Source organism: Protopterus annectens, chromosome 1.part1 (assembly GCF_019279795.1).
Source record: "Protopterus annectens isolate FY-2018-M chromosome 1.part1, PAN1.0, whole genome shotgun sequence".
Taxonomy (NCBI): domain Eukaryota; kingdom Metazoa; phylum Chordata; order Ceratodontiformes; family Protopteridae; genus Protopterus; species Protopterus annectens.
Window position 1 is genome coordinate 50,149,713 of NC_056726.1, and position 72,089 is coordinate 50,221,801.

A 72,089-nucleotide genomic window follows, 5' to 3' on the forward strand; every position below is an offset into this window, starting at 1 on the left:
TATCTGGTTTCCCAGTTAAAGATGGGTTTTCTCTGGGTACTTCAGTTTCCTCTAATCTAACTAAAATGTACTACTTGATTTTCTACCATACATTGTGTATGTATATATGCTGTATATGGGTCTACTTTGGTAGACTGAAATTTCACTTACCCGAAATCCATATCACCGAGATGAAAAGGCTGACAGTACCAGAACAACGACATCCTGGAACACCAACTTACTACTCCAGGTAAGTAAAAGCTTGGCCATCCTGTTTAACTTTGCCCCTTAACCCCGTGTAGTGCAATCTCAGAGTTGGTATATTTAGTTAGTGGGGGTGTGGGGGGTCCGCCCCTCACATAGGGGGTTGTGAGGGTGAAGACCCCCACATGGGTGGGTTTGCTTTCCTTTGGTTTACGTTTTTTTTCAGGATGGCCAAGCATTTACTTACCTGGAGTGGTAAGTCAGTGCTCCGGGATGTCAGTGTTCTGAAGCTGTTGGCTTTTTCGCCTCTGTGATATAGATTTTGGGTAAGTGAAATTTCGGTCTGCCGAAGTAAACCTCTAGATATATATATATATATATATATATATATATATATATATATATATATATACATATTTATATGCTGTACTGACCCTTATCCTTATGGCTTTTTTCACAGCTGAAAAGGGTCCAATTTTGTTTACATATTCATATATACATATATACTTTCTAGTAAAAGAGAAAAATAGCTTTGCTGGGGGAATCCTTTTTTGCCTGTGTCTACCACACCCCATATCGCTAAATATACTAATAATTCCAAATTGTTTAACCTTGAGGATAAAAGAAAATTTTTTCCCCCAAAAAATACTAAATGCAAATACAGTACATTCAGCCATTGGTCTCATTCTGACAAAATTGTATGTAATCCATGTACCTATATATATATATATATATATATATATATATATATATATATATATATATATATATATATACACACACACACACACGCACACACACACACACACACACACACACACACACACACACACGTTTGTATGATAAAGACAAACAATATACTCCTAAAAGGGTGTAATGACTATCTTTATCACCTCTCTGTGCTCTCCTTTTCCTCAACCATTCTACCCACAGAACCATTCACTGTGACTCAGCCCTGTTCATAAAGATTTAGAAAAAATGAAACTTCATACACTGCACATATTAAAAATACACACAGACTTCAACTGCCTACAAATGATAAATCTATCTAAATCAACACCCTACAACATATGTAGAATTTGAAACATTCCAAAGTGTATTATTTTTGGATTAGGCAGTGCAGAACACAGGTAATTTCTTAAAACTGTCACAGTGGCAACAGAGTGGAAGAGCTTAATGAAGAAAATGTGTTGACATATATTTCTCGTATAGCTAACAAAATGATCATTGGAAATCTATGACTGCAATGCATATACTTCTACGTCTTCTGTTTGATACATACTATAGTTGCATTTATATGCTGGGAAGCTAATGAACTAAGTCATTTATGTATACAAGCAACTGAATTATCTACATATGACTATAAGAATACACCAATGAAAAGTGTTGTTGGTTGCAAAGAATCCCTGTTGTAGATCACATTACTTCGATTTGCTGTATCAGTTCCTTGAGACTGCGGATGCCATACTGGATATAATTACTTCAGAAAGTCCTTAGTAAAAAGTCCTTGAACAGTTTATAAACAAAACTATAAATGCCAGTGATATTAAATAACGTTCAGGTAGCAATCTTCATTTGTTTTCAGCATGTGAGCACCTGATAGTAAGTAAGATATATTTCCTCTTTGGAAAAATTATATTTCTAAACAACAATCAAGATTTATAAAGAAGAAACGAATAACTGCTATCAGGCAGCAGCAGTAAGAGATTAGTAGGAAGATACATTAAAACATCACTGCATATTGCCAATGACCTTCAGCAGGAAAAAAAACTAACATTACCATTATGGCTTTTCTTTCTGACTAATTTCCATCATTCTGAATAAATTTATTACCAGTAGCTTTCTCCTATCACTACTTTGATAGATTTGAATAAGTATTTACTGGTGTAGGGTCCTATAAAATGCTAATTTGAATTTTTAATGGAGTTTTCCAGCTACATCAGGTTTATCATTTAAAATGAGCAGTCAGGCATAACCTCTTTTCAGAAATCATCTCAGTAATATGCTTCAGACATTTCTTTGGCAAAATCACATAAAACTGCTTCAAATAATTTATTTACAGCAAATGGTAAATGGGTTGCCATAACCCTCAAATGTTCTTCATTGTAAAAGACAAACTTCAGTTTCTCTTTATAAATTGTTCCACCCTACAACTTGTCTTTATGCAACTTGCAAAGTATGCATTGGCAATGCACTATCAGTCTGGAACTGAAATATATGGATCCAGGCTATTCTAGCAAAAAAATCATGTAACAATACAAAAATGCAAAATAAATATAAAACAGTATTTAGCAACTACCCCTTTATATCTGTTCTGTATGTTAGTAATAATATGGCTCTGTAGCACAGATGCAGAGGCTTTGACTGCATTCCAAATGACCCAGGATCAATTAACAGTCCCAGTACTGGGGGGGGGGGGGGCTTACATTACTCTGGGAAGTGAGGGACAGTCCCACGCAATGCCTATTGCTATTTCAAACCTAAAGGCATCATTATGCATGTGTCAGGAACCATAGGACTAAAGAAGCAGAACTCCAGATCCTTCCATTAATTATATCACTACTTATGTCACACTCAAATGTTACCCCTTGAGGAATGAATGAACCAAATAGCTCTCACCCCTTAACAAAAAAAAATGTGTCAGTAGAGCTGCTAATGGGAGGAGGTGACTGTCAGAGTGTGACTGCAGCAAAAACAATATCTGTATATCAGGGCTCTGAAACAGGCTTTGTTGTCATTAAGAATAACAATATATATAGATGATTGCATCTTTACTTCATAAATAAACTCTTAAATTGTTATTATTATTATTATTATTATATTAAGCCAGTCATCAGGGCATGGATTCTTTTCCCTTTTTTATTACTAAAATAAAAATATGGCAGCTCTCAAACTCAGAAATGAAATTGGATCCCTTGCTAATCACCTTTTGAATCTGAAATAAATAGAAATCATCAGATAATTATGTAGGTTATTATCAATTTATCAAGAACAATAATGCCAAATGTGGATTCTGTCTAGGAAGAACAGTTCTTCTATGCTTGAAAAGTCTTGCAATACAAATGGACATGCTGAAACCAGTCCTGCAGCTAAACTGCTACTCATGCATACATCAATGGTCTCACTGAAATGAGGGGCAGCAACCAGCTGCACTTCAAAAATGTAGCTCCATTTGTTGAAGTACAGCAACTTCTCTGCATCCAAACCAAAGAATATTCTTAGACATAAATAGAAACAAACCTGCATTTGCCTTTGTAGATCACAGACCTTCAAGATCATGGTTATATTTTTTCTAAATAAATCATAATCAGAGAAATCACATGTTGTGATATAGTAATCCTTGCCTTTGTGACCTGGGTCATGGTTAAAAAGGGTACAAAACCCAATCCACTTACCTCTTTAAAATTATAACTGCATACATACACACATAAGTAAATAAATAAACCACTTGTAAAACTCTTGTCCTTCAGACTAAATCATTCTAGAAGCGATGAGCTCTATGAAAATTGGCACATTATACCAAACCATTTTTTAAAGGAATTTGCATTTCTTGTAATAGTTGTTATCTCAGCTATTACTGCTACTCATTGTTTTATTCAGTATTCCCTAGCTAAATTATTCTGTTTTTCACTTTATAAATAGGCACACAAAAATTAAAATAGAGCCAATCTAATGGCCAGAAACTACATTTAAAAATACTGGTATAAATCCTGGAACTTTTATTCTCGACAATTAACTTTTCATTCCAGTAACCTTAAACCAGTAGCTTTCCTAGTGCATTATAATAATTCTCCCCCAAGAAAACTGTTATTTGGTATCAGATATACCCAGCCCTTCCCTGCACAGCCTCAAAAAGGTGATCTCAAACAAAAGCATTTGCAGTAAAGCAGTCCTTTTCAACATGACATGCTAACTTTCTCAGACTAACACATAGGCAGATGCAATAGAATGGAGGAAGGCAAGCCACATTTATTGTTTGTTGCCAGGTTCAGGCAGTGTCCCAGTAATCACAGTCTAGCAAGGACTGAAAGAAGGAATGATCACGGGGCTGGTGTTGCACCTTTCACTGAAAAAGTGGTGAATATGGTGGAGCAACAAAGACTCATAGCAGACACAATGAAAACTTCAAACAGAATTGGATGTCTGCAAGAAACAACCATACAGGAAGATGGTTGCAAACTTGCCATCAAGTAAGTGCACATTTACAGTGCTATGACTGGAGTATCAAAATGCACTAAGATTTGGCCACCAATAGTATGATGAAAGCATGCCCTGTACACTACACTCTCATATGTTACCATTTCTACCACAACCCAATCATATTTGAGAGGTAAGCAAATCTGACCTAACTGAAGTCGGCACAAAAAATATGTAGAAAAACAATTACCCTCCGACTATGTATTCCTCTACAAGGATTATCTTTAAAGAAGTCCACTGTTTAATGTTCAGTGAAAGATAATGCTTAGATTACCCAAAGCTGTTGGCATTTACCTGTGCAAAACCATCTAAACCATGTCTGCTCAGTAGTAAACAGCTGACAAATCCTTCTACACTCACATTAAATTAACCTAATATGCATAGTTATGGTTAGATATGAGCATGCTATACCTTATCTTTTTATATATACAATGCAAACACCAGTTGGTTTCGGTAATATGCATAAATTCACAGCAAAACAGCACAGTGCACTATAAACAGGTTTACAGGGAATGATTTGAAATTTGGGACACAGATTGCCAAGTCTAAAAATGTGGAGACTGAAAGAGAGAAAAAAATGGTCTTACATATATTATGTCAGAGATTGCCATTTCTTAGAATATTCCCTGTTCTTCAAGCTATGATGATCTCAGAATTGGTATATGTAAATTAGGAGTGTATGGGTACTTGCCCCCCCCTGCAAAATAGAAGTATAAAAGAGAAGCACAATGTTATAGATTCACTCTTCTCCTGTAATTTCATTTTATTCAGGATTTGGTAATCCAAGTTCCAACATTTCAATAGGGAGTCAGGTAACAGTGCTGAACCATATGTGGAGAAGGAACAATTAACAAGAGTGAAGCATGGTAACTGAAATATAACATAGCAAGCACCAATTTGGCAGTATTAGGTGTTTATTTATTTGCTACCAATGTAAGTGAGCTAGGCCATAGTCTCTTTTCAGCCATGACCTAGGTCACAAAGACAAAGGTAAATTCAAAATATAGTTTGGAATATAAAAAACAATATTTGTAGAAGGTAATAGAGACCTCACAGAGGAATTTCAGTCACAGGGGGACTCTGAATTGTATAATTCACAAATAATCAACCCTGCAGGTCTCCAAACTCCATAAAGATTACCAGAGGTTGGGATTGAACCCTAGACCTCAACCTGCATGTTCTTACTGAGCCTGCATTCTGCCCTTGTGTCTGTCTTCTGTCCAGTATTATATAGCAATAACTGCAACAAATATAACTGCTCAAACCCAAACTAACAGATAAACATGGAGTATGTATGGTGTTAATGTGCTACACAGGAAATATAATTTCCTGTAGGATTAGTGAATGAGTTCCATGCTGATTGGCAAAACCATGCAATCCAAGATTACTGATCCTTCACAACATAGGATTTCATATTACACAAATCAGGTTACCCACATATTCCATATATTCATTTTCTTTCCATAATAAGACTAATGTTTCCTGTTTACTTAGCTGAACTATGTTATATAGCTACATTTCAAATGTCAGTAACTTAATTCCTGATGAAGGACTCCTGTTAGCCCATAACTTCAAGTAACTGCAAAATGTATGTTGGTCCAAAAAGAATTACATCAGGACTGTGTTCAAGTAGTTTTGTTTTAAAAGTTTCAAAATGTTTTAGTCTTATAATTTATGTTTTCATTCAGTAATTTTTATATTCGCTCTTTAGTTATGTGTTGGTGTATTTTGTTTGTATATCATTTGTAATGCCATGGCATATCCTATCTTCATCCAAACAAAATAGATCAATCCTAGAATCTTATGTGCCAACTCTCTAGAAAATAGTCCTACATAGAGTCACTCCACAAAGGAGGGAATTTTACTGATTGGTGTAACTATAAAGACCCATTGCAAGTTTATGGTTAGGGGAGGGACATGGTCAGAGTTAGCAGGCATTAGGGAGGGGACTTAATACTAGATCACACAATGGCTTTCAAATGGCACCTAATAGAAATGTTGAGACATAATTCTGACCCCGAAATGTCAAAAAAAGTCCAAAAACCCAGGTGAACAGCAAATGTCAAAATTTGCTTTTTCCATGCATGGATGGCACTTTGTCTTAAGATCACCAAAGGGAAGTTTTTGACTATTCATTTAGACATGATTACAACTAACAAATTAATGTATATTCCATTTTAAGACATACAGAAAACTGCAGTTAAATTTCTAACATTAACTTTGTTTACTTTCATTTGTCAAATAATTAGCTTTCTTGCTGCACACAGTTAAATAGCATATAATTATGTTATGCTGCATTCTACAACAAGGCAATCAAAACTTTCTGAAACATCTATCAATTAAAAAAATATCCTACATAAGACTGTCTCCTCTCAAGATCCAGGCAATTATAGGCTAAGCAGGCTCATATACCTTATATACAAAGCCATGGAAGATATTAAAGCAGAACTAATTTCTGCACACATAGGCAAGTTATCTGATCTGGACTCAGTCAGTCTGGTTTTGTGATGGGCAGGTCTTGTGTCCTGAAAGTAGAAAACCTCTTTATAAAAGATGCATATGCTGTGGACAGTGATCACTGAGTGCAGACTGCCTATACGGATATGGATAAGGCTTTTAGCATTATCCGCTATGCTGATATTGTTAAAAAACTAGACAAACAATGCAAACCTCTGTTTTATCCTCTGGATTGCAAACTAGATATCCAACAGATCCCAGGTTGTAAAAGTTTATGTTACCCTGTCTGAATATAAGATTGTAACTAGTGGGGTACCACAGAGATAATTGCTGGCCTACATGTGTTTGGCATTTATTTTACAGACATCTACTTCAGTGTTCTGCTAGAGGGGTTGACCAGATTTGCTGATGACTGATGACTGCAGGCTAGGCATTGTTATTCACTCATGCTAAGCAGCTACAGCAAGACCTGGTATATGCACATACCTAGCATACTGAAAACAGTCTCAAGTTAATTGCAAACAAGTGAGGTGTAGTGGCATTCAGCAGAAAATTATTATTCCTACATGATATTTTATAATGGCACTCCTCTTCAGACAGACACAGTAGCAAGAGACCCGGTAACTTACACTGACAGTGATTTCTTATTCAGTTATCAAGTTTCCACCATACTCAGAAAATCCTTCTGTCAATCAGTTAATTTCCAAGGGAATATCTTCAAGATCCAAATAAATAATCCTGAGATTGTTCTCTTCCCTTATCATACCCATCAATTAATACAGTTCTCTCTTTTCTATGTATAAATAAAAGCATGTTGTTCAACTAGAAAATCCCATAGATAACTCACCAAGAAAGGAAAGGCTTTAAAAATTTCAACTATCCAAATGGATAACTGCAACTCTCCTTATAAAAAGTAACCCATGGGCTGCTACAAGGTGCTCTCTGTTTTGCTTTTTGAGCCATGGAAGGACCAGTCCTATTGGTTGTACTGTTTCTTTGCAACACCAGTAGCTCTACAATTGGCTGCACTAAAGGTCTAAATCAACACCAACAAACAAACAAGACTCGAAGAAGAGACAGGTTCCTGACTCAATGTATTCCTAGCCTATAAAGTAAGTTACCACTACAGGCCAAATAAAGTACTACTTTTAAGGATAGTCTTGATGACTGGATGGGAAGACACCAGTTAACATCAGGATTGTCATGTACAGCCATATATTCAGTTTGGGAGGTAAGCACTATTATGTGCTTGAAAAGAAAGGCACAGACGTTTGTATTCTTCCTGTGTTACTAAAATAAATTTAGAAGAGATATCCATCTTTACTGCTGTGCCCCCCAACAGCAGAATAAGAGAATGACCACAGCTTAGAAGACAGCAAGCTCCACTGAAACAAAGGAATGCAGGTCACTTTGATTCACTTTGCATTAATTAGTAAGATCTGAAGCAGGCTATTGACATTAAAATGGATACTTGTTTTGGTACAATTCATGCAAGGCTAAATATGATAGGTGGAACATGCTTAATTTATATTACAAATCATTGTGAGGCAATGGTCCTAAGTTAATCCAATAGTTATTTTCTGAACACTTTGAGGATATTATTCACACCTAGTCTTGGGAGGATGCCACAAAATAAGGCTTGTGTGTATCCTGACTTTCAAATTAATAGCCATGAAACTGCATTAGTATCACATTCTGTTTACTTGTAGATATCATCTGCATCTCTTTTTCCCTCTCCATAGTACCAGCCAGAACCTCATACCACATTTATTGCACTATATGACATTTTTCCAACATCTTTTCAACATTATAAGGTCATGCAACTGTATCATGACATCTGTAGAAATTTTCATTCCTTATTTTATTTCTCCATGTATTTGTTTATGCATTTATTTCAGTTAGATATTTGCATAAGTTCTTCTGAATTACTGGCGCATTTAAAGTATACATCAGTAAGTCAGCCTTCATGTATCTATTTAAGACAGTTGCTGTACTCTGTTGCAAACATATATACGAAAATACCATAAGCATGCATGCAAATGTATTCAAAATAATCATTACACATTTCAAACTAGCTGTTCATATAAACTCCATTCATGACATCACTACTACTACTGTCTCATAGGTAAGTACTAGGTAATCAATCTGCAGGGCATTACATGCCTAACCAAAAACCCATACTGAAACATTCCTTCCAGCCTCAAGGCAGGCAATACAATCACCCATCCAATCATCTAGTTTACCTTGAAGGTGCCAAGCTTGAAATATAGTTGAAGTTTGTTCTAGTGGTGTAGTATACACTGAGATATCAATTTTAACCAAAAATGTCTTACTTATGTGTTGATGAAGGTTTAGTTCATTTAACCTGGTATTTGAGGAATCATTTGTTCAGTGAAGGAATAGAACATCAGACGTTTGGATATTTCATAGGCTGAAAGGCTAGACACAAATTAAGGCAGAGAAGTTTATAAGAAACTGAGTATATATAGGCTGCCAGCCTGTCCTGATTATGAAGGTTTTTTGGCTACAGGTCTTTGAAAATTAAGAACCTCTGAGGCATTTCCAGTTGAATATGTTTAGACAAATACTTGTCAAAAGTAACATTATATTCATTAATGGGTCTGATGGGATTGAAGAAAAGGAGAAATAAGACTTCTTTGGAACTAGAGGAAATATCTTTGAAAATTAAATGAGCCAGGCACAAGGCTTTCCTGACCATATACAACAGTGCCTACATCTCTTATGACAGTGTATAACTGGGGGAGTTTGCCGTCTAAATGGTACAGAATTTATTTTTCCAAAATTAACTATATTTTATTTTTTTCACATTTAAGTTGAGATAATTGTCCTTGCACCAGTTTCTAAAGTAGTCTAACCTACACTAGAGCAATTGTGAGTCAGTTGAAAATTGAATGACAGCTCACAATTTACATATCTGTAAACATATATAACTATAGGCCAGGAGTGTTAGCTTGAAGGTCTGAGAAACAGATGCCAAAGAGGATAATGCCCAACACTGAGATCCGTTTTCCACTGGTACCCTTTTACGCATTCAGAACTGTCATGTATGACTCTAACCACACACGCTCTTGCAGACAAAGATTTGGTTACCTACTGTACAACATACAGATTTATATTCAGATTTACAATTCTGTCCATAATGTTTGAAAGGAAAATAATGTCAAAGGCCTTGGCCAGGTCTAAATATACTTTATCCACCATATAACCACTATCCACTGATGTGATAACTTTTTTCAAAGAAGATCATGCAGCTCTTTAAAAATGTAATTAACATTTTGTTTTAGGCAGGAACTTCCTTTGACAAAGCCAGATTGAGAAGTGGCTATGGTTAACAGATTTTCAATGTCCAGGTGCTTTACATATAAGGGTAGTGAAACTAATGAGTCTATAGTTACTGTTATTGGACCACCCTTGAGAAATGGAATTACAATGGCTATTTTCCAGTCATTAGGAATTTAACCAGTACAGAAGCTCAGATTAAGGAGGTTAAGTAATGCCTCAGACAGGCCATATTTGACACTGATGGTCAGGCAGCCTGGTATGTTATCTGGGCCCATGGATAAAATCTTAGATTTTGACAAGCCTGACAGGACTTATTCAGTAGTAATTATTGTCAAAGAAAAATGTGTAACTAGTTTGGTTTTAGTTAAGAATTTACATTCTTATTCAGCTGAGAGCTTCCAAATGGTTCCCATAAGCTGTACTTAATAAGACTTTATGTTAGTGCCATGTGACTAGTTTATTCAAAGCTTAGTGGCAGCATACATGCTTTATGCAATTAGACTTTTTTGCTCAGATATCTCCAGTTTTAGAATATAGTTAATTCCAAGGTTCAACATTCTTTTGTTTCATTTTATTCAACATTCAGTAATTTTCTTTATTTCCTTGAATACCATTTCTGACCAGCCCAGAGACTTGTGCCTTTTTGGCTAAAGGGTTCTAAAAGTAGTCTTGCCATACCACTGCTGGTACAACATTCTGTCAGTCTGTCACAGCCAATCATCCCTGTGCATATTAATTTGGATCTGCCAATTACTGGCAGGCTCCTAAGTCTGACAGATGTGTCCATGAACTTGTTTATTTTGTGGGGTCTTATTTCTTAATCCACTACAACTCATGTGGGCATTTACCACCTGCCTTACTCAGCAGTTCTCTCAGTGCTTGCCCTAACCACTGGCTGGGTGGAGCACTTTCGACCCTACTTAATTCATCATGAGTTCTCATACATATCCATTAGTCCACCATCCTTTATTTACCTAACGCCTTATCTTGAGCCTTAAACAGGGTCACTTTCTCCAACAACCTAACCAAGACATTGTTGTTTGCTCCCTGCCTTGAAAGGTGGCTGGGTGGGTCTGCTGTCTTCACCGGATTCAATTAAAGAATGGTATCTAAGTTGTCTTCAGCTTACTGTTGTATATCCCTGAAGCTCACACTTCCTTTCTTTGAATTGGGGCAATTCTTCTGATCATGACTGATACCTCATCCTCATTTTTCAGCACAAGGTCAGCCCCTTGTGCTCACCTTGAACCTACCCACATAGGCAAGCTAGCAATAATATGGTGGGTCAAGGAGGCCAAGACAAAGTAGGCTGTGTCCAAACATCCCTTCTCTGATGGCAGATAACAGGCACAATCCCTCAATTAGTGAACTACTGTACTTGTCAGGTGCTGGCCCAGCAACTCCTTTCACAGTCATTTTTATCAGTCTTAGAGCTAAACCATCAGTAAGCTTAAATTCTTTGTTCCTTAACTTCCAAAGAGTTTTGTGTACCACATGCAGAGGTACTTTTCTGAAATGGAAGTGTGGAAGGATACCAGAGCATTCTCTTTCCATAATATCAACATGATGGGAAACTGTCTTTTGACAGGCCCTGCGGTTTGGTAAAAATGCATGCAAATGTTCTTGGCTCTGTATTATTTTTCATGAATGGTACTTCCATCATCTTGTTTAGGTATATACATTTCATTAACAACACTGACTTATTCCATGGCAAAAGGGGTGAGAGTGAGTGACAGATTCTGCAGTGTTTTGAAATAGTTTACCTTGCACTGTTGTATCACATCCTTCATTGATGTCTAAGACACCTGCTATGCTTTGTGTTTCCCTATAAATGCATAGGTTAATAGGTAAATACTAGGCTATCAGTCTGCAGACTATTACAAGGCTAGCTAATACCCAGAGGTCAGACTCCAACCACATAGTTTGTAACTCTGAGGTAAGTACATTATTTATTATAACAATCCCACCCCCTTTTTATAAGGAACAATTTACTACTTAAGAGGATATTTACATTTTCAGTACCATATCATATTCATGCTAATTCTCAAAGTAAGGTATTCTATTTGCAACACAAATGTAAATACTATGCAATCAGTCTAAAGACTATTACATGCCTAGCCAATAATCAGACAGTGACTAAAGGTGAGAACCAACTCCTGTACATTTTATTTAGCCTATTTATTGACTATGAAACTAGATAAATGTATTTCAGCTTTACCTGGTTAGGGGTCACCACAACAGATCACCAATCCGCAGATTGATTGGCAGTGAAGTTTTTATGGTTTTGAGTTGCTAGCCCAGTGCCCAACCTTCTATGAAACTAGATACATCACAGAAATAACCAAAGGCATTCAGATGACCCAGTTTCAGTTAAAAGATCTTATTCTTAATGAATTAGCCAAGGCAGAAGGACTGAATGGCATTTTGGTGAAGTACATACCCTGGGCAGAGGGAGAGATTTTCTCCACAGGTCTAAAGCCATCAATTACACTGGGGGATCTAGAGCTACAGGAAAAACACAGGAATAATGCACTTGGAGTTCCAACAACAGAAGTGTAGGAATGATGAACCAGCAGTTCTTGCCAGAAATTCCTGCAGCAGAAATGGAGGAATAATATACTAGCATTTCCTGCAGTAAAAGTACAGAAATAATGCACCAGCAGTTTCAGTACCAGTAGGGTGTGAATAATGCATCAGTAGTTCCTGCAGCAGAAGGGCAGGAGTAATGCAACAGCAGTTCTTGCAGTATAGGAATAATGTACCAGCTATTCCTACAGCAACAATGTATGAATAATGTACCAACCGTTCATTCAGTAGAATGCCAGAAATAATGCAGCAGCAGATCCTGCAGTGTCAGAATAACACACTAGCAATACATGCAGCAGATGTGCAGGGATAATGCATCAGCAGTCCTTGCGGCAGAAGTGCAGGAATAAAGCACCAGCACTTCTTGGAGCAGAGGTGCAGGGATAATGCACCATCAGTTCTTGCAGCAGAGGTGCAGTAATAATACATCAGTCCCTCAGCAGACAGTCTATGTCAACATCATTCTACACTGCATATGGAGTGAAACAGTGAGGCAAGAAGTGTAACAATGCACAAACAACTCTAGCAGCAGATGTGTAGGAATAATACAGCAGAATTTTCAGCACCAGAAGTGTAAAAATAATATATTAGCATTTTCTGGAGCAGCAGCACTGTACACGAACTGACATTTCCTTAATCAGAAGCATGAACATCCAATGAGTGACCTCCCAAATCTCCTGTAACAGAGGCACATAGGATATATGCAAATGACCTTTATGAACATCAGGTGTTTCAACTATATGGCAATTCTGATCACCCATGACTTTTACATTTAAAGTCATTTTAACGGACAATTACAGACCAATAAAGGCAAACCCCACTAGTTATAGATATGCATATTTCAGCCTTGTCAGCATATCATAAGCAGAGTGTTTGACTAAACATAAGAAACACAGGGTTGTTATACCCAGCTGATGTCCATTATCATTAGGTTGACTGCAAAATATCCCAACTAACAAATTAAAACAAAGAGTTAGAAGGTCACACTGAAGAACCAATCAGAAAAAAACTAAATAAAAACTCCAGCCGAGCTAGAACTTCCAATGAGTGACCTCCCAAACCTCTTGTAACAGAGACACATGCAATATATGCAAATGACTCTTATGAACATCAGGTGTTTCAGCTATATGGCGATTCTGATTGCCCATGACTTTTAGATTTTAAGTTGTTTTAATGGACAATTTCAGGCCAATAAAGCCAAACTCTGTTTTAATTTTGAAAGAAAAAAAAAATCCTATGTCTCTACTCATTTCCTGCCTTTCTATAACCAGTAGAGTCCGGTTTTCAGGTTTTGCTGAATTCTGGGCTGTTTTGTAGTTTCTGTATTGCCCAGACCTTGCTAAGATAGAAGGAAGCTTCTATGTTCATCAGTAAGAGTGGTGAGCTTTGAGCAGCCTATCTGTTACTGGAGGAGTGGTTTCAGCTCAGAATCTGTAGTTTTATTGTCCATTTTGGGCTATTTCTTTCCCTCTTGTCTTTCTGTTTAAAAACCCATGTTTAAGCAGTGTTTTGTGCTTGTATTACCTCAGCAAGAATCTGCCTGGGTGTTCTGCAGAGTTTTACAGCAGCAGAGAGAAAAAAGGGAGACTTTGAGTGTTTTGCTTTTTATTGCTTATTTTCCTAGCCACACTAGTACGAGCATTTTTTATTAACTTTGCAACTTATTTGAACTGCTTTTTGAATTCTGATATTGTTTGCATTTTAACTGATAATTTTTAAGTGTTTTTCACTGTTGAATTATTGATGGCTACACACTCAAGTGTGATAGCCACTTTTCTGATTTAAAAGTGTCTGTTTTACTGTATCTGTTATAATTTTTGAAAAAATATTGCTTATTTTCCTAGCCACACTAGTACGAGCATTTTTTATTAAATTTGCAACTTATTTGAACTGCTTTTTGAATTTTGATACTGTTTGCATTTTAACTGATAATTTTTAAGTGGTTTTCACTGTTGAAGTATTGATGGCTACACACTCAAGTGTGATAGCCATTTTTCTTATTTAAAAGTGTCTGTTTTACTGTATCTGTTATAATTTTTGAAAAAATGAAAAAAAAAAATCCTATCTCTCTAAGTGTTTCCCACCTTTCTATAACCAGTAGAGTCCAGATTTCAGATTTTGCTGAATTCTGGGCTGTTTTGTAGTTTCAGTGTTGCCCAGACCTTACTGATATAGAAGGAAGATTCTCTGTTCATTGGTGAGAGTGGTAAGCTTTGAGCAGCCTATCTGTCACTGGAGGAGTGATTTCAGCTCAGAATCTGTAGTTTTATTGGCCATTTGGGCTATTTCTATCCCTTTCATCTTTCTGTTTAAAAACCCATGTTTGCGCAGTTTTTGGGTTTGTATTACCTCAGGAAGATCCTTCCTAGGTGTCCTGCAGAGTTTTACTGCAGCAGAGAGAAAAGGGAGACTTTGAGTGGATTAAATACCTCTGTTTTGCTTTGTATTGCTTATTTTCACTAGCCACACTATTCTGAGCATTTTTTATTAACTTTGCAACTTATTTGAACTAGTTTTTGAATTCTGATACTGTTTGCACTTTAAGTGTTTTTCAACTGTTGAACTGTTGAGGGCTACACACTTAAATGTGATAGCCATTTTTCTGCTTTAAAAGTATTTGTTTTACTGTATCTGTTTTCATTTTTGAAAAAAAACAACCCACCCAAAAAACTCTTATCTCTCTACTCGTTTCTCACCTTTCTATAACCAGTAGAGTCCATTTTCCAGATTATGCTGAATTCTGGGCTGTTTTGTAGTTTCTGTGTTGCCCAGACCTTACTAAGATAGAAGGAAGATTCTCTGCTTATCAGTGAGAGTGGTGAGCTTTGAGCAGCCTATCTATCACTGGAGGAGTGATTTCAGCTCAGAATCTGTAGTTTTATTGGCCATTTTGGGCTATTGCTATCCCTTTCATCTTTCTGTTTAAAAAACTCATGTTTGTCTGTTGTTTGTATTTGTATTACCTCAGCAAGATCCTGCCTGGGTGTCCTGCAGAGTTCTACTGCAGCAGAGAGAGAGAAAAGGGAGACTTTGAGTGGATTAAGTACCTCTGTTTTGCTTTTTATTGCTTATTTTCAATAGCTGCACTATTCCAAGAGTTTTTTTTATTAACTTTGCAACTTATTTGAACTGTTTTTTAAATTCTGATACTGTTTGCACTTTAACTGATCGTTTTTAAGTGGTTTTCAACTTTTGAAATGTTGAGGGCTACACACTCAAGCGTGATAGCCATTTTTCTGCTTTAATAGTGTTTGTTATACTGTATCTGTTTCAATTTTTGAAAAAAAAAACAAACAAAAAAATCCTCTCTCTACTCAGTTCCACCCTTTCTATATCCAGGAGAGTCCCATTTTCAGGTTTTGCTGAATTCTGGGTTGCTTTGTAGTTTCTGTGTTGCCCAGACCTTACTAAGATAGAAGGAAGCTTCTCTGTTCATCAGGGAGAGTGGTGAGCTTTGAGCAGCCTGTCACTGTAGGAGTGGTTTCAGCTCAGAATCTGTAGTTTTATTGGCCATTTTGGGCTATTTCTATCCCTTTCATCTTTGTGTTTAAAAACCCATGTTTACAAGGTTTTATACATTGCTGTTTAACTAGGGTTAAACTATTCCCAGTGCCAAAAAGTCTGCTCATAGGTTCATAGATTAGTACTAGGCTAACTGCCCTTGCAAGCCATTTTAAGCCTTGCCAGTTATCCAGAGTGAGACTCAAACTCTGCACTTTGTGTTTGTAAGACAAACACCTTAGCCATTAGGTCACCCTCCTAACTCTTTGAATTTTCTCTTAGAACTAGCCAGTTTTCTAGTTTTAGCACTCAAAACAGTTTACTCATTGCAAGCACTAAATAATTGACAAATTACTGCAGCTCTCAACTTTCCTCACTTGTTAGGAGGAAAACAGTGTTTAATACTTAAATTAATAAGCACTTATCCAGGCATGTCTAAGGGTCAGCTCCCGGTATTTTCCCCTGTCCACCTGATGAATCTGGGCATCTTCGGGCAATGTAGCAATTGCTTCATGTAGACTGACAACCCTCTCCTCCTACCACCCAACACTACAACCTGTGACAGATGCACTTATATAGCCAAACTGGAAGTCAAGCTCTTTCCAGCCAAGACTGTACTAGACAGTCAAGAGGAGAAGGTAAACACCTGCACCACACCACACTCAACACATAGTCCATCAGAACCTACACCACCTAAACCCACACATAGTAACACAAAACACACACCTACATTCACAGAGGGTCTCAATTAAAATCTGTCAAAACAACAGAGACCTTCAAAGCTGAAATGCCAACAACCATCACCCCCCAACACTACCCAAATGACACATAGCCCACAAAATCAGTGTGCCACTCAACCTCAGCCCATAAGGCAAAACAACATACCCAACACACTAGTCATAGGTGACTCTATAGTCAGACACACTGATGTCCCACTCACCAGGCTAAACAAGGAGAAAGTTACTGTCAGCTGCCTGTCAGGTGCCAGGAATCACCACATAATGCAAGCACTCAGGTCACTCCACAACAAAGACAAATATGACTCTGTCATTGTCCATGTTGGTGTGAATGACCTGAAGTGTACCTCCCTGGACTACATGAAAAGAGACATGGAGGAGCTCTTGGATCTTGTAGCCCAGGCAGGTATGACCCTTGCCCTGAGTAGCATCCTGCCATCACCCAGAATGATACCACAGTACAAGGACAAAATGATTGACTTCAACAATTGGCTAACCTTCTGGTGCCATTCTAAGGGGATCCAGTGTCTTTCTGCCTGGAACAACATGATCAACAGACCACAATGCTTTGCCAGATATGGCCTGCACCTATCGCCCCTGGGATTCCGGATACTGGCTAAGGTTCTTGCCACCCCTATAGTGCCTTTTTTAGGCAAGGTTCAAATGACAAACTCACCACTGTAGCAGGTATAAGCAAGCAAAATCTGAGGGTAATGCTACTTAGTGCTAGAAGTCTAAACCTCAAAATGCACTCACTCGAGGCACTCCTTAAAATGGAGAACATCAACATCTGTGCAGTGATGGAGACCTGATTCAAGGCTCCAGAGAGCACCCCTGCATTACCAGGCTATAACTCATACCACACCTTTTGGCCACCTAACCTGGACCGAAACACTAAAGGAGGAGGTGTGTCCTATTCATTAAGGATATCCACACCTCCAGGCTAGTTCCTCAACATAATACATCCAAAATTATCAAAGTGCAACTAACACTGGGCAAGACTGCAATCTAGGTTGCAGCTTGTTACAGATCCCCCACCATGCCCCAGGATGCCCACTCCACATTTCTTGATATACTGGGTAATAAGATACACTCCAATACCCTAATAATGGCCGATTTCAACTACCTCACCATCAACTGGGAAAACTACTCATGTACTAACTCATTTGCTCAACGCTTTCTGGAATTCATAAATTCCAATACGCTGGATCAGCTTGTCCATACCACCACCAGGAGCAGCAATATCTTGTACCTGGTCATTACCAATATGGGCAACTGATATTTCTCGGCAGAGGTCAACTCCTTACTGGTCAGATCCGACCACAAGCTAATCACCATAGACATCAATATCCCACCCCCACCCCCCATTAAGGAAACCACTGTAAAAAACTTCTCCAAAGCCAGAAGTGGCAAGCTTCATGACACCCATACAGATGGACAATAGAGGTACTACTGCTGAATCCTATACAAATGCACTGTATAAGCACATACATGAGTGCATGGATCATGCCATCCCCAACAGAACCAAGATGCTATCCTCCAAAAAAAGGAAGCCAATTTGGTGGGGGTCTACATTAAAATACTGAAACCTCACTTACGCAAATACTTAAACACCGACACATAAATAGTGAACCGCGAAAACACCGAACGTCCTGAAGAGCGAAATTCAAAATATCGAATTGCCATTGTTGGCCAACCCCACCACCCACTACGTACTATCTACCCAAACAAAATAAATAATCCACACTTCCCCATATCTACACTTCTCCCATATATCCCATATCCTAATCAAACATTCACTACACACAAATGTCTCTAACTATAAACAAACAACACCCAATTAGGGGAAATGTATAATTTACGTATACATTCAGCTACACAACTATATTACTATACATACACTTAACATAATCCTACTTATAACCCTAAAGTTGTATGTAATACTATGTATGCACTTGCCTTAACCCACACCCTAACCCTGAGGTCTGTAACTATTGCACATTTACATTAGGGAGCTATATCAGATAAGGGCTAACTATGACAATTTGATATTTTGAAGTTCGCACTTCAGGACATTCGATGTTTTTGCGGTTCGCAATTTATGTGTCAGTGTTTAGGTATTCGAGTTAAGTGAGGTTTCGCTGTTTTAATATAGACCCCCTGGTGGTCCCCTGCCATAAGCAAACTCTACAACAGAAGGAAGAAGCTTTTGCAAAAAAAAGTAAAATCCCCTGATTGCAGGAACTCCCTGGTCAGCCTCAGTAAGAAGCTGAGATCCCTCATAAAATCCTCCAAAGCTAGTTACGAAAATAAAATCACCACTGATTCTAAAGACAACCACAAATCATATGTCAAGAATCTCAATGGTGACACTCAGATCTACTCTGAGCTACAGCACCATGGAACTAGATATACAGAACCAACTGACATTGTCAACATCCTGGCAGATAGGTTCAGTGCAAACTTCACCCCCCTGACTCCCCAAACGGCACATCACTATACCAGAAGAATGCAAATCTCCTGTAATCACGGCTGCACAAGTAAAACCGCACTCTTCAAAGCCAAGAACACAGCATCCATGGGACCTGACAACATCTCAGGCTGCGTTCTGCATAAACTACAGAACGAACTGGCACCCCACCTAAGTACCATGTTCAATCATCGCCTCACTTCAGGCTTTGTGCCTACTGAATGGCACACAGTGATGGTTATCCCACTCCACAAAGGGGTGCCACCATGGACCCTGGGAACTACCACCCCATTAGCCTGAAGAGCCTGGTCTGCAATGCCATGGAATGTATCATCTTGGAGATTATAAACAAGGACATAGGTAACCTCCAAACTCTGTACCCCACTCAGTTTGGGTTTGTAAAAGGTAGGTCATGTCTCATAAACCTGATTGACTTCTTTGAAGTAGTCATCAGAGTGATGGATGAGGGTAAGGTGGTGCACACAGCCTATCTTGACCTTGCCAAGGCTTTCAACACCATCCCCCACTCTGGAATTATAGATAAACTCACTAGACAGGGCATGAATCCCTATGTCACAAGATGGGTGGCCAACTGGCTTACTGACAGAACTCTCACAGTGAAAGTAGCTAACTCCAAATCCAACTTCAGACCAGTGAAAAGTGGAGTACTACAGGGCTCAGTCCTGGGTCCTCTCCTGTTTGGCATCTACTTCTCAGATGTCCAGGCTAATACAGCAGGTCTTTGACTAATGAAGTTTGCAGACGACTGCAAATTAGGTGCCATAATAGAATCACCTAATGATGTGGACATTCTACAAAGGGGCCTCACTGAGACTGATGCTTGGTGTCAAAATCATGGCCTCAAGCTCAATGCTAAGAAATGCATTGTCATCCACTTTGGTAAAAACACTGTACCCATGAACTACCACATAGGCGGTAGCCTACTAAACACTGAAAGTGTGATAAGAAACCTTGGGACACAGGTGGACAGTAGTCTCTCCTTTGATAATCACATTGCCACAGTAGTCAGGAAATCCTTCTATGTGGCACACCTCATCACAAAGCGGTTCACCTCGAGAAAAAATAAGTCATTGTTTCTCTCTACTCATCTCTCATCAGACCCATTATAGAGTACAATGCCCCATTTGGCATGTACCTCACAAGACATCTACAACAACTAGAAAGGCAACAGAAATACCTCACTAAGAGAATTACTAGCCTCGAACAGATGCCATACGCAGACCATCTCAAAAAACTCCAGCTCTACTCCGTCGCTTATCACCTACTCAGAAGTGACCCTATGCCTAACATACAAAGCCATGTCAAACCCAAATCTGTTGGACGTGCTACACTTTAAGAAACCCCAATCCCTCTCTCCCACATGCTCCGGGGACCTAAACCTTGCCACCACAATAAACAGAACATACTGGAGGGATAGATTCCTGTCCCACAGACTTCCCATGCTCTGGAAGTGACTACCTATTCATGTGAAGCAAAGCTCCTCATTAGCCCTATTTAAGAAAAATCTCGACAATTGGATGGGAAATAGGAAAGTCACTCCAGAGATCACCTCTGTGGCTCTGTTAGACAGGGATGCAGGAAAATAACTTTCTTGGGTGGCAAAAGCCAGGGAACATTTTTGGCTAGGCTTATATAGGCCCCAGGGCCGATAGCTTAGTACCTACCTATGAACCTATACAGTCAATTTGAGTTATGTGGGAGGGTAAAAAATTCCAAAGTTTAGCAATACTATGAGAGTACAGATATTGTCCAGCTCTTTTGTTTGGTTTGGTTATGGTTAACAGCTGTTTTCATGAGGATCTTAGTTTTGCATAGGAGTATATGTTTGTAGGATGAAGTTGAGTGCTGGGCAGGTGTTGGGTTTAAAAATTAGTTTGTGGGCTAAAGTTGGTTGGGTAAAATAGAGATGGGTAGGAAAACTCGAACCAATTCAGTTCTGAAATAGCTTGGCAATGGAGTGAGCAGTTAGGCTTTCCTGAATCAAATTTAGCTATTTTATAATAGCAGGATTGTAGTTTATTACTAAGGGATGAGTGAAGGTTAGTAAAGATGGCACTACCAAATAGAAGGGAAGGGATGAGTAAGGTACTGGCAAGTTTTATTTTGGTGTGGTTGTCCAGGTAGAGTTTGTAAAGATAAAATTTGCCTAATTTAAAGTGTGTTTTCTTTATTGCATTGAGAATATGTGGCTCAAAAGTGAGTTTGTCGGGGGCGTGGCCAAGATGAGCACTGAGTAACGGCACTTTCTCTCTGGTCTGTCCTTACAGAATAATTATGACAGGATTTTTGAGTATATCTATCCTAATTTTGTTCTTTTTTATATATATTTGGATTATATTAATCATTCTTTAGGATAGTAAATAAAAATTTTGGCAATTTTATTTATTTTTTCCTGTCAAAAACTATTAGAGCAAATATCTGGACTTCAGACTACAGGATGAGCTATTCCAAATATACACTTCAAGAAACAACTATTAAGAAAGAACTTCAGTCACTATTGACTAACATTCAAGAACTGACAGCAAAAAATGATAAAATGGATGTGAAACTGGATAATTTCAAAGAAAACTGTTCCCAGCAAATGGAAATATTACAGGAAGACCTTAAACAGCAAAAGAGACAGATTCATGGTATAAATACTTCACTAAATGATATGGACACTAGAATTCAGGAAGATGAGCACACTATAGACTTTATTTTAAAACAAAATCTTATTTTACAAACAAAAATTGATGATCTAGAGAATAGATCAAGAATAAATAATATCAGACTTTTTGGTTTGCCTGATAATGTTGAAGAAGGTAATATGGAAAAATTCTTAACACCTGATGTATCACAGCTTCCTGAAGCTCTCTCATATAGGATAGAAAGAGCACACAGGTCCTTGACTACTGCAAAAAAAGGTAAATCTAATTCTACTAAATCTGTTATAGTGAAGTTTTTATCTTCTCATGACAAGGAGATAGTGTTAAAGACTGCTTGGGCTAAATCTCCTATCAAATATAAAGAAAATGTCATACGCTTTGATAATGATTACTCATCTTCTGTAATTGCCAAAAGAAAGCTTTTTTGCCAATGCTAAAAGAACTAAAGAAAGCCCAAATAAAGACACACATATTATTTCCTGCCAGATTAAAAATATTTCTTCAAGATGGTCCAAAAATATTTGATGACATAGACTCTGCCATTACCTTTGTCAAAACAAGAAAACTGCTTGATAAAATAGAGGATATGGAGTGGGCAAGTGCTAGCCTTAAAAGAAATACTGATAACTCCTGGAAGACCTCTGAACATAAAAAGAAGCTCAAAAATAAGTGACTTATTAAGCTATTTTACTGTGGCTTTTTCTTACCCAAGTCTTAAAAATTAACCCATAAGTTGGGGAAGTGGAAATGGTTCAACAGGTGAGTCTTTGTTGTTTAAAGGTTTTTTTTATGGTACATACTTGTTTTAATGGTATTTTATAGTTTGTTATTATTAACTTTAGTGTATTCTAGTTCAATTTCTATAATAAATAAATGCTATTTATTTATTAATTTATTTATTATCGTTATATAGTGGTTGTTGTCTGCTATAATAAATGCTCCGTATATTTGGGACTGAAATTTATGTATTTTGGGGAACTATACTAGATACAGAGACTTGTAGATGAGAAAATGAGAGTCTTTGTTACAACAGAATCTATTTCATTTGTTGTTAACTGTTTGCTGTTTTATTTCCCTGCCTCTCTGTGAAAAGAGACTCTTTACTTATATTGTTGCCATATTGTTGCTTTAATAATTATGTTTCCCATCGCCTGTTCTGCTGTTGAAATGTGGTGTTGTTTCTGGTAATAGACATATGAAAAGTTTATCTTTTCTCCCCTTCAGTGACCTGATATCTTTTGAAGTAATTAATTTGATATTTATTTTAAAAATGTAAATATTTATGGAGAGGTTTTAATTAATTTTTTTTGTTTTTCTATTTTCCTCTTTGCTGTCGGTTGTAAAGGAATGGAAGATTTTGTATAGAATGATATGTTTGTGGTGGTCTAGTGGTTTACTGGGTTTGGGAGATGGAGTTTGTTGATCCTTTAATGTTTTATATTACTTTACTTCCTCCCGTATGTCTCTCTTATTGTTCATTTTATGTTTCCCGGTTTTCCCAGGAGCTAATCAACAGTTTTCTCAGTGGAATGCTGTAAATGTTTTCCCTCCACAAGCTCATGAATCTGATCTGTTAAACAACCTTGGTTTGCCCTCACATTGCAGCTGCTACAATGGAGAGCAAGAAAAAAAGTATTGTTTCCATGGAAACGTTTATAGTCTGAACCTTGTGCTGAGAAGCTTCGTCAAAGCTAAATAATAGTTAGAATAGATGGTTTCTAATGCCATCTACAGCTTGGTTGAAAAGCTGCATCTAAATAACATATTTGATATGTCTGCTATATTTAAACATTTATGAATATCCATAATCAAAGCACTTTCATACACTTAAACCCTTACATTTAGTGCACTTGACTTCATAATTCTATTGTGGTTGTGTAAGTTTTATATTGATTGGTATAACAAGCATATAGTATACACAGCAGTGTTGTTAAAATGAAGGGTTTGGTGTGGATTGGTGTGTCTGTGGTGGTCTAGTGGTTTGCTGGGTTTGAGAGATGGAGTTTCTAGGCTTTGCACTGTTTCATGTTGGCTTTTTTTTCTGTTGTCTTTTTGTTTTATCTGCTTTGTGTTTCTTGGTCCTGCTGTGAGATAGTCTGTGGCTTACAAAAATAAAAAAAAAGGGAAGAAGAAAATAGCTGCAAAAGTTTTCCCTCCTTGGTCTCGTGCATCCGAACTGCTGAATGACTCTGCTGCCTGTTTGTACTGTGACTGCCTCAACAGAAAGCAAGAAAAAAGTGCTGTTTCCATAAAGCTATTTGCAGTCTGAACTTTGTGCTGAGAACTCTCACAGAGTTGGATAATAGCTTAATTAGACGGTCTCTGATGCCATCTTCTACTCAGAAGTTATACCAATCAATATAAAACTTACACAACCACAATAGAATTATGAAGAGAAGTGCACTAAATGTAAGGGTTTAAGCTTGTAAAAAGTGCTTTGATTATGGATATTCATAAATGTTTAAATATAGCAGACATATCAAATGTGTTATTTAGATGCAGTTTTTCAACCAAGCTGTAGATGGCATTAGAAACCATCTATTCTAACTATTATTCAAATGAATAAACTGCAGCTAAGTAACCGGTATAATATAATTGTTATATTAAAAGCATTTATGAGAGTGTATAAGCTGAGCATTTTTGATACATTTATACCCCTATGTTTCTACACTTTTATTTATAATTCTATTTTATGCAATTTAAGCCTCTTTTGATTAGTACAACAAACATAAGGCATATATGCTAACACCATTAAAGTATTTATGAAAGAAGAAAGGAAATTAATATATACAAAGCTTTTTATGACACCTAAGCAGAAGTTAATATTCTTTTACAAGACGCAAAAATCAGAATTAAAAATAATTTGATTACAGGTAGAAAATAAATAAATAATGACTGAAACATAATATATTCTATATGTCTATAGTTTGCTACATACAGTATAATCGCAGATGCAGATGTTTACCATATAAACTAGTATTTTGATATATTCTGACAAATCTAGAAGTTCTTTCAGATTACTAAAGGTCTTAAAGATACATGGAGATGGGGAAATAATGTTGTTAGATATTGGCACAATACATAAAGAGACAGGGGATTAGTTTACTTATTGATTATTATAACAGTCCATTACATATAAATTAGTTATGATTTTTGCATTATTATATAATTCATGTCTGGTATTTATGATATGTTGAATTCATATGACAAAAGTTAAAATGAAACAGTTACATCTGATTTACTTTAATTTGTTTCTTGAATTAGTACATACAATTCTAATGGATGTTTGTGAAATTATGCAGCAACATATATATTTAGACAGGGAAGAGATGAATGTTGTTTCTGGCCTGATGGTCAATTTGGATGATAGATGTCACTCAAATTAGGAGTTTTTAACTTCAGGGGGGTTTTGAAAGAGTCTATGTTATTAATGAATGTTATAAGTTTCTGTTAATAGTTATTATGATGTTCACCAAATCTTACAAAATTGAATTTGATGTAAACACATTTCATTGGATAAATGTTTTTCATGTTTTATGTGTAAATTATAATTGTATTCCTAATAGTCAATTTCTATTCACTTATAAAAAAATGGGAAAAAAAGGAGTGTTATTCAACAACAGATATTCAGAACATTAACATTTCATGACATCATTAAAGTGTATATCATTAAACATCAATGGATTAAATAATCCTAATAAGAGAAGATCTTTGAACAAATATCTTAAATGACATAATAGTTAATATTTCTCCATGAAACTCATTTACTAACTGAAGATGTCACAAAATTGGAATCAAAGTCTTACAAACTTTTGATTAGCTCAGAACATAAACAAAAAAGGGGAGGTGGCCATAGTATGGAAAAATACATTACCTATGTCTAAAATAATTGACACCTACAAAGATAACAAGGGGATGTTATCTTCAGTTATAATAGAATTTAATAAGAAAAGTTTGACATTAATAAATATATATTGGATTCCTGGGATTGGGCCTACAACAGTGAAGCAACATATAGAACATATAGTTCAGTTTTCTAAGGGTAGTATTATTGCTGGGGATTTTAACTGTATTTCTGACATAAAAGACTCTAGTAGCAGTGGTAAAAAGAAAATTCCAACTATAGCTAAATCATTGAATGAATTCTCAGATTCATACATGAAAGATATTAATAACTTTTCTGACCCTAAGTCACTGTTCTGTACATTCTACTCACAGAGGCATAATTCATATTCAAGAATAGATAGGGTATTCATTTCCAATAACTTAACTGATTTCTTATCAAACTCAGAAGTGATTTCTTGTCCCCTTTCGGACCATAATTCCATAGCATTTGATTTTATACTAAACTCCACATTTAATGCTCAAATTAAAAGGATACCAGCCTATATAATTAAACTCAAATATTTTATTGATTTCTTGATTGCAGAAGTACAAAATTCTATTGAACTTAGTAGTACATAGGGAACTTCAGAAATATACATTTGGGATGCTGTAAAAGCCTACCTATATGGTAAAATTATTGATTGGTATAAAAAGAAAAGAATTTCATGGGATAAAGACCTTCAAGATATACAAACAAAGTTAGATACTTTAAGGCTTGATGCTTCAAAGAATCTAGATAAGAAAGACAGAATGAATGAAATAAATACCTTAAACAATAATTACATGGAAATTTTAAACCATAAAGTTATGATAAATCTTGAAAAATATAAACTTATAACTTTTTCTATAAATCTTAGATCCATGAATATACTAGCTAACAAAACTAAAAGATTAAATAAACTTTGCAATATTAAAGAAATCTATTCTCCAACAAAAAAATGGTATCTGATTTACCAAATATATTAAGTGAGTTTAGAGATTTTTTTTAAATTAAACCAACCCAGTGATAACATTAATAGTACAAAAGATATTACATTTTTTATACATAATAATATAAAGAACAGACTATCTGAAGCACAAATAAAATTAATGGATAAACAAATATCTTTTAAAAAAGTAAAAGATAAAATAACCAAACTTAAGCAAAATAAAGCTCCTGGTAATGATGGTATAATTTCTGAAATCTATAAGGTTTTGCCTACTAAAGCGTTAACTCTACTACATACAGTATTCAATATAGCTCAAAATAACAACATTATACCTCCCTCTTGGAAATACACATTTATTTCCCCATATTAAAGTCTGAAAAAGATCCTGTAAAATGTGCTTCATATAGGCCCATTTCGTTATTAAATACAGACTATAAAATGTTCATGTCTATTTATGCTGATGGACTTAAGACTTTTTTACTATCCCTGGTAGATATGGATCAAACAGGTTTTATAATTAATAGAAATTCTTCTGATAACATCAAAAGAACAATAACTTTAATTGAATCAGTAAAAGCCTTAAAGAATAATTTGACTCTTGTTAATTTAGATATTAACTGTGCCTTCAACTCAGTTCATTGGAATTGTCTTTTTATCTTACTGAAGGACTTAAGCTTTTCTAATATCTTATTACCCCTATAACTCAATTATATAATGAAAGTCAAACCTACATAAAAATAGGTACAAGTATACCCCAGAACATACCCATTGTAAAAGGAACCAGACAAGTTTGCCCTCTTTCTCCACTTCTATTCACATTAATTATGGAACCTTGGCTAACCTAATAAGGAATAACAATAATATACAAGGATATAGGTTAAATTGTAATGAAACATCAAAAATCCAAGTGTTTGCTGCTGATGTATTAATCACTCTTAGCGATACTAACCCTACCTTACAAGAATTGTTTAAAATATGGATATATTTAAAAAAAAGTTCTAGTCTTAATTTTAATAATTCTAAAACACGGATTTTTCTAATTGGTTCCAAAAGTTATAATATACAAGACCAATATAAAAATATATATACCTCAGTCCCAACAAATAACATATTTAGTTATAATTATATATATATTATAATTATAGCAACCAATATTAAAGACATCTTGCACCTAAATTACAGTAAAAGTATAACTACCACAGAGACTCTAATTAGTAAGTGGAACAATATTTTATTCACAATTGATGAAAAACTTTCCATTATAAAGATGAACTTACTTCCAAAGATATTATGCATAATACAATCTATTTCTATTCCTCCTACAGGCTCTTTTATTAAAAAAATTAACACACTGATTAAGAATTTTTTATGGCATCTGGTATAGCCTAGAATTGCATTGTCCTATCATATGTATAGCTAGGAAAATGGAGGTATATATTTACCAAATCTAGAACTTTATTCAATTTTGTCAGTTATTAAAACAATTGTTTATCTAATAGATGGAGAGTATTTTGCAAAATGGAAGGAAATTATGTTAAATGTATCCCAAAATACCAAAAATGAAAATAACAAACATCTACCACAGTTATTAAATAATTCATTTATATAGAATATGAGAGAGTATTTTTGCAATTATTCCATTCAAATGCTTAAATCTACTTATATAACTTTAATTCTAAGGTCCTTTTAAAAACTTTATATTTAGGTTTAGAATCTTTGAAAATTGGCTGGTCCTCATCTTCCCTATTGCCTATATACAAGGTATAATTCTATCTGCAGATTATTCTAAAATGTTGTTATTTAAACAAAAACAATTTATGTTTTCGCACCAAATGTTAAATAAAAATGGGGCAAAATCTATTAATGCTCTTTTAGATGAATATAACCTTAACTCTCTATTTTGGTCAGCTTTGCAAGAGTTTAGAAAATATATTCTAGATAAGCTAATTTTAATCCCTTCAAATGCTAAAAATTCAATACCCAAACTTGTCCAATATTTGATTTTATACACTTGCAATACTTTACTAGTTAAAAATAGTATATTATATATTTATAAAGCAATTAAACAAGATCTAGATGTATATTCAGATAACTATTGGAATTCATTTGCAGCAATCAATTGTTTTATTCCCTCAGAAAAAGACAAAGTTAATTTCTTTCAGTTAGCCAGCAAAACCACTTCCACCATTAAATGGAGAATCTTCACATGGAGAGTTTTACATAAATCTTTCATCACACCTCAGAAAATGAGTAAGATAACTAAACAAGATGTTGTTTGCTGAAGATGTAATGCAGTAACAAATGCTGATTGGAATCATATATTTTATGACTGTGTATTATTAAAGACATTTTGGGATGAAGTTAACATGCAATTTTTACAGACAACTTTATACTTCCAAAGTCACTTGTATTATTCAATACACCTGTCCCAGACTGTATAAATAAAAAAACAAATATTCTTTACTGTGGTCTATACTTTTCATTGCCAGGAAAGTAATTACAAGAAATTGGAACTCCTCATCAGTTCCCTCATTTAAAGAGTTTAAAGGTCTTTGCTTAGAAATATCTAAGTTAGAAATGTTAACTATCAAATCTAAATCTTCAAGGAATACAAATTATTTTACAAATGGGAAAATGTACATGAATTATTGGTTAAAGAACTGGATAAATGATTATTGCAGTAATCCTTTATTTTTCTTTAAATCTTTTATTCTATGTTTTCATTTTCTTCTGCCAAACTAAAATTAATTGATCCTGTTATTCAATATATAGTGAACATCATTGTACATAGTTTACTGTGCTATTATAGTTATTGTATTATTATTTTTCTTTTTTAAATATTGTATTTTAAAAATGTAACTTATTCAATTTCTTTTAAAAGATCGGCTCATTATATTAATGTTTTCAATAAAGCTATTTTTTAAAAAAAGTGAGCTTGACAGTTTAGCTGTTTTTACTATTTCAATTTCTGTATTATCTTTTAATAAGCTAGGCTTTTAATATCTAGACTCAAACATTACATGGAATCTATAAAAAATATACTGACAACTTTATGTAGAAATCCTGACTATAACTTATGTATAAGGGAATTTTTAACATATAAGGGTTTAAGAACTCATGCAGGAAAATGCACATATTTTTCAGAAAATACCTTTCAGCAGAAACAATTGGTCTACCACTTAAATTATTCACACTTTTATGAGTTTTGGGTAAGCAGTAGAATAATGCTAGTCATGAGCCAACAGTATTAAATTTTTTATCTAAATCTCCCTTTGTAAAATATCCTAACCGCAAGTCTTTATCAAGCAAAAGTAAATCATTTTTTATTGTTAAATCATATATACCAATATCACATTTTTCATAAATAGTATAATTTAAGTGCATGTTGCAAATCCTAGCATATTGGTTGTGATTTAAAATCACTATCTAATTACCTTTGTCAGCTGGTTTGACTACTACCCTTCTGTCTTTACATAACTGTTTAAAAGCCACCCATTGCTCTTTCATTAGATTATATTGTACATTCCCTTTCTGATGTCTAAATGATTCCACCATATTTTCAACACAAAATTTAGAACAGAAATATAAATGAATGCTTTCATTAACCTAAGGGGGAATGAACATAGATTTAAATTGAATTTTAGGTTCCCTATTGATACGTGTTCATCGACACCTAAGCGTCAAACGCTTAAAATAGCAGATGGTCACATCATCAAATGCTTTCCTCAAGAAAGAATTTCCATTCTCAGGGATTTGCCCTTTCCCCAATGTAGAGCAGTCATGGACTTGATATATTTAGTTGGGGGGGGTGGGTCTGCATCCCTCCACATCGGGGGTGTGGGGGTGAAGCCCTCCACTATGTTTGGGTGTGTTTATTTTGTTTGCGGTTGGCCAAGTGAATTCTTTCCCAAGTAAATAATTTGATGATTTGGCAGTTTGCTGTTTTTAGCTTTCGACACTTAGGTGTCGATGAATTTGAATTCAACAACCTAAGCTGTTGATGTTATGATATAGACTTGAATTTTACTAGGTATCAAGTGCACTATATGCATTATTTTGGCTCCTCAACATTCAAAACATCAATAAATGTACCAAAATCTCCTAACTCAGATACACATGAATAAAAGGAACCATTTAAGCTATCATTATCAACAGTCATCTATTTGATTGAAATAATCCAGCAGATGTAACTTCCTACCCAAGCAAACAATTTTGCTTTTGAGAGCATACAATCTCAGTAAAATGGTAGGAGTAAACTTTAGACCCATATTAAGGACTGATCCAACATTTTCCGAAATATCTACAATGGACAAATTTAATACCAGAGAGTCATTAGTCTTAAAATTATTCAAAGAATAGTCACTAGCGCTAATTCCATCTTGACTTTTTATAGTTATTTTTCCCAAAAGTTTGTTAAATTTCTTGCCCTGCCACCAGTCATTTCCCCAGTCATTCCGTCCCCTTTTCTTACCCTGAGGTTGGTTGTCATTCTGAAAATGGTTATTATGTTCCACAGGGTTTTGTGCTTCTGGTAACATCGGATAATTCTCTAAATCACTGTCTCCCTCCATAGTAACCTCCGTATCATCAGAGGTAACAAAAGAAACAGAGGCTTTTTTGAAACCTTTCCTTCCTGGGCATGATGACGTCATCATGTTATGCTTGCATTCCAACAGAAATGCTCTGTCTAGTTTATAGTCTTTTATATACCTGTTGATTTTATTCTTTTTTCTTTCCACCAAAGTCTTTTCAAATTGTGAAAATGTTTCATTGAAGTCCACCATCAGAGCATCAAAACATGAGCCAGACAGATGTTTATGCATCTCCAAGTTGACTGCAAGTACTTCTTCTTTGAGCTTCTTTTGTTTAAGCTGATCCCTCTCGATGAGTATCCAAACCCATTCCAAGGAACATTGATGCGCTGCTTGAACCCAGCATCTTTTAAAAACTTTATCCTCCTCATTATCAGGGTTGAAGGGGGTAGTAGGGGTTTTAAAGGCTCTTAAGCCACGGGGGGGGGATGTCCAACTCCAGATATCTTTGGAGACAGAATATTAAAATGGACGCTAGTCTCTTTCATTAACAGACTCTCCAATTTTTCACTTAATGCCTGTAACTCAGTAGGTAAGGACAAAGTACCTGTAGAACTTATGAATTATGTCAACCATGCTGTCTTCTAGAACAGTGATGAAGAACTTTGTAGAAAAAGATTCAAAATGACAGGGGGTGGAATGTAACATGGTAACCTACATCACTGTGCAACAAATCTCTCAAAATAACACTCCTGTGTATTCTCCCTACCTTTAAGGCTAGGTGAAACAGAATTGAGGGAAATTTCCCACACCAAATGACCACAGTGGCACTCAGCAGTACCTCACAGCATCTCTGCTGAATATTATGGTAAACATTAAGGCTGAATTCTACACATTTTTCCATTTTAAAAGCTGAACTCCAGGTCTATCATTCAGTCCTTGGCAATTTTTTTTTTTATTATTAGCTTTTAATTTTTTATTCATTTGAAAACCAGGTAAGTCAATGGGACATAAAAGGCAACCAGAAGAACTATCTGGATGGGTCGTAGGACAAATTAATGCCATGTGATACATTGGCTACAGCAATATAAATGTATGTTGTTGTTAGCATGCTAGCATGTTATCTTGTGAGTCTCTTCCAAAAAAACAGAATAAATGTGTTATTACTTATGTTGTAAGTAATTGCTATGTTAAATTGTTAATCGCTATGTAATCCAATGTAACTACTGTCTATTTTACTGTGGAGCTTTTCTCCCAGGGCCTCCGCTGAAAATGGACCTACGTCCAGTCGGACACTCCCGGTCAACAAATTTAAACAAATAAATAAATAAGTGCAATGCCTCTAGCTCTCCTCTGTACAAAATGGCATTGTAGTCAGGTGAGTGGACTGTTACCTATACTTGTCTTTATCTCAATGTCTCCCTGCAGTGTCTGAGACAAACATTGTGTTTATACAGTCTGCTGATGCAGACTTGTAGCAGACTCAGCCACTAGACACTCAACAGTATGCAATAAAGTCAAATAATGACCAAACAATGTGAGGGGGATGAGAAGGCTGCTTTTGCTCCAGTTTCATGAAAAGCCTATGTATTCTACAAGCTGACTTATTAGCATTCCAGCGCAGTCTCTCCTGAATGCTCCTGTCAATTACTCATATGGTACTGTGAATGCAATATACAAAATGGGGAGCATTCATAATGACAAGCAGAAGTATATTTCTCCTGCCTGATGAAGTTTGGTCTATTTGATCTATGAAGTAGTTAATTCATAAAATCTAGGATATAGTGGACATATTTACTGTGTATTATACAGTTTCATAGTTTCATAGTATAGTACTAGGCTATCTGCCCTGGTGCATTTGTAAGCCTAGCCATAGTGATGTGGCTTTTGCCACCCCATGAAATGGTACAAAAAATGTACAGAATAAATTTAGAAAACTGTGCCTCTGTCTAGTATTGACACAATGAAGGTCCCCTTATATAATAGAATTAGTTTACTGTGCCCCTGTCTAGCAGTGACACAGATGTGACCCCTGGGGTAAATTTTTGATCTCCCATCCACTCATCAAGATTTCTCTTGAAGAGAGTCAGTGAGGGGCTCTGCCTAATATGTACTGGGATCTTGTTCCAAAGCATGGGAAGCCTCTGGGTTATGGATCTATCCCTCCAGCATGTCCTATTCATACTTGTGCCGAGGTTTAAGTCTTTAGCTCTCATGGTCCTGATGGATTTGGATTTTTTGAGGTGGAGCATGTCAATCAGATCCTGATTGGACATGGCCTTGTACGTCAGGCAGAGATCACCTCTGAGCAGGCGGTATGCTACTGAATAGAGCTGAAGTTTCTTTAGTCTGGCAGAATAAGACATATGTTGGAGACCCTTGATCCTCTTGGTGAGGTACTTTTGTGGTCTCTCCAGCTGTTGCAAATGCCGGTTGAGGTACATACCAAATGGGGCATTGTACTCAATCATGGGTGTGATGAGGGAGGAGTATAGGGGTACAATGACATCCTTGGATCTGGATGTGAATCCCTTCATGATGAGGTGTGCAAGGTAGAATGTTTTTCTAACCACTTTGGCAACGTGGGTGTCAAATGAGAGGTCGCTGTTGACTTGGGTCCCTAGGTCTCTGATTACTTTTTCCATACTCAGTGGGTTGCTGTCTATGTGATAATTTGTGGGTACTTTGTTTTTCCCAAAGGGGATGACTATACATTTTTTGGCATTTAGTTTAAGGCCGTGACTCCGGCACCAGTTGTCCATTTCTGTGAGGCCTTTTTGTAGGATGTATGTGTCCACTGGTGTATCGACTATGGCGTCTAGTTTGCAGTCATCTGCGAACTTTGTCAGCCACAGCCCTCCCATGTTTGCTTTAACATCTGAGAAATAAATGCCGAACAAGAGGGGTCCCAGGACCAATCCCTGTGGAACACCACTTGTGACTGGCTTTGAGTCTGACATTGCTCCAGCAATTTTAACTTTATGGGTTCTGTCCTTTAGCCAGTTTGCAACCCATCTAGTGACATAAGGGTTTACGTTTAAGCTGTTGAGCTTATCTACGATGCCTGAGTGGGGTATTGTGTCGAAGGCCTTAGCCAAGTCCAGGTAGGCTGTATGGACTGCTTTGCCCTCATCAATGGCTCTAGTGACTGTTTCAAAAAAGTCAACCAGGTTCAAGAGGCAGGATCTGCCCTTTACAAAGCCGAACTGGGTGGGGTCAACTGTCTGTAGGTCCCCTATGTCTCTGTTTATGAGTTCCATAATGATTCTTTCCATAGCTTTGCAGACCAGGCTGGTAAAGCTTATGGGGCGGTAGTTTCCAGGGTCTGTAGAGGCACCCCCTTTGTGGAGTGGGACCACTGTTGCTGTACGCCAGTGTTCAGGTACATATCCCGAAGTAAGGCTAAGGTTAAATAGCATTTTTATGTGTGGGTTTAGCTCCTCTTGGAGTTCACGTAACACGCAACCCGGGATACCATCAGGTCCCATTGATGCTGTGTTTTTAGCTTTGTTTAGGGTGGTTCTCACTTGGACATCTGAGATGACAGGGAGATTACATTCAGCTGGGATAAGTATTTCTTCTTTTGGGGGTGAGGGAGGGGAGAAATTTGCACTGAACCTGTCAGCCAGAATGTTGGCAATATCTGTGGGTTCAGTGTATTTTTTGTTGTTGTGAACCAACTCTGAGCATATCTGAGGGTTTCCGCCCAGGTTACTAACATAGCTGAAGAAGGCTTTGTGGTTATCTTTAGTGTCCTTAGTGATTTTTCTCTCAAAGTTGGCCTTGGATGTTTTTATGAGAGAACGTAGTTTTCTGCTAATGTTGATCAGAGATGTCTTCCCTTCATGGGATTTTGCTCTGACGTGCAGTAGCTTCCTTCTTTTGTTATACAATTTGTTAATGGCTGAGGTCCACCAAGACGCTTGCCTTTGGTGGAGAGGGACTTGGATTTATTTGGGATTGCATGATCCATGCATTCTTGGAGATGTCCATAGAAAGCATTTGTGAAGGATTCGGCATTGTGGGATGTGGTATCCACTGGCACAGTGGGCTTAAAGGATACCATCTCAGTCTTAAGAAGAGTGAAGTCTGCTTTTGAGAAGTTTTTCACTGTGGTCTTTTGTGCTGGGGGTGGAGGTGGGATATGTATATCCAGAGTGATTAGTTTGTGGTCAGATTTCACTAGGGAGGGGTATACTTCCGGTGTGGAGCATTTTGTCCCCATGTTTGTGATGATCAGGTCTAGTATATTATCTCCCCTAGTGGGAGAGGTGACTAGTTGTTCCAGTGCATTTGAATTTATGAACTCCAGGAACCTTTGGGCTAGGGTATTAGGGCTAGAATAATGTACCCAATCTATGTTTGGGTAGTTGAAGTGTCCCAGTATGATGGTATTTTGTGATACATTCATATCCTCCAATGTCTTCAGGAAGGCTGAGTGGGGTTCCTGAGATTGGGAGGGTGGTCTGTAACATGCTACCAGTTGTATAGCAATTTTGCCTATGGTTAGTTGCACCTGTATGGTCACTGATGCTTCATGTGTTGCTACTAACCTGGAGGTGTGGGTCTCCTTGATGAATATGGACACTCCCCCTCCCTTTGTGATTCGGCCCGGGTTTTGGTGCCGAAAAGCATGATACGAGGTATAGCCTGGTAGCGCTGGGGTGCTCTCAGGAGCCTTGAACCAGGTTTCAGTTACTGCACAGACGTCGATGTTCTCCATGCTGAGGAGTGCATCAAGTGCCTGCATCTTGAGATTTAGACTTCTGGTGTTGAGCAGCATTACCCTTAGTTTTTTCCATTTTTGTTTTCTAAGGCGGTGGGTTTGTCTTTTGAGCCTTGCCTAAAAAAGGCACTATGGGGGTGGCAAGAGCCTTAGCCAATATCCGGTAGCCCAGTGGTGACAGGTGTAAGCCATCCCTTGCGAAGCAGCGTGGCTTGTCCAACATGTCATCCCAGGCAGACAGATATTGGATCCCCTTAGAATGACACCAGTACTTGAGCCAGTTGTTAAAGCTGATCATCTTGTCTTTGTATTGTGGTAACATTCTTGGTGAGGGCAAGATGCTGCTCAGGGTCAGGGTCATACCAGCCTGGGCTACATAATCGGAGAGCTCCTCTATGTCTCTTTTCATGTAGTCCAGGGAGGTACGTCTCAGGTCATTCACACCAGCCAGGACAATGACAGAGTCATATTTGTACTTGCTTTGGAGTGACTTGAGTGTGTGTGTTATGTGGCAGATCCTAGCTCCCGATAGACAGCTCACAGTCACCTTCTCCTTGTTCAGCCTGGTCAGCGGGACATCAGTGTGTCTGACTATAGTCACCTATTACTAGTGTATCAGGCATGGTGTTTGGCCTTAAGGGCTGTGATTGGTTGACACACTGATTTATTGAAGTATGTGTTGCATGTGTTTTGTTTTGAGGTGGTGGATTTTTGGATGTCTGCTTTGGGAGCCTCTGTTGTTTTGGTAAGTTTTTTATTAGAGCCTCCGAGTATGTCTTTGTGTTTTTATGTGTTTGGTTTGCAGTTGTGGTAGGTCTATGTGGGACTGGGATTGTTGTCTGTGTGGTTACCATCTCCTCCTGTCTGGTCATGCCAGCCCTGAGTTGAGAGAGTTCAGCCTCCAGTTTGGCTATATAGTTGCATCTCTCACATGTATTTGTGTTTGTTGGGAGGAGGAGAGGGTTGTCTGTGTACATGAGACAATTGTAGCATTGTCTCAAGATACCCAGATTGACCAGCTGAACTGGAGAGGACGCCAGTAATCTACCACTCAACATGCTAGAACAGTATAAGTGAGTGCTGTACCTTTAAGGGAAGTGGATATTCACAGGGGTGGTAAGTAGATGTAGTGCTTTACTTAGTACGAGAGTGCTTACTTAGTAGACAGGTATTGAGAACAAGTGCTAGGCTTATAATATAGTGAGTAGTCTGATTATACTAAGAGTAGAGCTTCCTTAAGGGAAAATTTGAAGAGCAGACCTGGCGGAGCCAGAAGAAGTTTAACCTTGTTTAACCGGCGCTGCTATGCGCACAACCGCGCAAAGCCGTGCAAACGCGGATTTTAAACAGTGAACTACAAAAGAGCTAGAAATGGTCCAAAACAACCAATTACTACAGCTTCTTGTGCTGAGGTCACTTCCTACAGGGACAGGTAGGCTGCTCAAGGCTCCCCACTCCCACTGGTGAGCAAACAAACTTCCTTCTATCCAAGTAAGGTAATGGACAACACAGGAACTACACCACAGCCCAGAATACAGCAATGCCTGTAAACTGGTCCAAACTAGTCGAGGAGAGGCGGGAAAACAAGGATTATTTTTTTTTTTTGTTTTTTTGATAGAAACACACAGAAAATGCAGAAACAGTGATAAATCAGTTACACAGGCTAGCACACTTTAGTGGGCAGCCTCCACAGTTAAATTAAACAAACAAACAAACTTTCGATCAAATTTGACTAAAATGTAACTTTAAGTGCAGATTTTAAAATAATGCAGCAAACAGTTAAAAAACAGTTCGAGCTAGTTCAGGGTAAGCTACAGAAGCTATTCCAAGTGAAAAAAAAGCACAGATACTTAAATCCAGAAAGTAGTCGCTTTTCTGAGTTCCCTGCTGCTAGGACCACTCTGCAGGACCACGAGGAGCTTGTCTGAGCAGTATAGCCAGAAAAAAATGCCCAGAGGCAGATTTTAAACAGTGAACTACAAAAGAGCTAGAAATGGTCCAAAACAACCAATTACTACAGCTTCTTGTGCTGAGGTCACTTCCTACTTAATGCATGGACAATTGAAATCATCTAAAATTTGGGTACTGGGAATAATACATATAGAATCCAGCTGGAAATGTACCTAGTATGATCGTCAGGTGACATTTAAGGAGGCCTGTAATTTTCTTTAAAAATGTGAAAAAAAATGCCAAGGAGCTTGAATTCAGAATCATGAATTATTTGGTGTAAGTGAATATCTGGATGGCTAAAAACAGATACTTCCCCATCTCCCCAAGATGGTCTAAAAGAGTGATAGGTACTGTACTCCATTAAAACCAATGCAAAGGTTCGCTGGAGTGTCAAATAAGGGCCTGAGTCCTAATGAAGCCAAATAGTTTTATTTTCACTGAACAAGTGATAAAACCAAAGGAAGCAAGTTGCATAAACGCTGACACTTCTTGATACGTTTTCGTACACCTTTCTCAGATGCAAATACCCTCTGTCTGCGAACCTTTGCATTGGTTTTGGTGTAGTTCCAGTTTGCTTTTCATCTCATATTGTTTTTTGTACTGTACTCCATTAGCTATAGAGGGTTATCAGGAAAGCTAAGCCATGTTTTTCTTATAACTGAATGAATAGAGTGAGCATCAAGAATGTCTCTGAATCCTTAATGCAGGCCAGATTTCAAAATATGTTAGTTTGGACTGTCTAACAAATTAATTTCCTCTGCAAATTATATTATGGCAGGATAAAAGCTCTTAGCCAATATAAGAAAGCCCTAAGGAGGGAAGAGAAGGCCATTCTTGCCAAAGAAAACCAGCGTGTCAATTGTTGCCTTCCATGTTGACACATATTATATTTCTTTGGAGTGTTATCGTTTAATAAATCAGTTGTTGAAATTAATTATTTTTGTTTGAAACTGTGGAACTGAAAGCACCTTACTTCTCATGGCCAGTGCCGTACCTGCTTTGGACAAATGCACATAGAGCTCAAGTATATCTTTATGCATCCCCTTCAGGGTAGAGTATCGAAGGCCATTCACCCAAATGTTGCCAACAGCAAAAGTGTACTCTTACTTGGAGTTAAGTAAACTAGGTGTTCTTATCACATCTCACATAGTTGTGATCTCGAATTCAGTTTCAAAAACTGCTCAGCTGAGTGCCATACTAATCTGAGCTAGTAGGTAACACAGGCACACAGCAAACCACTGACATTTTCAAACTCCTCCATACACACATACATGGTCAGATAAACATGCACATACAGATAGCTGCAGACAGATTCTCATGCACACACACACACACACACACACACACACACACACACACACACACACACACACACACACACACACACACACACACACACACACACACACACACACTCATGCACACAGACACATGTGCATGCGTATACACATACACAAACCAACACACACACACACATACATGCACATGCAGACAAACACAGATGCGCATGCATGCATACACAAACACACACTCACACACACACACACACACACACACACACACACACACACACACACACACATAAATACACCAACAACACGCATACTGCTTTTTCCCCAGCTGTTACTGGACAGGGGAAGCTAATTATTGCTATAGATCATGGCTAACTTCTTCCTAGTTTCCCCTGTCTGGTAACAGAGGCCACATACAGACATTCAAATACTTCTGAACACACATACAAGGATACACAGACACATACAGAAAAGCACAAAGACAGACCAATAAACGAGTCAATGCTAACACACATTGTGTCTGCAATAAAGGTGGACAAGCCTGCTATTTTTGAAGAGTCAAGCCAGAGCCAAGCCAAGGGTCTAGCTTGGCTCTTACAACCCACTAACAGCCGAGCCAGAATAGACAACTGGACAGTAGCTCAGATAAAAATAACTTGTGTGTGGAAGTTCAGGAGCAAATTATTTAATTAGAAAATTATAGTTAGAGCCAAATAGACAATGGCATTGCCAGCACTCACTGAAATGAATGCTGACAATATGCTGATTACACTTCCTAACAGCTTACAACCAGCCACCCCATTCACCATGCGCAAGTTAAAGGTCTGCTGACAATGAAAAGCAGGAAATAAATGATTATAACCACAGCACAGAAGTACTGCACTTTGTATGCTGGAACAGAAATGTTATCCTGGCAGGCAGAAAGACATTTATTTTTTACCTTATGCTGTAATGATAATTTAGTGCACAGCAGCTTCACCACACTTATCAAGAAATGGTCAAATAGCCCCAAGGTGAAAACTAGATAACCTGCCTAAATGGAGCAACAAAACCTGTGTGAAATGTTGCATTTTGTTAGGTTTGTGTAAGAAATAATGTTTCAGTTCCCTTAAGGCTGGCCACAATAATATTAGTAACAAACAGTATTCTTAATAATCTAAATATTTAGGTGCAAAAAATACACTGTCCCAGTGGACTGTGCCCCTTCTAAAAAGGTACACCCCTCTCTGACTGTGAAGTTGCTACAAAATATAATACTGGCAAACTTTGCTCTCTGATAGATACTGCCCTCCAATAAACCATATCAATCACACCTCTGCCCTTTCTTCTCACGGATTTATGCCACCAAAATGATAGTCCCTTACTTTACACTAATTTCTTGCTGAGAAAAGAATCAAAAATAAAGAACTACAGTAAAATGTCGCTGTTTCACCTTGGCATTGATAAACATGTGCACAACTGCTCCAGCAAGTCAGAACACTTTTTCAGCTAGCAGTGATTATGTGATGACCTTGTACTTTCGTGCACAGGATGCCTCCTCACTCCTTCCCCCCAAAAAGCCCAGTTCTGTGCTCATATCTGATGCTTGATGTTGAGGAAAGTGTAAGAAAAAAGAAACAATTACTGCAATAACATAGTAATTTCAACACTTTCCTCTTGAACACATATACTCACCCCCAAACATACACTAAGGACCTCTCAGAGGTTCACATCAATGAGCTAAAATCAGGGACAACTGAGAGACTGGAGCTTACATCAGTAAAAAAACAATGACACACAAAACAATTCTGCCCATGCTGTGCTTAGCATAGGTAATACTTTCCAAACTCTTTTGACCTCTTTCTGTCACTGAAACAGAATCCTCTCCATCTGTGAAAGAATGCAAGAACTCTGAATCAAGGAAATAATGCATCCTCATCCTAAAAATGAGCTGCAAATCCTTTTAAAAAAGAACTGTCCAACTAAAATGACTTGCAATAGTCCTTTCTCATGAAAAAATGTTTATGGCTTCTCCATTTTTACCACTGTGGTAGGGTTCTTTTTTTGGAATAAACTCTTGGCTGCACGTGTAAGGGCCCCACGGCCATTAGCATAGTAACCTCCTATGATCCTATGTGGCATGTGGCATCACCCTCTCTGGTATTCCAGCCATCCACCATGCTTGGATACACAGACCAGACCTAATAAAAAGCATTCACAGCCTGCAGATCTAGTTTGAATTAATAGTTCATGAGTCAGCAGTTATTAAAAAAAAAAAAACTTGCATTTGTGGCTTGGCTCTTTCTCAGCACACACAGATACACACATAGACACACAATTAGCAGTCATGCACATATACTCACATAACTTACTCGCACACTGTCCCTGTACCCCAACCTCACATAAACAACAGACATACAGTGTTGTAGCCAGACCATCAAGCCACATTTCACTGCAATACAGGCCTGGATCAGAACATTGTGCAGGGTGAGGCTGTCCCACTTCAACCTACATGGATTCTCTCCGCACAGAAATGCATAGGTGGACACAGCTAATATTCTATGCACTGCTCTGTTTGGAAACTGCCAAGCATAGATTTGTTCAAATTGCCATAGCTGTAAAGCAGTGCACTGGAATGTTAATCAGTTTCATTAGCATATACAACATACCCCACTACCTCATTCAAAAATGGCACTGAAGCTCTTGTTGCTCACTACAATATAAATCAGGACACTAGAGCATAAATTACAACAGTCATGCCCAGTAAGCACAGCAATTTTGGTGTTTTACATATTAGATAAGTTGTCTATGAATCCCACGCAAATGTTCTTTAAATAGTGGCACTACCATAACTAGTAGCTAGTATCACCACAATAACTCCAGTCACACGAGAATGCAACCAAACCTTTTGAACTAAGACAAAATCCAGCCATGGTGCTAACAATGCAATAAACTTCACTTGTATTATTTAGAAAATATCAATGATACATACCTTTCAGCTGTCAAGACTTTTGCAGAATGTCCAGATTTTTGACTCATATTCTGGTCTTTTCCTCATAAAACTTCCTAACTACTGTTCTTGTTTCATCAAAAATGTGATAATGCAGTCTTTGATACTGCAGTTTAAAACTTTTACATAGTACAGGTTTCTAAAACTTAAGCATTGTACAGTTTGCATATCTAACTACTTCCATTCTACACTTTAAAACTCAATAAAAGTTGCTATTCCTTCTAAAATAGTTGCACGGTGACATGACATGACAACTTATTCTCATTATTAAACAATTTGAGCCCCAATAATGGCATTATTGTTCCTTTTATGAAAAAAGTAAATTTCAGTTTTGCTAGTGGGTTGCAATGGGAATATAGTGCCAGCAGCTCTGTTTGCTACATATTATAATACTGTTCTTAACTCAGACGTAACACAATATGGGTAAGTGACAACTTATTGAATACTGGTATGCTGATAGTCATAATTTTGAATACAAAATACTGATATTGCGGAATGCTGAAACTTTACAATGTTGAACTCACAATACCTACTAATGACATATATGCACACTATGCCAGAATACAGCTAGTCAACAAACAATATCACTCACCTTTTATTGAAACTCAGAAATGAGTAGTAACATAGATCCTATGGGGGGGGGTCTAGTCCAGCTCTCTGGATACATGAGGGACAGTAGGTATTTTGATTTCAGCATTTTGACATTTCAATATTGTACATTCAGTCTTATAATATTGAGTATAGTGCTTTTCAGTAAATTGACATGGACCCAAACAATCTATGTAATATTAATAAGTATTAATAACATCGGTGAACTACCATTGTTCTCATCCTGTTACCGCACTGTGCTGCTGTAGTCCATTGCATTTTTACCTGTTCTGTTTAAATGTACTAATAGAGGTGTTTGTTTTCAAATGTGTTTACCTTTGCAAGTTTTGTTGAGTCAGTTTTGTTTTGCATAACAAGCAATTTAGTTATTTTAATAATATTAAAAATAATACTTTTATTATTTTATTATTTGTTTTATTTTTAGTTAGATCTGTTCTTCATGATAGAGCGCTGATCCACACAGATTAATTTCAAGCTTAGTCTATGTGTAAAACCACATTACAATGATAGCAGTACAAATTAAATTAAAATAATAAGGTAGTTTGATTTACAGCTGAAAAGAAGGAAGTCAGCATTCCAGAGGCAGAAATGCAAATACAAATGATTCTGAACATGCCTTCAGTCTTAACCACTTTGTTATGTGTTTAAGACAAGGACATCAAGAAATTCATCACAAGAGTAAAGGGTTGTGATCAAGGAAAACTGATCATATTTCTTTGTAGTATATGTAGCTTAAGCTGCTTCCATGTAGTACAATATTTAAAGAAAAAGTATGCAAATGTGTTATAGTTTGGAAAGTTGTGACATGACACAAAGAGAATGACCACCATAGAGGAGTGTCAGGAAGAACAAAAAGCTTTAAAAAAATGCAGATACCGGGACAAAAGTGTTTAATTTGTGGAATAAAATAGTGTGTTGAGTACCTTTCAGCTCCCAGTTTCTAATATTCTTATACTACAAGTGCAGTGAAGAGTAAATAATTGCATTGCATATGTCTATACATAAATATAATTTAGTTTTAGTTTAGTTTAGAATAACAAAGGTCAGCATTTATTTAATTAGAGAATGCACATATTATCATTGCCCTATGATAAAAATATGTATTTCAATTTTGTTAGAAAGTTCCAAAAAGAATACGGCATTACTACTTTCAATGAGTGGTGCAACAGGCAACTTCTTTGGTGTAGAAGGCTGTAGGTTCTATTCCTACACCAGGTAAATTAACTGTGACACTGCAGTACATCTTAAATGGGTACTGCACTCCTGAGTTTGTCGTCCTTCGGTTGAGACATTAAATCAAGGCCTCTTCTGCATGAGTTGTTGGTGGCTCTGGTGGATGAACAGGATTCTACGACACCTATCGAAAAGAGTAGGGGAAGTTCTCTGGTCCCTGACCAAATTTCCTCTAGTAGTATAAATACTAATTCGGGTGTCCCCAGAAAAGAGACCACTGTTCTATTGGCACTAACCCAGTCAGCAAAGGCAAATAAAAATAAAATTCATTGCCAACTATATTATTTTTCATACTGTGATAAAAACAAATGTTATCTCAAGTTTGTAACATGATGGTTTCAATGAGACTCTAGCACAAATATTTCTATTCATTCTACAGTATATACTTCTATTTAAATACACTGCATTCATAAAACACATTCAACAATACTGCACAAATTAATTTGTCTGAATATGGCAGTACTATTGTCATTCATTCATTCTATTACTTGTACAGTATTTAGTTCAAGTATGGCACAATGGAAAAGAAATGAAAAGTATTCACTAAAACATTAATATGGTACTATGCACTATTCTACTATGCAGCAGGTAACACTTTGTTACAAAGCTTTTATTAGTACAGTTTTTTTCCTGTAAAAAACTTATTCCACTTTTCTTAAATAGTTATAGTAAAAGCATCAGTAATGCACTTCATTTGCATTACTTAACATATATTACTATTTTTTTTTGTAATGTGATTTTTATTACAATTTTCAATATACAAATACAGATACAAATATAAGAAAATCAGACAGTTAATAATAAAAAAATAAAAGACAAAAGGAATTGCATTCACTAGCATTGCCTGCTTGTTGTCAGATACAATCAACACAGACTGCAAGAAGAATTATTAACATTTGCTAAGCAATTGCTTATAATTTAACAAGGGACCATAAGAGGGAGTATTTGCAATTGCACATAATGAGTTAACACTTATATGAATATGTACCCGTATAATTAAAACTAATTTTAACTAACAATATACAATATATACACTTGATTGTCACTAAAGAGAATTTATCAACATAAAGAAAGTTGAGTATTACTACTGCCAATAGAGGTAGGTTTGTGATGATTAGATTTTTACCATAACCTTAAGTGGAATTGTTGGAGATTGACAACCTCGACTTGTAAATTAAAAACAAGTGTGTTACAAACTAAGAGGGAAACAGTTCAAGTGAGGGGGAGATAAAGACAAAAAAATGAATTAAAGGTTAGGGAGAATCTAATTTAGAACTTCTATAAGGTTACTCCAGTATTTTTGGAAGTATTTTCTTTTCTGTTTGCTTATTGTACTTAGTTTGCTTGCCATAACATACTTGGTAGCCATAGATTTAAACTCCTTCCAAGATGTTTTGGATGTATCAAGCCAGTTAAGTGTAATATAGGTTTTGAGTAATGCATAAGTGTTACAATTATATGTTTAGACTCAAAGTTATAGGAACTAGGAAATATATTCAAGATTGCCAATTCCCAGGAGAGGGTTGACTTCATATATCCCATTTTCACAAGTCATGCTCTCAAGGAGCACCACAATTTGTAGACGTTTTTACAGGACCAAAATATATGAATGGTGTCAGCTATTGAATTAGGACAAGTTGGGCAGAGAGGTGAAATGTTTGGATTAATTTTACTCAGGAATAGAGGCATATGATAGCCATTATTGTTTATCATAAGCTGAGTATATATTAATTTTTTGAAGGGGGTTAGTTTTATTGTTATGTCAATCGCCTCATGTTTTTGGTCAAGTATTATTTCTTTGTTTTGGCTTTCCCAGTACTTGGAGTATAGAATTTTGTCTTGATATTTTATTTTTGTTATTAATCTATAGGTGTTTGAAAGCATTTTAGACCTTAATAGAAGCTGAGTTATTAATCGCTGATAGATCTGAAACTCTAAAGGCGTGACTGTGATCTTATCTGTAATCAAGGTTATTAGGTATAATAGCTGTTTGACAATTGTATAGTATTTTTTGTTGACTGCCAATGATGCTCTAATAGATTCAAAAGGAAGATCTTTGATTTTATAGAAGTCCCAGACTATACAATTCTTGATAAGAGGGAATTCAACTAGATTTAGCATTTTATTGTTTAATTTAAAGTTAGGATTTAAGTGAATAGGTTGAGCCATTGTTAAGGAATTTTTCAAATCAAGAGATGTTATAAGCTTTTGAAACACTATAATATTTTTTATTAATGTAGGGTGAATCTTAAAGTCTTTGAGAGTTTTGAAATTAAGGAAAATGGTTACTTTAGGATTGACTTTGGAAGCTATTAGGTGTGAATGGTAGATTTATATCCATAGGGGATTCCAATCTTTGTTTAAAGGATGGTAGTTGGTTATGTGTATAATACGACTGTCATTTATTATATGGTAGTATGTTAGAAAATCAGGTAGGAAAAGGCCTCCTTTTTCTTTGGGAAGGGTTAGTTTAGTATAGCTAATTCTAGTGTTTTGGGGAACCATATAAATTTTCCTAGTGTAGTATTCAATTTCGAAAAGAAACTGTTTGGAATGTTCTGGTTAAGGGCATAGAGATGGAATAAAATTTTGGGGAGAATATTCATTTTTATAATATATGTCTTTGAGAGGAGAGAGAGATTCAGATTTTTCCATCTTGAGAGGTCTTCCACGACTTTAGACCACGTTTTATACAAATTATTTTTAATTAGTTCCTTTTGGGGATAAGTAAATGTTATGCTCAAATATATGAGTGAATAATTAACTTTGATCTTTGTTTCGGGTATGAAAAATTCTTTATGTCTGAGAGGGTTTAGTGGATATATTATTGATTTATTTGGGTTGATGGCATAATTTGAAATTTGTGAGAACTTATCAATGGCACTTAGGATTTTTTCAAGGTGGGTTGAGGGAAATTCAAAGTAAATATTTAAATCATCTGCAAAGGCAGTATATTTCACTAGAACTTTGGAGATGTAAACCGAATGATGAAATGTTTTTGACTTAGTTTTAACAGGAGGACTTCGAGATAGAGATTAAATAAGTAAGGTGAAAGCGGACAGCCCTGCCTTTTACCATTAGTTATTTTAATTGGATTTGAATTCTTTTTGTTTATGTTTAGTGTGGTGGATGCCTTCTTATAAAGAATTGCAACCATATTGATGTATTCATCAGGGATTGCAAAATGTTTCATAATTTTGAAAAGAAAATGTAAATTTACCCTGTCAAATGCTTTTTGAGCAGCTAGAGAGAGTGCATATTTGGATGACTTGTCGTTCATTGTCATACTGGATATGGCTTCAATGGTCAGAGTATTGTCCCATACATGTCTATTATTCATGAATCCTAATTGGTCATGTGATATAATGTGTGGTAGTATATTTTTAATCTATGTACTAGAGCTGAAGATAAATTTTTTATGTCAAGATTATTTAAAGCAATTGGACGGTAGTCATTTGTGTTGAAGTTAATGTCATTGGATTTTTGTATAAATATTGTCCTGGAATTATTAATGTATAAGTCAGATATGCCAAATTGAATTATATAATTGTAGACTTTGAGAAGGAGGGGAGCCAAGAGTTGCTTGAAGGACTTATGAAATTCTGAAACATAACCATCTGGGCCTGGAGCTTTGCCTGGTTTCAGTTTGTTTATGACTAAGAGAATTTCATCAATGGATATAGGTGCCTTTAGTGATTGCTTATGAGCATCATTTATTGTTGGAAATTGTAAGTCATCTAAGAAATGATCAGTAAAGATCTCCCCATCGATTGAGTGGGGTCCATAAATTTCTTCATACACCCCTTCAAAAATCTGTATGATTTCCTTGTCTGTGAAAAAGGACTTACCATTATGGTTAATTTGTTTTATTCTAGTAGGTGGGGGTTTGATATTTATTATCCTGGCCAGGAGTCTAAAGGGAGTTTGAGCCCATTCAGCGTATCTATGAATAAGTCCGATCTCCGTAAGAGAGCATTGTTTTAGGTGTACTTCGTGTAGTTGTTTTTGCAGGGAGATCATCTTTTTTTCAACATCTATAGAGAACTTAGTTTGCAGTTCTGATTCTAGTCTTTTAAGTTCGAGTTCTATTGCCAAAGTATGCGATTTGAGTTGTTTTTTAATTAGAAATGCTTTTTGGATAAGGATACCTCTGAGGGTGGCTTTAGCTTCAGCCCACCGGATGTCAAGGGGAATATCTGAATTGTCAAAAGAATTTGCTGTGTGTGATAGGAATTCTTGGATTTCTTGATAGACAATCTTGTTATTTAGGAGATTAGAGTTAAATGACCAGTTTGAAGGTATGTATTTATCAGGGTTAGGTCTATAATTATTTATGTTAAGATTAATTTTGGCATGGTCAGAAAGAGTTCTAGGGTCACTACTATATGCTATTTCATAAGCTGAAAAGAGTGTTGAGATTAAAAAAAAATCGATCCTAGACCAGGATTTATGATATGCTGAGAAAAATGTATACCTACTGACTGAAGGGTCTTTTATGAAAGATTCAAATGGATCAAACAGATTAAAATCATCTATTATATCAGCTAGGAGGTTGGTAAGAACTATAGATTGTTTGTTAGCTTTACATGTCCTGCCCAGTTCAGGTCTGTCAGTCATGTTCCAGTCCCCACCTGGAATCAGTAGATGGTTATGGAAATTTTCAAGGAGTGAGTAGATTTCATATAAGAAAGAGGACTGATATAAGCTAGGTCCATAGACATTTAATATAAGGATTTCTTTATTGCAGAATGGAATAGAGCATATTAGGTAACAGCACCTTCCAGTAGGGTCCCAACCACTAGCTATTAATGAGCCTTTAAAAGAATTTTATGGCTACCCCTTTGGAATCCATGCAGTTCCCATGCAGCTATTATTTGTTTGATCCATTTCTTTTTGGTATCCTTTTCCCAATGACCCTTTGTCATGTGAGTTTCTTGAATAAGAGTTATTTCGAAAGTAGATTTGTGAATTAGATGTAGTACCAGTTTTTTTTATTATTATTTTGTAAACCTTTAATATTCCATGAATCTATCGAGACCATAAGGAAGTTATTTTGGTGGTTTGTCAGACAATGCTAAAGTTAGATAGCATAAAGTGAGAAGGGGTGACTGAGTTATATAGGGATACATAACAAAGGTGGTAGTAGCTAGAATTGCTTTTAGATAGATCAAATATGTAGTAACAATAAAATATAGTGACAACCCCCCCCTTTCAGACCTCCCCCGTGCTTAACCACACCCTACTACTATCTGAAAGAGATACAAGAAAACTATTTACAAATGTAACTATTATACAAAAATTTTCTATCGTTCCAAAATCCAACTGACTACACACACAAACCTTCCTGCTCTAAATTAACATTAACTAATTCACTCATTAGCATAAATTATGAGCCATCACATAAATAAGCTCAACAGGAGGAAATAACAAAAACCTCTTTACCTCTTGATAATGTATTTTAAAGAGAATTTTAAAGGCAGTCATAGCAAGTAGTATAATATTAATTATTTCCAATATCCAGTAGATGAGGTCTGAAATGAAGGCATTCATTAGACAAGCGTAGCATTCTGATTCCAGATTATACCTTTAATCATTTTACTTGCATTAGTTGCTGGATACTATTATAACTTGATGGTTTTAGATACCAGAAGGTACTAAGTGAGGATGAGACCATAAGTTGAATATATACTGATGTTATGTTGAACAAATTTGGAATAGCTTTGAAATTTGTAACATACATTATGACCTTTCTGCTAACACCAGCTATTGTAACAAGTCCCATTGTGTGGTTTCTAGGGACAGAAAGAACAACATAAACAGTCTATAGTGATCGTGGAGGTTCCAATGTTACTCTTTGCCCAACATTTCGTAACCTTTACCCATTATAATTTGGCCTTTCTTATGAGCCACGCAAAGGTTGTACAGTGTCACCTAAAGCAGAAGGACAGCCCATTTTTTTTATACTTTCATGTAGCTATCGTTTAAGTTTGAGTGGAGATTGACACAAATATACTGTTCCTTTATAAATGTAACTAGGCCAGGATGGGCATGTGTGAATCCGTCTGAAAGCAAGTACACCTGAATGGACGCTCTTGTGCAAATGTGTAGCTAAGTCTCTGAACTCATGTATGTATATGTATATATATGTAAACAGCTAGTTGTAAAACCAAATATACATACCTAAATACAACCACAACATTAAAATAGCATAAGTATGTAGGTAAGGTAGGATGATTGAGGATTATGGATGTGTCACTGCTAACCATGGTATAGGGACAAAATCATAAGTTTATTACACACCATTTATTTGAAATTGGAGTTGCATCAGACCTAACAGTTTTAAATAGGAGATACAGGTACCCTATTGAAGACAATAATTAGGGCAGTTACCGCAGGAGAAAAGACTATTGCAACCTCCAGCTGATGAATGAAAAGTATTTGGTTCGTACAGTCTGTCTGATAGAGTGTTAATCCAACTAATAAGGTTTTTTATTGTTCTGCCCCATATAAAAGTAAATTGACATACAACCTTAAGTGCAAGCAAAATTCCCTTATTTGTGGGGAAGATAAATCAAATAGGTTGGAATTGTAGATACCTCACTACAGAAATACATTGCAGCACTAGAGTAATGTATATATATATATATATATATATATATATATATATATATATATATATATTTTTTTTTTTTTTTTTCACACCTTATCTTATTCTCCTTCTCTTCCTCCCCCCCCCTCCCTCCTCCCCTACCCAGATACCATTTGTGCATATAACAAGTAGGCGTCTGTCTCAAAGTGTAAGACAACACAGGTACTAGCTCCATATATCTAACAGCTTAGGTGTAATGAAAAAAAATGTAAACACAAGAAGTAGAGATTTTTTTCTTTTTTGCCCAGCTTTCCTCTGACCTTCTACTTCCTTTATTCTTCCCTCTTCTCCACCCTCTTCTGGTTTTTGTATATTTTTTTCTTCCTTCCCTTGTACTTACATATGACGGTATTGCAGACAGGCGTTGACAGAGAGGGGACAAAAAGGCTCATAAACTACACATGTTACGTCACAGTAATGAAAGATCTGCAGGTCAGTTCGATACCAGAAGAGAGCATCCACTACTTATTACAAGAAGTAAATAACTAAAGTATATATTAAAAGGTAGATAAGGTAAATCTTAAGCAACCTACATACTATACATTTACAAGAACATGAGCAAGCACCTAAGCAACTTACATAAAGTACATTACAAGTACAAAGGGAAGAAATAGAGAGAGAAAAAAACCCTTATAAAGTCAATTCCTTGGCAATGATGATAAATAATTATCTTCTTCTAGATAGGCATTTTGTAAGTCTATCTATAAAGCTGGGTGGAAACGGCCGTTGATTTCTACTTACAGTAGTTGATTCAGGAGTTCAACTGAGGAATTGGAGGCACACATACAATCCTTAGGCTTGTGCTGAATGTTGTAGATTGGATTCGTTGTCGGGGATGCATCAGAGTGGCTTAATACGCGCAACCATCCATCTTCCTCTTTCTATCTTCCTATTATCCCTCTTTTCCTCCATTTTAAGTTGAGATCTCCGCTATTTCTTGTTCAAGGGACCCAGGAAGGAAGGCGGAGTCGGACTTTGATGACGTTGCGCGCATAGCGTGTTTTTGAACTATGATCTCAGTTGGCAGTACTTCTTTCTGGAGGAGAGGCCAGCAGGTTATTCTTGCAGGTCAGAAGTCACTAAACGGCCAGTAGTAACGGTTTTCCGGCCTGTCCATCGAATGTTGAGATGGAAGGGAGAAGAGAAAAAAGAAGGAAGGGAAAAAAAAACGAAAGAGGATTTTATCTAAGTCTCTAGGCTGAAGGAGTGCTTATATCTCTGTATTCTATCCATTTGGGGTTAAACCAGAATCTGTAAATTTGAAGCATGTAAGTATATCTTTGCCTGTATATAATGATGTTAGTCATTTTAAACTATGCTTAACCGGAGGTCATTGGCACTTCACCAAAAGCTGTAAGGAATGTAGATTTCACATCTTGAAGGTTTTTAATATAGTATGTGGCACTTTTATGCTGAAAACAAAGAGTTGCTGGGTATTTCATCTGGAATTTTATGTTTTTGTTTATTAGGAACTTGCAGAAAGGTGAGAGAGTTTGTCTAACTTTCTTTATGGGGAGTGGTAGATCCTGGGCAATTGTGATTTTTTTTCCTCTCCATGTTATAGACTTCTTCTTTTTTGCAGATAGTAAAATTGACTGAGCATGTGAAGCATTCAATAATCTTGTGTAGACTTGTCTAGGTGTATCTGGAGTTTGTGACTTTCTCAGAGCTCGATGTATTCTCTCAATTGTGAATGCCTGTGAAAGATCTTTATTATCTGTGAAAAGTTAAAATATTTCATTTGCAATGATGGGGAGTTGTGGTTGTTCAAACTTCGCCAGTATACCACTAATCAGCACATTGTTACGTCTTGCCCTTGCCTCAAGATCTGTTATTTTTTGTTGCATGACTTTTATAGATGCTTCATTTGTAGAAATGATTGTATTTTTTGTATTTTTATCTCGTTACCCATGATCTTCGCTTCATTCTGGTCCAGTCTAGAAATAATTTGTTCCAGATTGTTTCCAAATGAAGTTAGCTTTAAGGAAAATGCCTGAATTTCAGACTGAAGTGGAGATAATGCTGCTTTGAGATCTTCCATATAAAATGGTTGCTCAGCTTTAATTTTCTGGGTTTGCTTAGGAGCTTCAGGCTCAATTTTAGCTGTTTTTTTTGTCTTTTCGTAGATATTTCTTTTTCTGGAGATGATATTAGTGACAGTCTAGTCTTCGAGGATTGCGATTCCATTTGTTCCATCTTGATAGGATTTTTTGTTTATTTGCTTATGTAGAATCCTTGCAATGCTGTCAGGCCTGAGCACATGTGGCTGAGTATGCCACAACACCACTGCTGGAAAAAGAGGTCAATTAACCTTACAGTACACTTATTCCAGGAAATTTTTCGAAGGGTAAGCTCAATTTAGTTAACTCTCTTTTGTAAGAAACTTTTTAGTAATTCTGGGTGCAGCAACAGCAGATGATTTAAGTAGATTGACTGGTAGTAATCAGAGCACATAGAAGTTAGTGTTTCCTAGTTAGCGGCCATCTTGGAAAGTCCATATCACTATTTTTTAAATACACTAGACAATTCTTCTCATTTATGCAATATGCATTGCTATTTAAATTGTTTGTGTCGTAATTCAAAACACTTATTTCACTCTTGTAACATGGTTGCTATAAAAACACAGTGGCACTATGTTCATGTATTGTGTAGTGTGTGGCTCTACTTAAATATACCACATTCCTGAAACACCTTAACAGTGCTACACAAATGATACTTTTAATACATTACTACTGTGCTAGCCCATTATTCATTTTTCTCCATCCAAAATATACAGTCATGCTATTCGATTACACTGTAATATTAAGTGAGAACCTAGCAAAATTCCAAGACCCTTAAACCCTGAGAACACTTCTACGTATGCAGAACTGTTCAGAGGAACCCTGTGCAAGCATGTTAATAGCTGCATAGAGGCAGCTGTATTCACCAGGAAGAAGTATAGAACTAACTCAAAAACAAGCCACCCTGGTGGAATCACAAAATTAATCATCTCTATAACAGGAGGAAGAAAATCATGGCAAATATTAGGAGGTGCAGCACTCAGCAGGTAAAGGTGCTCTCTTCAAACTAAACAAACAACTCAGAGGACAAATAAAGTCTACTAAAGCCAATTTTGAGGTACGTTTGGCCTTCCAGGCCAAGGACATTTACAAACCATTCTTTAGCTATGTCTGCAACCTCAAAAGCAATACATAGTTGTGTGCAGAGCTCATTGTAAATGGAGCCACCTATACCGTGCCAGAAGACATAGCAAACCTCCTGGCTTATAAATTCACCTTCAACTTTACCCCTCTCTCCCCCTCAACCTTTGCTCAGGAAATATCATCAAATATAACTCCCCCTATTATCATTGCAGAACAGGTCCTTAATGCTCTCTCTAAGACCAAGAACACTGCATCAATGGGCCAAGATAATATTCCAGTATGACTTCTAAATAGGATGAAACATGACCTATCGGGGCCTCTGGAATTACTATTTAACTGCAGCCTCCAAACAGGCTTCATGCCTCATGAATGGAAAAAGGCAACAGTCATCCCTCTGCACAAAGGTGGGTCATCTACAGACCCTGGAAACTACAGACCCATAAGTCTCACTAGTCTTATATGTAAAGTCATGGAAAGAATTATCATGGAGATTATTAACAGAGATATAATCTAAATCTATCAATCAAGAAATTTAATCTAAACAAGACTGTACTTAATAGAATGTCAACCTGTTGTAATCACATTGCCAGGTTTGCCACTGGCCTGCCTTTTTGGACACACCACTGCATCAACCTTAACCAGCTTGGGTGGCTAGAACATCCCAGTCTAATCCAATATAACCTTCTGATTATGGCTAATAAAATCCCCTATAATCCAGATAATACACCGTCACTTAAAAATATTATCACCCCCTATAACAATCCGAGACTGCTTCGATCCTCAAACAGACTACTAATTCAGACAATCAAAATTAATAATGCAGCCTGTCATTCCCTCTTTGCAAACTCTGCAGGCAAAGCCTGGAACTCACTTCCAGCTGATATTACTTTGCTCTCCTCCCTAGGCCAATTTAAAACTAAACTCAAACAACATCTGGCACATAACTGACTCTGCCACTGCAACAAGCCTGGCTAACTCTCATCATGAATGTGAAAAATCTATTAATCAAACTACTTTTGAATTTTCCCCCTGATTGTCACCAGGAAGTAACTCTAAACTGTTGAACTTGTCTATTCATGTATGCTTATGTATTCTTTGTCAATACCATATTTGTATTATGTTTTCATTGTAACTGTTTACCTTGGAGCCTTTCTCCCTGGTCCTCTGCTGAAAATGGACATGAATCCAGTCGGACTACACCGGTCAACAAATGTAAAATAAAATAAAATAATAAAGCTCCAGACATGGGACCCAACCCAGTTTGGATTTTTCGAGGGCAGATCATACCTACTCAATCTGGTGGACTTCTTTGAGAAGGTCACCAAAGCAAGGAATGAGGGCAAAATTTTTCACACTGCCTACCTTGATGTGGCCAAGGCATTTGACACATTACCCCACTTGAGCATTGTTGACAAACTCAAGAGGTTAGGTACAAACCCATATGTCACCTGGTGGATAGCCAACTGGCTCACAGATAGGACTCAGGAAGTTAGAATTGGGGAGTCCACCTCTAAAAAGAGGCCAGTCACAAGTGGAGTCCCTCAGGGATCAGTCCTTGGATGCTCTTTTTTTGCATTTACTTCTCAGAAGTCATGGCCAATGTCACTGGTCTCTGGCTAACTAAATTTGCAGATGATTGCAAATTAGGAGCTGTCATTATATCCCACACTGACACAAATGTGCTACAGGAGGGGTTGACACAGACAAAGGAGTGGTGTCACAGCCATGGACAAAAACTAAATTCCAAGGAATGCATAATAGTATCCTTTGGGAAGTCATCATTCTCTGGTAACTATCATATTGACAACACACCCCTTAGAGTTGATCCAGTAGTCAGGGACTTAGGGACACACATAGATAGTAATCTAGCCTTTGATCATCATGTGTCTACAGTGGAGAGGAAATCATTCTATGTTGCGCAACTTATAAACAAAGGTATGGCATCTAAGTCTAAGGAAGTCATTGTTCCACTGTATTCAGCATTCATCAGACCTACCATTGAGTACAATGCCACCCTTGGTATGTACCTAACCAGACATATCCAACAATTGGAATGTTCACAGAGTTTTCTCACTAAAAGAATACAGGGTGTAAGTAATATGTCCTATGCAGACCACCTCAAGGCCCCATCCCTGTATTCTATCTCCTACAGGCTTTTGAGGGGAGATCTATGTCTGGCGTACAGGGCATTGTCAGACCCCACTCGGATGGACCTCCTGCATATCCACAAAACAAGCAGCACCAGAATTACCTGCTCTAAAGACTTGAACCTTGCCTGTGATATAAATAGGACCTGCTGGAGAGACATGTATGTATCCCAGAGACTAACCCATCTATGGAACAGGCTCCCCATCCATGTGAAGCAGAGTTCCTCCCTAAACGAATTCAAGTGCAACTTGGACAATTGGATGGGAAAACAAAAGTTCACCCCTGTTTTGGCACCTATAAATGGTTCCTCTCCCAGGCCCATGCTTACCAAGGGTAACAGGACTTGTCAGAGATTTGTGGTGCATGGCCAGGCATAAAAAGGCCATTGTGGTCATTAGCCTAGTAAACACCTATGAACCTATATTCAGGTATGGCACATAGAAAATTATTCAGGGAAAACATATGCACTAGAAGTAATGGTCTTCCAATGAAGAAAAGTGGTTCCACTATGAATCTTGAAATTACATTTGAACACAAATAATGATAAAAAAAGATGTTTGCACTGGGACCAGCCCAGCCTGTACAACAAGACAAAATACCACCTACATTTATAATTTTGTAGTAACACAACTATGGAAAAAAAGTGAAAACTGTAAATAACAATTGTGAATCACTTTCACTGCTATAGTACAAATAGCACCAACAATGATTTTCTATTAACCCCTCAGTCAGCAGTTTCCAGCCATGGAAGTGTTTTCAGTGAGTCAGATCCTCACTAAAGCAGTGAAAGGGAACAAGAGAGTAAGGGGATAAAGCACCTCCACCATCATGTGTAGGTGATCTTGTAAATGAGGAAAGAAATTAATATACCAGAAATTATTCTGAATGGTACTATAAAAAAAGAACAGCAGTGTCAGAGACAGTAGTTGCAACACTAAAAGAAAATCTGAAATAATTTATAAGCAGTATCAAACATTTAAAGGATCTTACCAGTAATGCTAACAGTTACTCAGCAACTGAGAGTTTTTAGGACTGCAGAGAAGGTTCACTTAATGTATGGAACACTGGGAAAACTGCAAAAAAAAAAGCCTATGTCTCAACTTAAAGCAGGGGAGGGCATCCTATTACAAGTTCTTTGTGTACCCCAGAAGAAAACAGTAAAACAATAGCCTATCTCTGACAGGACCTCTCCATGTGACCAGGCAACACCAGAAACTCATTAGGTTGTTGAATACCTGGAACCACAGCCCAACATAAAAGTTATAGGAGAAAAAAAAAAAGGGAGCGAAGGTAACTATTTTCTTACTGCAGAATCTCTCCTTGGCAACAGGAAAATAAGCCACTTCCACACCTACATTTCCTTTAACTACTTTTTTCTGAAAAAGCCTGCCTGTTCATTCTAGATGGCTGAAGGATCCTGCCAAACATGCACAGCACACTTTATAAACATACTAAAAATAACAAAAAAACTGTAAGTGACCTTTGCAAGCATCTTAGTACTTCATTATTAATTATTCTATAATTTTCAAACAAAAAAAATGATTGCTAAAAGTTACAGTAATAGTACAAGGATTACTTATTTGTTAAATCATGTTTATTATCTGTGTTTGTCAATAACTATTCAAATAAATGCACCAAAAATTCCTACTGTGTTTTAGTTTAAAGATAGTTTATTTCTTCATTATATGACAATTGGTGAATAGACTGAGCATATTTTGTAATCCATAAAATACTATATTATATATTATCTGATATTACAATACATCTGTAAAATACTTAAGCAATAACCCACGGTTGGGTGTGGGTAATGCTGGATTTACCCGCTGTTGGTGTGCTTTGGTCACAAGGGTGAAGCCCGAGTGACCAAACAAAGGCAACAAAGATCTCTGTTCCTTTTTAAGTATCTTGCTATGTTAAACTCATTTAACATAGCGAGATATCTTTAAAAAAAGCAACCGAGAAAGGAAGATCTCCGTTGCTATTTTTTAAGCTATCTCGCTATGTTAAATGAGTTTAACATAGCGAGATTAAAGCAACGGAGATCTTCCTTTCTCTGTTGCTACCTCTGGACAAGAAAAAAAAATCAGGGGATATACTAACGGAAAAAGTCCAGGTGACCGGACATTTTTCCATTAGTATATTCTCAGATTTACAACGGGCACACTGGTTGAGCTGGCCAATCAGCGAGCTTGTTTTTGAATGTTTTGGGTCAGTCATAGGTTCATAGGTTCATAGGTAGGTATGAGGCTATTGGCCCTAGGGCCTATATAAGCCTAGCCAAACGGTACCCTGGCTTTTGCCACCCAAGAAAATTATTTTCCTGTGCCCCTGTCAAGCAAAGCCACAGAAGTGATTCCTGGGGTGAATTTCCTATCTCCCATCCAATCATCAAGATTTTTCTTGAAGAGTGCTAATGAGAAGCTTTGTTTGATATAGATAGGTAGTTTGTTCCAGAGTATGGGAAGTCTCTGGGACAGGAATCTATCCCTCCAGCATGTTCTGTTTATTGTGGTGACATGGTTTAGGTCCCTAGAGCGTGTAGCTCGGAGGGATTGGGATTTCTTTAAGTGGAGCATGTCCAATAGCTCTGGGTTTGACATAGCTTTGTATGTTAGGAACAGATCGCCTCTGAGTAAGTGATATGTGACAGAGTAAAGCAGGAGTTTTTTGAGACAGTCTGTATAGGGCATCTGTTTAAGGCCGGTAATCCTCTTTGTGAGGTATTTCTGCGGCCTTTCTAGTTGTTGTAGATGTCTTGTGAGGTACATACCAAAAGGGGCGTTGTACTCTATAATGGGTCTAATGAGTGATGTGTAGAGGGGAGCAATGACCTCTTTTTTCCTGGATGAGAAACCTTTTGTGATGAGGAGTGCCACGTAGTAGGATTTCCTGACTACTGTGGCAATGTGATTATCAAAGGAGAGACTACTATCCACCTGTGTCCCAAGGTCTCTTATCACACTTTCGGTGTTAAGTAGACTATCGCCTATGTGGTAGTTCATGGGTACAGAGTTTTTACCAAAAGGGGTGACAATGCACTTTTTGCCATTGAGCTTGAGGCCATGGCTTTGACACCAGGCATCTGTCTCAGTGAGGCCCTTTTGTAGGATGTCCACATCGTTAGAAGTTTTGATTATTGCTCCTAGTTTGCAGTCATCTGCGAACTTTGTTAGCCAAAGACCTTCTGTGTTAGCCTGTACTTCAGAGAAGTAGATACCAAACAGGAGAGGACCCAGGACTGAATCCTGTGATACTCCACTTGTCACTGGTCTGAAGTTGGATTTAGAGTCTGCTACTTTCACAGTGTGGGTTCTGTCAGTGAGCCAGTTGGCAACCCATCTTGTGACATAGGGATTTATACCTAGTTTAGTAGTTTATCTATAATTCTAGAGTGGGGGATGGTGTTGAAAGCCTTGGCGAGATCTAGATAGGCTGTGTGAACCACATTACCTTCATCTACGGCTTTGGTGACCGCTTCAAAGAAGTCTATCAGGTTTGGGAGACATGATCTGCCTTTTACAAACCTGAACTGGGCTGGGTAGAGTCCAGAGTTTGGAGATTACCAATGTCATTGTTTATAAGTTCCATGATGATATATTCCATAGCCTTGCAGACCAGGCTCATCAGGCTGATGGGGCAGTAGTTCCCAGGGTCCATGGTGGGTCACCCTTTGTGGACTGGGATAATCATTGCTGTGAGCCATTCAGTGGGTACAAAGCCTGAGGTGAGGCTATGATTGAACATGGTACTTAGGTGGGGTGCCAGTTCATTCTGTAGTTCATGTAGAACGCAGCCTGGGATGTTGTCAGGTCCCATGGATGCTGTGTTCTTGGCTTTGGAGAGTCTGTTTTTTACCTGTGCAGCCGTGATTACAGGAACTTTGCATTCTTCCGGTATAGAGATGGGTCGTTTAGGGGGGTGAGAAAGGGGTAAAGTTATCACTGAACATATCTGCCAGGATGTTGGCAATATCAGTTGGTTCTGTATATTTAGTGCCACTGTGCTATAACTCAGATCAGATCTGAGTGTTGCCTTTGAGATTCTTGACATAGCTATAGAATGCTTTGTGGTTGTCTTTAGAATCAGTGGCAATTTTGTTTTCGTAACTAGCTTTGGAGGAGTTTATGAGGGATCTCAGCTTCTTACTGAGGCTGACCACGGAGTTCCTCCAATCATGGAAGTTTACTCTTTTTTACAACAGTTTATTTCTTCTGTTGTAAAGTTTGTTTATGACAGGGGACCATCAGATTGGCTTCCTTTTTTTGGAGGATAGCATCTTGGTTCTGTTAGGGATTGCATGATCCATGCAATCATGCAAGTGCTTATAAAGTGCATATATATAGGATTCAGCAGTCGTACCTCTATTGTCCATCAGCATGGGTGTCGTGAAGTTTGCCACTTCTGTCTTAAGAAGCATGAAGTTGGCTTTGGAGAAATTTTTTACAGTGGTTTCCCTAATGGGGGGTGGAGGTGGGATGTGGATGTCTAGGGTGATTAGCTTGTGGTCAGATGTGACCAATGAGAAACTGACCTCTGGTGTGGAACACTGGTTGCCCATGTTGGTAATGACCAGGTCTAGGATATTGCTGCCCCTGGTGGGGGTGTGGATAAGTTAATCCAAGGCGTTGGAATTTATGAATTCCAGAAAACGTTGAGCACAAGAGTTGGTACATGAGTAGTTTTCCCAGTTAATGGTGGGGTAGTTGAAATCACCCATTATTAGGCTGTTAGGTTATACCCTAATATTTTCCAGTGTATCAAGAAATGAGAAGTGGGAATCCTGGGGCATGGTGGGGGATCTGTAGCAAGCTACAATTTGGATTGCGGTCTTGCCCAGCGTTAGTTGCACTTGGATAATCTCAGATGCATTATGCTAAGCAACTAGCCTGGAGGTGTGTATATCCTTAATGAATATGGACACACCTCCACCTTTAGTGTTTCGGTCCAGGTTAGTTGGCCAAAAGGTGTGGTATTAATTATAGCCTGGTAATGCAGGGGTGCTCTCTGGAGCCTTGAACCAGGTCTCTGTCACTGCACAGATGTCGATGTTCTCCATTTTAAGGAGTGCCTCGAGTGAGTGCATTTTGAGGTTTAGACTTCTAGCATTAAGTAGCACTACCTCTAAAGCTGTTAAACAGCAGCACCTATCCTCAGCAATCAATAAAGCACACATGAAAAGCAACACCTAAAACTATACATAACCCTATACCCATTAATCACCAAAGAACAAATATATGTGTGTGTGTGTGTGTGTGTGTGTGTGTGTGTGTGTGTGTGTGTGTGTGTGTGTGTGTGTGTGTGTGTGTGTGTGTGAGAGAGAGAGAGAGAGAGAGAGAGAGAGAGTATGAATCTGATGCTACAGCTATAAACTGATTTTGTTTTTACGGTACCCATCGCTATTTCTCTGAGCTCTTAAGTAGAGTATCAGCACTGCTAATTTAATGTCTTTTATTCACTTTTCAAACAGTATCTATTGTTGTTTTTCTGAACTATTAAGTTGATTATTGCCATGGCTCATCTAATTCTGTGCTATACTCACTTTTCAAACTGAAAACAAAAGTCAGAGAGTTTCAACCAGACCTTATGGAACTTAACCCAGCCCACATTTATAACAAATATTAGGCACATTTGCCCAGAGCTATTAACCATGTAATGGTAATTAGCAGTACCCTTTATAGTAGCAAACTTATAAAGCTAGTACTTAAGACTTTAACCTATGAAATAAAATGTATTTCCATGTAGCTAAGTTTAGGGCAGCTAGTTGGCATGTCAATCAGCAGTAATATCATAGCACTATATAACATGTAGCCTTAATCTTAGACAGCAATCAGGAGAGCCCTGTCAAACCAAGTCCCTACCCCATAATAGCCCAACTCTAAAACAGGTCCTAACAATGCAGGTTTTCAATTTTCTAATGTCTGTGATCAGCATGGTAGCTCTGGACATCCTCAAACAATGTAGCAATTGTCTCTTGTACTCAGACAACCTCTTAATCCTTAAAGAAACTAATACAGTATGTGAGAGATGTACATATTTAACTTACTAGGAGGCAAAAATCTTGCTTACAACAAGGTTGTCCAGAACACACCTACACACAATACATCCTTCGCAAATACCGCTCACCATGTACATAGACTTTCTTATATTGAGGCACATAAAAGAAAACTTACCAAACCTCAAAGACCTCTAAAGCTGTCAAGCAGCAGCACCTATCCTCAGCAATCAATAAAGCACACACAAAAAGCAACACTAACACCGTACATAATCCTATACCCATTAATCACCAAAGAACAAATTCCATAAGGCAAGCAAACACTTTACCATGTCCTCTTGTCATAGGTGTTTCTATTATACAACACAAAGATGCCCTTGTCATCCAGGCTGCAAAAGGAGAATGTAGTGGTTAGCTGTATATCTGGAGTTAGAATCTGCAGTATCACACACCCTCTCACATCATTGCACTACAGGTACTAGTCTGATTCTGTTATAGTCCATGTGGGTGTAAATGGCATGAAATATACCTCACTGGACTATATGAAAAGAAACATTATGGATCTCTCTGAATATGTGTCAAAGACAGGTACGTGACTTGCACTGAGCAGTATTCTACCTTCACCAAAGATGCTGCCACAGTATGAACTGAAAATGACTGATTTTAATAATTGGCTTAGAATATGGGCTCATTCCAGGGTAATATGATGTCTATCTGCATGGGAGAACATGGCAAATAGACCACATTGCTTTTCCAAGGATAATCTGCACCTGCCCCCCCCCCCCGGGATTTCGGATATTGACTAAAACTGTATCTACCCCTTAGACCATTTGACCAACATAGGAAAAAAAACTTCAAAGCAACCTTAAGATGTTACTGCTCAATGCTAAGATCCTAAGAAAGAATCTTCACACCCTACAAGCTTTTCTCACTCTGGAGAATGTAGACATCTGTGCTGTTACCAAGCCTTGGTTTAAAGCCACAGAAAGTACTCACACCAACAGCAGCACAGACAGGATCTAAAGCTGGAGGCGTCTTGATCTACATTAGCAACAAATAGAACACAAGGTTGGTTAAACAGGATGATGCCTTGGAGTTCATCCATGTCAAAGTCTTCATAGACAAGGTTCCTTACCTTGTCCTGGCCAGCTAAAGGACACCCTCGCTAAACCGTGTACCTCACATCTCTTACCTATACCTACTAGAGGTGCTCACCATCCAACTAAACTATCTATTCATGGGAGACTTTAACTACCCCTCTATAGAGTGGGAAACATATTCTGCCTCTAACTCACAGGCACAATGTTTACTAGAATTTATCAGCACAAACATCCCGGACCAGATGATGCATACTCCAACCAGAGGAACAAAATAATTGGACCTCATACTCACCAACATGGGAGAGTGTTGCCCCCTCCCCATGTCACATCCTCATTAGTGAGATCAAAACACAAAGCTGTCTCCCTCAAAATAAAAATCAACCAAGAAAACCCAACTGCACACATAACAGTTAGGAAATATTCTAAAACAAACTATATCCTGATAAGCAACAGTTAATAATTCAGGGATCTACCAAATGTTAAGAGAAGAGCTAACTTTGCAAATTATTACAGAAACCCTGTACATGCATGCAAAATCCTGGATTGAGGATGCCATCCCTACCAGAAGTAAGCGCAGATCTAACACCAAATACAAGCCCCACTGTGGAATCCTTACCTTAACAGGGTATATAACAAAACAAAAATAGGCATGGACAAAATCAGAAAGAACAAATCTCACACAGATAACAACTCTGAGTCAATGTGATGCCCGTGCACTTACCCAGTAATCAAGGAGTCTCAATACTCACCATTAACACCAGTAATAGGAGTGCATGTTGGGAAGATAGCAAGTAACACACAGTAAAGTATAATTTTCCTTAAGAGCACACAGAGATCACAGTCAATCTGGGGCTGGTTTCTCCCTTTCTCTCCAGATCCCCAATAAGACTCCTCACTAGCACAGCTATAGGATACAGATCTCAGCCTAGTGGTCAAGCCAAAACCTCCAGTACCCTCTCTGTCCAGCCATTGCTTCGTGTCCCTGTCCAAGTAGCTGACACACACACTTTAAGATTTGATTTAGATACAAACAGACACTTCTGGGGAAGGCTGGCACAGGTTCTCCAGCTGTGCCTCCTTTCTGCCCAGACTATAAGGTAGTATCAACTGCCACCAACCCCTAATATCTGCTACTATAAGGCCCTTACCAAAGGGTGTCCAATTTTACTGTGCAATATTATTATCCAATTAGTAAGTGACAAACAGCAGACTATTGGAGTGGCTTTGTACAGTATCACCAAATACATGCAATGCATTCTAAGAGCTTAAATTATCTCTACACAAAACAGCCACAGTTGGAAGGTTTAAAAATATTTAATAATAAATGATAAAAACACAAGACAGTACTTCTTACTTTAACACAATGACATAACAGAGTTCAGAAATCACAGGAAAAACAATAAAACAATAGTGTAGGATAGTCTGACAAATATAGAAACCAGCTAGTCTAATCTGGCTAAATTCCTGCCTAACTCTAAGAGAAATCACAGTTCTAAATACTACATTACTTACAAGACAGAATGCTGGTGAGTTGTTAACAGGTTCAGACAAAATCCAAAATACTCTCATCTTTCTCTCTGAGAAAGTCTTAAATTGATAACACAGTACTGCTGAGTCATTTCATATTATATCATTCTTAACAGTTCTCTGGTTCCCAGGCTAGCAGAAACTCAAAATTTACATTTCTTAGTAAATTTGCACCTGACCAGGAAGCCACAGCAATAAAAAACATTATACATTTAAAACCTTAGTAATTACCTCTTAAATCAAGACAATAGAAAGAATTCCTTAGTCCAGACATCCTGTCTCCGAGCTTTGAGATAAGTCATAAAATGCTTTACTTTATCAGCTTTCTTCCAGCAGAGTGCATCGTGGTTAAATTTTTTAAGCTCAGTACAACATATAGTTTAATCATAACATATAGTTCTCTTTACATTTGTAGAACAAGCCTGTAGATTGCATTAATATTTACAATGACATAGAATTATTTATAATATTCTATCTGGCTGGGCTGGCAGCCCCTCAGTTTTTCACACACACCCCCAAAGATCCCAAGCTAGTTTTCCAAGTGACCCTTGAGAAATGTTGCTTGAGAGGGTTATGTTTATCTGAGTATACCTTACCCCATTCCCTGTCTTGAGACCCCATCTGTGTTGCCATTATTAACCCCACTGTGGTGCTGCACTGACATATCATATGCTTGCAACCCTAGGCTCCATCTTAGCAACTTGGCATTTTGCTGGCTGGCTCAGTGTAACCATGTTAGGGGATTGTGATCTGTAACTATGGTGAATTTCTTTCCATACAGATAAGGCTGAATTTCTGCAGTGCCCACACTATCGCTTGACATTTCTTTTCTACAGCTGCATAGCATTCCTCCCTGGTTTGTAGCCTGCGACTGAGATAAACCAATGGGTGCTCTTCTCCCTCTAAAGAAATATGGCTAAGTACAGCGCCGACACCAGGGTTTGAAGCATCCACCTGCACAAAAAATTATTTGCTGTAATCTGGACTGGCTAACACAGGGGGTCATCCCAAAGTTTCTTTAAGCTTTTGGAATGCCTGCTCACATGCTGTGGTCCACACTACCTTATCTGGCCAGTTTTTCCTTGTCAGGTCTGTGAGGGGATCAGCTATGGTACTATAACTGGGGACAAACTTTCTGTAGTACCCTGCTACCCCTAAGAATGCCCTCACTTACTTTTTGGTAACAGGTGTAGACCAGGCTTGAATGGCTTCCACTTTGGTAGGTTCTGGCCTGATATTACCTCTCCCCACTCTATGTCCTGGGTAGGAGACCTCTGCCATACCCACCTGACATTTGCTGGGCTTAATGGTCAGCCCTGCTCTCTGTAGTCTGCCTAGCACCTCACTGACATGCTGGAGGTGCTTTTGCCATGAATGGCTGTAGATGGCAATATCATCTAGGTAAGCAAGGGCAAACCCTCCTGCTCCTACTAGGATATGAGCTACCAGCCTTTGGAAAGTCACTGGGGATTTTGCATCCCAAAGGGCATCTTTGTGAACTCATCCAAGCCAAAAGGAGTCACAAAGGCTGACCTCTCTCTAGCACTGGGAGTCAAGGGCACTTGCCAGTAATTCCTGGTAAGATCAGTGGTGGTACAATACTTAGCCCCATCCAGCTACTCTAGGGCATAATCTGTCCTAGGCATGAGGTAAGCATCTGACTCTGTGTGACTATTTAATTTCCTGTAGTCCACACAAAACATGGTGCTGCCATCCTTCTTTGGCACCAGCACCAATGGGGAGGCCCATGGACTGTTGGACTCTTGAATTACTCCTAGTTCCAATATTTCCTGTATCGCCTCTTTCAGAGACTGTTTGACTTTCTCATGCACCTTGCAAGGGGCCTGCCTAATAGGCCTTTGGGGACTTGTATCCACCTGGTGCTGTACCAGGTGGGTGCACCCTGGTTTCCCAGTGAACGTGCCCCCAAACTCCTGTAACATTGCTTGGATTTCTCTAACCTGGGTAGGAGATAGCTGCTGTGACATTGCTACCCCCTCCACAGAGGTGCCAGTCTGAGCCTCACTGAGGAGATCAGTCACCAGATCTCCCTCAGACTCCTCCTACAATCCACTGCAAATACTCAGCACAAGGGCCTCCCTATCATGTTAAGGTTTCATCATGTTAACATGGTACAATTTGTGCCCCTGCCTCCTGCCTAGCAGTTCCACCATGTAGGTAACATCACTGACCTTCCTTACCACTTTGTAGGGTCAATCCCAACCTGCTTGCAGCTGGTTGTGTCTGACAGGAATGAGAACAATTACCTGCTGCCCTATAGCATTCTCTCTAGCTCAAGCATTCCTGTCATACCAGACCTTTTTCTGTTGTTGGTCTTCTGCCAAGTTCTCCTGGGCCAAGCACATGAGTTCCCTGAGTCTTGTCCTGAGGTTTAGGACATATGCCGCAACACACTCCTTTTGAGATTCACACTCACCCTTCCACTCATCTCAAATTAAATCTAGAGGCCCCCTCACCCTATACTCACACAACAACTTAAAGGGTGAAAAACCTGTGGATTCCTGCGAACCTCTCTGTAATCAAACAACAGATGAGGCAAATATTTGTCCCACTCCCTCTTAACCTGGTCTGCAAATGTCCATAGCATGGACTTGTCTGTGGAGTTTAAACTTTTAACAAGACCATTAGTCATGGGATGGTAGGGGTGGTCTTCTGGTGCTTCACCCCACAATACTTCCACAGACAAGCCAGCAGGTCTGACATGAAATTGGCACCTCTGTTACTCAGTATTTCTTTTGGGAAATCTACCCTGCTGAAAATCTCTAACAAAGCATTTTCTACCTTTTCCGCCTTAATGGAGGACAAAGCTACTGCCTCAGGGTATCTTGTAGCATAATCTACTACCACTAGGATATACTTTTTCCCCTGTGAAATTTAGGGTACTCAGAGGCCCCACAATATCCATAGCTATCTTCTGATGCGGCTCCTCAATCACAGGCAAAGGCATCAAAGTAGCTCTCACCTTGTCTCCTGCCTTGCCTACCTTTTAGTGCTACTCACAGGTCCTGCAGTTCCCTGTTACAGCGCTGGAAATTCCAGGCCAATAGAAGTTCTACCTAATACGTCTCTTTCTATGTTTTATGCCCATATGACCTGCAAAGGGCATATCATGGGGTATGGCTAGAAGTGCCAGATGGTAGGCTCTAGGAAATACCAACTGCTGTATTTTCTCACCTTCTAGCCCTCCCTCATGGGTCCACTCTCTATACAGTAGCCCTTTGGCCCAGTATACAGAATCCCCATTCCCTCAAGAATCAGGTGCCTCACTAGCTACCTGCCTCAGGCCTTGCAATGTAGGGTCTAAGAGTTGAGCCTGTCTCAACTCTCTCTTTGTAACCCTTCCCAGCTCCCCTTCCACAGGAAGTCTGGCATCCTCTGACAGTGGTGCCTCACTGTCAGCCTGGGTACTACTACTCACCTCTGCCCTTGCAGTCCTTCTGTCCAAGGTAGTACCCACAAGCACCTGTGGCTCACCTTCAGTTTCACTGCTACAGGGTAGCTCCCTCCCTGAAGTAAACACCTCACTAGTCCTGGCTGCAAGTACGTGGTCTGACTGGGTCACCCCCCAGGCTACCAGACCCATATGCTTGTCTCCTAGCCTGACTGCATGTAACTGCATTAACACATGGTACTGCCTCATCATAATCCTTCCATATCAGGACATCTGCAGGATGGTAGTTTGGCACCCCTGTTGTCTCAAGACAACCTACTATTAGCATTTTGTCTTTCCCACTTACTGGCTCCCACACCTTTTGTTCCCCACCTTGCCTCAGTGGAAATCTGTATGCCATATGGCCTCACTGGTTGCATTCAAAATATTTAACCCTAGGTCCTGGATGTGTACCTGGACTAGTGGCTTCTCCTGCTACTGTCAGATTCTGTTGGTGTAGTCTGAGCTGCCCACCATGGGTTCCTTTAGACCCATGAGCAGCACTGGGTGTCCCCTTCCTGTGCATTGATGCCCTGTTTGCTAGGTATAGGTCTTCCTTCTTCCCCAACTCATCTGAAGTAGCACATTGTCTATCAGATAGCCAGATCCTTATGTCCTCAGGCAAAGTGCTAAGGACTTGTTCTCTCACCAAAAGGTCTTCCAACCTTTCAAAAGTGGTGACCTGACATCCATTCACCTACCTATGAAAATAAGTACTCAGTTCAACAACATATTCACACACACACTTTCATCTCCCTTGCGTCTCAGTTTCAGGTGTTAGCTTAAAAAATTCTAGCAAACAATTCTTAACAGAAGTATAATTTAAGAAATTATCATCAGACAGTTTGGAAAGTACATTTATAGCTTTACCCATGGAGTAAGGGGGTTAGGAACCATACCCAGAGCCTTTGGTCAACATCATAATGTTTACATACCCTCTCAAACATTTGAATGAAACTATCAAAATTATCCCCCTCTGTAAACTGCTGAAAACATTTACTGACCTTTTTTGCTTCTGGGGTCCGGTTATTCCCTTCCTTATTACCTCCATGACTCTGGAGAATAGTCAGCATCTCCTTTTCGTGCTTCATCTGCCTTTCCTTCTCCTCAGCTTCCAGGCGTAGCAGTTTCTCATTCTCCTCAGCCTGTAGACATCTCAGTCTCTCTGCTGCTTCTGTTTCCAAATGCCTGGCCTCCAACTCAAGTCTCATTAGCTCCAGATGGATTTTTAAGTCCTCTGTAGAAAGGTTGAGCTGTCCATTCTCTGAGTGTGGTACGTCTCCATGGCCAGTCTGATCATCCTCCTGGCTGATATTCTCTGATGCAGCTGTAACCAAAGCTGCAATCATGTCTGCTTTAGTCAGGTTTCCATGCACCAGTCCTTTAGCCTGGCACATCTCAGCCAACTGGCTCCTTGTAAGCTTAACGTATTCATCTGCTGACATGCCTGCCTGCTCTCCCTGACTAACTAACACCACAACAAGCCAATTAGTATGTAATGTAGGCTCTGTGGAACCTAGTCGGGCATTCCCGGTCAACAAATGTTAAATTAAAATTAAAATTAAAAAAAATCTGAACTCTGAATGTTCACTGCATGGCTGATTTAGAGTACAAAAACACCCTCAGTGGTCACTGTACACAAGCTACAGGAATTCAATGTCTACACCACAACAAGCCAATTAGTATGTAATGTAGCTAACTCACCAATATCAAACAATATCTAATTTGGATATCTCACTAATGCCAAACAATTAATACATGGTGTGGATAGCCCACAACTGGCAAACAATTAATATGTGATGCCCGTGCACTGGCCCAGTAATCAAGGAGCCTCAGCCCTCACCATTAACACCAGTGATGGGTGTGCACATTGGGAGGATAACAAGTACACACACAGTAAAGTACAATTTCCCTTAAGAGCACACAGAGATCACAGTCAGTCTGGGCCTGGTTTCTCCCTTTATCTCCAGATCCCCAATAAGACTCCCAACTGGCACAGATATAGGGTACAGATCTCAGCCTATTGGTTAAGCCAAAACCTCCAGCACCCTCTATGTCCAACCAGTGCTTTGTGTCCCTGTCCAAGTAGCTGACACACACACACACATTTTAAGATTTGATTTAGATACAAACAGACACTTCTGGGGAAGGCTGGCACAGGCTCTCCAGCTGTGCCCCCTTTCTGCCCAGACTATAAGGTAGTACTGACTGCCACTAATATCAGCTACTATAAGGCCCTTACCAAAGGGTGTCCAATTTTACTGTGCAATAATATTATCCAATAAGCAAGTGTGACAAATAGCAAGACTATTGAAGTGGCATTGTACATTATCACCAAATGCATGCAATGCATTCTGAGAGCTTAAAGTATCTCTACACAAAACAGCCACAGTTGAAAGGTTTAAAATATTTAATAATAAATAATGAAAACACAAGACAATACTTCTTATTTCAACACAATGACATAACAGAGTTCAGAAAAATCAGGAAAAACATTAAAACAATATTGTAGGATAGTCTGACAAATATAGAAAACAGCTAGTCTAATCTGGCTAAATTCCTATCTAACTGTAACAGAAATCACAGTTCTAAATACTACTTTACTTACAAAACAGAGTGCTGATAAGTTGTTAACAGGTTCAGACAAAATCCAAAATGCTCTCATATTTCTCTCTGAGAAAGTCTTAAATTGATAACACAGTACTGCTGCGACATTTCACATTACATCATTCTTGACACTTCTCTGGTTCCCAGGCTAACAGAAACACAAAATTTACATTTCTTAGTAAGATTGCTCCTGGGCAGGAAGCCACAGCAATAAAGGACATTATACATTTAAAACCTTAGTAATTATCTCTTAAATCAAGACAATAGAAATAATTACTTAGTCCAGACAGTCTGTCTATGAGCTTTGAGATCAAACAGTCATAACATACTTTACTTTATCAGCTTTCTTCCAGCAGAGTACACTGTGGTTACATTTCTGAAGCTCAATACAACATATAGTTTAATCATAACATATAGTTCTGTTAACATTTGTAGAACAAGCCCATAGACTACATTAATATTTACAATGACATGGAATTATTTATAAAATTCTTCCTGGCTAGACTGGCAGCCCCTCAAATTTTCACAGTCAGCTAAACAAGAAAGTAATAAGTCTAATAAAGTCTAACACGGCCAGTTATAAGGTCAGGATACTCTCCCAGGCTAAGGGCAATCAGAAGGACTTTTTTAGCTAAACCAAGAATCTTAAAGGTAACACTCAGCAGTTCATACATTCATAAGAGTTTACTAGGTTAACCACAAGGGCCTTTTTAAGCCTAGCCATGCATCCCAAATGTCTGACAAGTTCTGATACTCTTGATAAGTGTAAGGATGGGCCTGGGAGATGAACCATTACAGGTTACCTGTTTGCATTAGAGACATAGGTGCCAAACCAGGGATAAATTTCCAGTTTCTCGGTGTGCAGAACCAGTGGCATATGGTACAACCTTCACTGGCCAGGGTGCCTTAGTAAATGTACCAGATGATAAATTTTGCTCTGACTTCATCTTCCTACTCCCCACCACTACCTCATGTGAAATCCCTCCTAGCATATCTCACAACTATCAAGAGGGAACAGGTCCAGGTGCCACACACTAAGGCCAAAAAGCACTGCTTCAATGGGCCACAACAATATCCCTGATTATCTCCTAAATAGCTTAAAACGTAAGGACTTGAGGCCCTCTTCACTTACAGCTTCTAAACTGGTTAAGTGCTAGGTAAACAGAGGGCCTTAACAGTCATCCCTCTTCATAAGACTGGACCATCAACTAAGCTCAGGAACTACAG